We start from the raw sequence: 72089 nt of genomic DNA, 5'->3' as shown, positions 1-72089 counted from the left end.
ACTGAAACGAAGTGAAGCTTTTCTGACAATCGATGAAACGTTCACGGACCACCACGCCTGTCTGCATACCCCTTAAACACCTTCGACTAGTTCGCGCTTTTTACTTTTTCCTCGCTTTCTCCTCTCCCCCCTTCTATCCTGCCAGCCGTTGCCTGTTTCTTCCTGCCCCGATGTGAGGAAGACCTCCCTCCTTGCAGAATCTCGAGTGTGGTCGTCGGCCTTTAAGGGCGGTCCAAACCAAGCCGCCTGACGAGCGCGCAAAAAAAAAAAAGGAAGCCGAAACAAGTTTTTCTTTAAACTTACGTATGCAGTTGTAGCCCAGAAGCGTGCGGAAGTGTATAGAATATAATCTGAAGGAATAGCGCCCAAGGACGCGGTAGACGGAAAAGTTGAGAGGGAATGGGAAAAACCTTCATCACCGGCGGGAGTGGAAGAAAAGGCTGCCTACGCGGCATTTTCGGGTTCTTTTGAGGAGAGTTTACAAAAAGAGCAACTGTTTCTTAAGCCTCACTTTGTTCTTTAGTTGGCTTCCGGAAAAAGTGAATAACGAATCCTCTCCCCCTCCCCCCCCCCCTCTTTCCACCCTACCTCAGCCCCACAGGGCTCCCGGCGCAGTCCGGCTTTCTTCAGTGCCGGAATATTTTCAATATATATTGAACTATGGAGCCGCAAAACGGGAATCGCAAAATGTCACGTTCAGGTGACTGTTGACGGCACTTCTCTCCCCAGGATTCCCCCCCCCCCCCCCCCAACCCGTAGTAGCACAAATGCACACAAAAGATGTGGCTTTATTCGGCTGCGACTGGTGCTCAATCAGGGAGAAGACGAGTAGTACGTCAGCTTTGGTATGGCAGGCGTCTTGTCGACTTCCTTCGCTGGTTAGTGGTCGGAAACGGTTAGGTGCCAGCCATACAACACAATTTGCTTAAAAAAAAATGTTACAAAGAAGCTGCATGACGCGTCGCACAGAAAATTTGTTCGTGTTGATTATGCAAGGGGGGAAGCAGGATCTAACGGATAATCAACCGCCATCTTTAGTTTTAAGTTCTTTTCGATGTCCGGCACTCAATTTGGGCTCGTGCTAACTAGCGCTCTTGTTCTCTATAATGCATTACCAACTAGCCCAGCAGTTAATTCTGATCTTGTGCTAACAATGCTAGGTCCCATGAGATAAAATATAACGTCACCTGCCAGTGAACAGGGGGAATCTCGGTCGGCGGTTAGTCAGCGCAACTCGTGGTCACAAAAAGCGATTTTCGGCAGGACAGGCTACTGAATGATTGGGCGCAGGCGCGGTAACACAGTTTGCCTTGGTACCCGGGCGTTGGGGTTCGAGATCGGGCTCAATAATTATGGCGCAGCCAGTCTCAGTGTTGCGAAAATATTGCTTTAGATGACGCTACCCCTGCAGCAAACTTAATTTCGCCGAGCGTACTGTCGATTTTGAATGCGCGTATTTTTAGGCTACTTTCACGGCTTTTTATTTAGGCCGCCAGGTGTTGCGAATGTTTGTTTCGCTCGAGACGGCTGACGAGCGAACCTGCCGCCACAGCTTTCTCTTCTAGCCGTTAGGTGCCATCGATTTGGTTGTAGTCGCCACTAGATCGTGGGATACCTGTTGAAAGGCGCGATGTGAGTATTTGTTCGAAAAGAAACACGAAATCCGTGACATCGCATATTTTTGAACATATTCCCATTCATTTTCGCTCAGGAAGTGTCATTCCTGTTTGTGGACAACTATCGTGACTTCGACAAGGAGGTGGCAAAAACGATTTCTGGTGAGTTTTACATCAACCCTCTATTCTGAATCCACGCTGACACGAATCTCTCTTTAATTCCTTAGAGTATAAATTGTTTTGAAATTCATGTCTGCGCAACGACAAGCTAGTTTGTTTCTCAGATATACAATTTCAAGGCGTAAAAATTATTTTTTAAACGTGTCACCCGAATGTTGCCACCCCTTAAATATAGACAATATTTTCGACATTTGTTTGCCGGAAATGGTGTGAGACCGGTTTCGCACCTTCAATTTTTATAACATTTTCAGTTCAATTCCTGAGATGTATGTTTCAGCCTCTAATTATCCGATTTTGCTCCTTTCATTTAGGCACAAACCATAATCTTACCATTTTCATCATTTGGGCTCAAACTTCAATATAATAAATTTGTCTGAATTTAAAGCAACTTATTCCATGGTAGCTAGATAAGCAACTGAATGTGTTGAAAGACGTAATTACCGTAGCTAACTGTAGCGGCTATGTCTCCCCAACAATAGAAACGTGAATCACAAACTCGATACTCTCCTCGAGAAAGCATGAGCTATACGGACCACAAGCCCACCAAAACGTGTAATTTTGCGCCATAGGTTTGTTTGTTTGTTTGTTTACTTTTGACACAATTGTCAGGGAGGTTGGGACAAAAGGCGAAAACGAATCACCTGACTAGGTCCCAACCCCCGTTACAGCACTCAGCAGCAGGGCACAGGAAATGAATCAAAAACAGCATAAATAAAAAATAAAACAATATCTGAGAAGATAAAAATATGGTGTTTGGGTATTCACATATGCGAAGAACGTGACATAGGTTCGCACCCACAACTGTTGATTGCTCTTCGGTGGTGGTGTCGGTGCAGAGCCAACGACATTTATACTTGCCCTCAGCTCAAGAGTTAAAGGAGCTGTGCAACGATATTCCATTGTAATGTTTTTCTCTCTACACGAGCTTACTGGCACACCTGGGACTCAAGGATACTCACACGCAACGCCATTGGCCAAGAAACTCCTTTGTTGCGGTGTAATTTCAAGGACAAAAGCGATAATTTTCATTCAATCTCTCCTTTGCAAAATTTGATGACGTAACTCGGGGATCGCAGTACACCCAAGTGACGATATTTGAATGCGGTTCATAAATTGGACCCGAGCATTGCGTGGGTACTCGTCTTGGGCTCGTGACAATTGCTAGCTCGAGAAGCATTCGGGTTGTGACCCGTGTCCAATCGCTGCAACAACGACAACAGCCGAGCCATAACAATGTCTGGAACTCAGCGCGTGTCCTGGGCTTTGCCAACCACAGCGCGTGGCTATGATCAACACTGGCGGCATATAATCGGCTACAGATCACGTGGCCGCTTGTTCTGGCTGCGAGTTGAGGGGGTGAACGCTGCTCGTTTTTCTTAAATTTGTTTCTGGGACTTCTATTGCGTTGGGTCAAAAACGAACGCGTGTTTCATAGGTCATTAACGTTAGGGATCCGTTTTAAGCGGTATTTGCGCAAAGTACAAAAATCGTTGCATTGCTCCTTTAAAGTAAAACAAGTCCGTCTCGTGGCGGAGCATTTAAGCTTATCACCAATGAAACGGCATGACACTCTTGTATCTTGAGACATCGGAGACATCTTTATGTTCAAGAACCCAAGCATACGTGTCACGCGATGCCCGTGACATAAAACTATATACATGGTAGCCAGCATGGGAACCACTCAGATTATTATATACCAACCGAAACTAGGTTACAACAACTCCCTCCCACATGGCACTAGAATCACTCATGTCCAAAGTGATCGGGCAGACGCCTAGTTCTGGTACTACGCCTGAGTGCTACACCAGCATGAGCAGGCGACCCTGAATAAGCTGAATGTGGTGATGTATTACTGGCCGCATCTGAACTGTGAGTGTCCGCATGACCCACTTGAATCATGTGGGGCTCACAAGAAATACAAGCATCACGTACATCAGCATTATGAGACAATGACACACGCGCTTCCAATGGCATTTCAGAGCGGCATTCTTGAAACGACCCTTTGAGATGGTCAACATGCGCATAACGCACTTGTCCGTTCACTAACGGACAAGTTATTGGAGACTTGACACTCTTGATTGATCCTGGCCACCATTTCACAGTTTTTCCACGCACCGTTCTCACAAACACGCGGTCACCCACAGAGGACACTTTCGGTGTACACGTTCGCTTTTAAGCGGCACACCTGGTTTTCTCAACCTTTTTTCTGCATCGCCATTTTCATGTCTGGTTTTACAAGAGACTACCTCGTCCTTAGTTTCCTCCCCAGGAACAACTCAGCGGGAGTTTTCTTTGTGAAGGTATGCTGAGAAGTTCTACACGCAAAGAGGAAGTTGTCAATGCGATGTTGCATAAACCCTTTCGGATTTTGCTGCTGGTCCTCCAGAAGTTGTTTCAACAGTGATTTCTTTACTGTTTGAACAGTCCGCTCTGCTGCGCCGTTTCATTCCGAATGATGGGGTGGGGTGAGGGTGTGCTTCACATCATTGCTACGCAGAAAATTGGTGAACTCTTTCGAGCGATATTGCGGCCCATTGTCAGTGATCATTTCTACTAGTAGTCCGTGGGCTGCAAACCATCCCCTGACTGTCTCCATCGTTTGCTGCGCGGTGGCTGATTTCATTTTCTTAACTTATGACCACTTCGAGTAAGAGTCCACCGCGAGCAACCAAGGCTTGCCTTCCTTCTCTGCAAAGTCCAAACACACACTTTCCCACTTGTTAGTACACCATCTCCATGGCTGCAGAAGGGCAGGCTGCCCAATCGATACAGCGCTCTGGCACACACCGCACCGCTTCGCTACATCTTCGAGAGCTTTATCCATGCCTGGCCACCAGACCATGGCTGTTGCGACTGCTTTCATTGTTGTGATGGCCATGTGTTGCTCATGCAACAAGCCAAGCATGCCATCTTGGAGAGACTTTGAGACAATTACTCTATTGTTTCACACAAGACAAGCCGTTTTGACAAAGCTCAAAACCTCGAACGAAAAATGGCTGATATTCATCATATACTTTTTGAGGCAAACCTCGACATGTCGTCTCTCGCACAGCAATCGAGACTTTTGCCTTTTGCCGTTTCCCGTTTGACATCCGTCAAGGTTACTGGGAGTTCACTCGCAGGTAACAAAATAAAATATTGTCACGAATGACAACGGATGAGGCGATATTAACTGACTTAACTAAACGTTTAATGGGGCGAACTTATGCCCAAAAATAAAAAGGAAACAGAAGATAACAGAAAGGCGTCGCGGGCGTCGAAGTCGGCGTAACAGCAGAGTCGAACGCTGGGGTGAGACTGACTTTGGCTCGCCACGCGAAGCCACTTTTGTACACGCGTGGGCTTCTAGGATAATCGGCGTAGAAAGTTCGACGCGTAGAACATTCTGACCTGGAACAAGCAACAGGATTCTCGAATTCTTCAGAACACTAAATTGCAGGAATGAACAAAAGACTTTCGCTCCCAGGAATCGAACCCTGGCTTTTTTTGCGTGGGAGGCAGGCGCCATAACCGTTAGGCCACGCGCGCGCTGCCTACTTGGCCAGCAGCGCGCCCGGCAATTTCTCATCTGAGTTGTCAGTCGTACTGGGCAGGAGTAACCTTGACAGGCCATCAGCGTTATTGATGGGTTTCCCCGACTTGTGAACAATGCGGTAATTGTAGTCTCCCGTGATTGTCAGCCAGCGATGCATGCGGGCCACAGCCACTGCACTAGCGGGTCGCTCAGTGTCAAAAAATACCGTCAAGGGCTGGTGGTCCGTTGCAACCTTGAAGGTGCGTCTATACAAGTACTTCTGAATTTTTTTTAACTCCAAACACAATCGCAAGCGCATATTTCTCGATGTGGGAATAGTTACGCTCTGCAAGCGACATCGATCAAGATGCAAATGCAGTTGGTTTTTAGACACCATCTACTATGTGGGAAAACTCAGCGCCAAGACCATACGCCGATGCGTCACATGTGAGCTTAATTTCTTTGTGCAGATCATACTGCTCCAATATCTGACTCTCACAAGGGAGCTTTTTATACGCGTTAAAATTGTTAGCACACTGGCTTGATTATTCCAACTCATTGCTTTTTCGCAGAAGGGCGTGCATAGGCTCAAGCAGAGTAGCCAATTTTGGCAAAAATCTTGCGTAATAGTTCACAATGCCTAAAACTGCCTTAAGCTGCGTCAGGTTCGTTGGTTCGGGGGCTTTGCGAATCCCCTCCATTTTTTCTTCTGTTGGATATGTAATTCCCTGCTATTCACCATATGTCCTAAGTACTGAACTTGGCTCTGCAAGAACTTGCATTTTCCAACATTCACTCGGATGCCGTGAGTGCTCAGATTCTGCAGCACTTGCTGCACGCGGGTGTTGCATTCTTTGTGACCTTTGCCAGCAACGAGCACATCATCCATATAACAGGCAGTACCAGGTACACCTTGTAGGATCTGATCCATGACTGGCTGAAACATGGCGGGTATACTTGCTACCCTGTACGGCAATCTATAAAACCTGAAGAGGCCCATGTGAGTGTCCACAGTTAGCAGCTCTTCTGCTTTCTCGTCGAGTTCGAGTTGCAAGTGGGTGATTTCAGATAAGATCGACCAAAGGGTGGCTGGTCGACATTTTTCAATCAACTGATGTTTTATATGCCTGGTATAAAGGTATGAGGTATAAGCAAATTTCTACTTAGTTTTGACCAGAAAAAATATTTGGGGACAGAAAAAATCGTAAGGCATGAAGAGGTGGACAGTTGCATTAACGTGCACCGATGGAGGGGGCACGTATGAGGGTCAATAACTAAAACGATAACATTAGGATAATTTTATTACTTTTTAGCCGCGAACTGTGGGTACAGTTTGCTTGTAATATAAAGTAAAAATATTAATTTTAATTTTATTTATTTTTTGAAAAAATGACAAACATGCCTACTCGAACGACAAACGGCAAACTGTGGAGGCCGGTATCTCATGAAATAATTAATCATTATTACATAATTTGCAGATAGTATTCTACTTATATATAGCTATTACTTAAAAATAAATAAGCTATGTGAGTTATACGATAGTCAAGATATGCTTAGGCAAACATCGGAAGAACATCAAACAACGGAAAATTCCGGCGGGAATAAAAACAAAACACCACCTTCAATTTTTTTTTTTAATTTGGGTACCTTGTTATACCCTATTTTGGCATTCATTTTTATTAAAAACATGTTGCATTACTTTAGTGAGAAGGAAGAAACAACTACCCAAAGTAAGGCCCTTTTTCAAAACCTACACTTAGCAGTGCCTTATACGAGAAGTGACGCTGAGTTCCAGTTTCAGGAAACTAACTCAAATATTTCATATATTTTTATTCAGGTGAAGTCACTGACAACTAGAGCAATCGGTCACACACTGAAAGTGAGGAGAAAAAATATACAGCATTTTACATACAGTTTAAAGGGCTATCATATTAGAGACTAGTGATTCGAGAATAGATGATGCTGTGTGAAGTTTTACGTTCCGGTATAATTTATATTTAAAATAAAAGAAACAACTTTACTTCCACGCAAAAAAAATAAAGATATAATGCTAAAATTGTTTAGGTTAGTTCTGTATTTCCGGGGGACACACCATTTCAGATGAGCGGTGCCACCGCGCCGGACTGTAGGAGCTTCGAGACTCTCAGTGTACGAATGGATCATGGCAAGCGGAGATATTTTATCCCGCTCGAGGATAACGTTTCTTGATTCTCGTATGGTAATTAGATAAAGATTATATGCTATCACCTAGTAAAACAGTAGGTTAAATACCCCGCGAAGAAAACTGTGATAAATAAGATAACCCTGTCTTCAAAATGAACAGTCCTTAGGACATCAATTTCGGCACTTTACACTAAGGCTTTTTTCGACGTACCCATCTAATAAAGTTTCTTCTAACCAGATTCAACTGTCTGTTTTACATATATGTCACAGGTTCTTTCTGTTGATGACTTGCACAGCCGCCACGCGTGCCAAGACTGAATGCCAGGAAAGGCGCGCACCGTGAGCCACTCTTTTTTTTTTTTTTCTTTTTGATGGCGATACCGAACAAGCTTATTTTCGTCCAGATACGCAAGATGCATCCAGTTTCTCCGATAGACCGCTGACCATTGTCCTGGCCGTCTGAATTGCCTTTATTGAACGTTCGCTCAGGTTGTTCAGTGTGGCCTGGTGCTTACGAGTCCACCAACTCCGTCGCATTCATTTTCTCATGTCCAGATGCAGAAAATAACCACTGGGCTTGTGGGCAATCATTCTGTGCAAACTGGTGAAGCTGGTAGCAATTCTTAAGATGACTGGTGGCCCCGTCACTTACGTACGTTACGTGCAAGTATACCGCAATGTTGCCTTCAACCAACTCTTTCACTTTTTCTAGAGCAAAGCGCGTGACGAGAGCGACGTCGCCACACAGGTTCTCACTGATCATAGCAACGATGTTTGTAGATATTCTTGTCACTACACATGTGAATATCATAACCTCTTTTCTTCAGTGGTATTCTTTTCCTTTGTCAGAAAGCACGATGGTCCAGTTTTCAGCAAAGTCAAAATGAAGGACAATGCTCCCGCGTTGCATGCAGCTGCTTTTCATCGTAGATCGCTTTATCTCGCGTTGGTCGGATATAGATGTGAAATATCTAACTTTCAACCGTTACTTGAACGACTTTTAATAAAGTCTCAAAATCCAATGTTTTTTTTTTTTGTTTCGTTTTACAAGGTTGCCGGACTTTTATGTTGCAAACACAATCCCTTTATCCCCTGGAATATGAAGTTCCACGAGTGTAAGAGACTGACCTTTTGCGCAGTGATCACAGTCTCCTTAAAGACACAGACTTGTTCGTGGGTCGGACAGAAATGCTGAGTTCATTTTACCAGTGTTGAATGTTGAGCCTGTAACGTTCTCTACAGCGGCAATACAAAGGTTATAATTGGAGTAGCGCACACAAACGCACACTTCCTGGTGTGGAATAGATTTGACCCATCTATTGGCGCAAGGAATAAAGTTTTGTTAGCTCACCGCCGGCACCAGGATACTTGTCGTTATATACACGGAAGGCCTCTCGGATTGATGGCTGTTGCCACTTTGGAAACGCGCTCCCACGCGACGTCACTGTCGGTCACCCATGGCAAGCACACGGCAGCGAATGTCCGCTTCGAAGCCCGGCAATCAAGCGGTCTCGTAACGCCTCCTACAGGAAAGTGTCGAAGGCGCAAGTGGCTGCTAATGTCTTCAGTGCGACGAAAAAGTCCGAGATGCTTTCTTCGGGACCCTGGACACGTCAATGAAATCGGTGACGTTTCGTGACGACCGATCGTTTTGAAGCGTAGTGCTTTCGTAACACCGCAACCGCCTCTTCACATCCGTCGGCATTTTCGGTAGAAATAGGCTGCGCAGTGTCACGTAGTATTTCTCGCCCAGCACGGTAAGAAGAACGATCAACGTCTTGCCTTTGACAACATCGTTCGCCGCTGCATACGGCTCGAACCGCTCAAGGTACACATTGATGTCACCTAAGTCAGGGTAGACCTCCAAAAGCTTCCCCACAGAAGTTGAAGCAGTCGACGTCATCGTAGTCATTCCTATGATCTCATCTCCTCGCGGCCAAATGTTGTACCCTCTGATGAAATCGGAGGCCGGGTACTCAACGAGACACCCGAGACATCTTTTTGTTCCAGAACCCAAGCATAAGTGCAACGCGATGCGCCTGGCATAAAACTATATACATACAGTCACACATGATAATTAGCATGGGAGCCACTCAGATTAATATATACAAACCGAAACTAGGTTACAACTTGAGAGGGGTCCGCCCCCACAACTGTTGATTGCTCTTCGGTGGTGGTGTCGGTGGAGAGCCAACGACATTTATACTTGCCCTCAGCTCAAGAGCTGAAGTAAAATCAGTCCGTCTCTTGGCGGAGCGTTTTCGCTTTTCACTCATGAAACGGCATGCCACGTAGACTGCACCCCGTCTAAGTTGGATGGTGGTAGGTTGTACATTTTCGTGCCGAAACCATATCACAAGGTTGCTGTTGGTTTTCATTTTGTACAGGAAAACAACTGCAAGATTACGTCACTAAATCAAGTAAATGCCGTTAACTTCTGTTTATGAGCTTTAAGCTTAAAAATGGTGCATGTCAACTTTAGACTACATCTCCCGTGGAAATATCTGCGCATGTAATGTCTCGTGTCATTTGACTCCTATTTTACGAGTGCATAATTCTACGCTCACTCAGAAACATAAGCATACATAGATTATTGCGCATATTGCTTGCAGGTGTAACATTTCATGATCCAAGCCTCGGACTGATTTTGTTTTATTTGTGTTACACCAAGACATGTGTATGCAAAAAAAAAAAATAATTCTAATTTATTGACAGCTACTTTTATTAATTAAAAACAAATATTTGGAATGGCATATATTGTGTATGTGCCAATGGCCATCCAGCTTAATGTGGAAATTTAGTATTGATTTCTGAGGCGTCCTTCCATCATTCGCAGAGATTTGTTGAATCAGTTGTCGTGGCAATGAAGATAAGATTAGGTGCTAATTGGGGGATAATCCTGCCTGTCCTTGAAATAATGCTTTATATTAGTTCCTTTGCTAACTCAAAGGTTTATTGCCTACCATCATTTGATTTACCAATGGTGATTTCTGTGCAGTTCTTAAGAGTGTGAACCCCGAAAAGCGGCGACGTGCCGCCGCTCGGTGCACTAAGGGAGACTTCGAAACATATCATCCAAAACGAAGGTGATAATTATCAAAATGCTGTATTTTTTGAACGATGAAAAAGACAAAAATTACTAAACCGGCGCCGTTTTTTTTTTTTTTTATCATGATGTAAAGACAGCGCAAGCAAACACGGACGAAGGAGAAGAAGCACGCAGACGGGACAAGCGCTGCCGTTAATGCCGTTTTACTTCTTTTGCAATTGCCGACATTAATGCCGGCAATTTGCCGACATTAATTCCGTTTTACTTCTTTTGCAATTATTTAAAGTCTGTCAAGACCATCTAAAGATATAACCAGTAAATACGCCAAACAAATAGGGGAAAAAAAAAGACGAGTGGCACAGAGGACAGGGCGTATACGTCCTGAACTGTGTGCCAGTAATATTTTTGTACTTGTTTTTTCTTTGTATAGCCCTATTATGAATCAGTACCAACTAGCCCAACTCGCAGTCACAAGTCACACTGTGACGACTTCACAGCAGAGATTATTCTATACTCATTCTCGTTACCGACTTCACCGTCTGTGCTTTCCGTTCCATCTCATCGTGGTTGCCTGCCTTTTACCTCTTGCACGAAATATGTTTAGGCAAGCAAGCACCAGCGTGTAACAATCACTCTTCCATCTTTCGTCGCAGGGGCCTTGAGTTCGGTACTCTATACGAATATAACTGCCTTACTTGCCAACTTTACGGTGCCGTCCGTTAGTGCCTTCTAATTTGAAAGGCCGGCGTTACCCGAGTGTCTTCTTGATAGTAGATTTTTGCGGTTATAAGCTCTTCTTTGCCTGGTCGCTCTCAGATATCGCTGTTTGTACTTTTGGATCTTCTTCCTCTTAGTTACGAGAGGGTTTCTTTTTGATAAATATTTCACGAAACCGAAATTGCTCAGAAGGCTATAAGAGTAGAGCACGGCAGCAGCACGATGTCTTTTCTGAGGACAGTGGCCATATCGCTGTGTCTTAGGAGTTTACGTCAATAGAAGAAGTAGTGAGCGCAGGCTCTCATTGCCATGTTTATAAACACGTCGTGATTAGCCATTTTTTACTTTTCTACCAGCGTTCGGGCCCTTCTTCGATGGAGTTTTCAGAGCTTTGTTATCTCGTTTGAAATTCCGCTTCCTCTCGTTAACGGAGCTAACACTGACGTCTATCGCGTCGGCAGTTAGGTCAATACATTCCTTGTTTTCCTCTTGAACCTACGAAGCGTCACCGACTGATGCAGTTGCGACGTTAAAAACGTGGTTTCTGAATTTCCGCTTGATGACGTCTTAGAAGTGTCATGCCGCGGGCGGCTGCGATCCTGGCGGCGACAAAGCAGTGGTGGTGTATGTGGCAGATAACGGCCTAGTTTCACCGTTCATGGAAGCTTCAGAAGTCAGGAGGTGGGGCGCCGAGACGACCGAGAAAATCATGTTCTCTCATGTTTTGCTACAACATTTTGCGACCAGCGGCCAAGATCTTGGCATCCGACATCATGACACCCCAGCTTTTTTTATGCTATGTGTTGCTGCTTCGAGACCACTTTAAGTGCATTGGCTCAATACAATGCTAACAGACTATTCGGAAACACCACATAGGCACCGCATTTGTAGAGCCTACGCATCCAAGATTCTATTTATAGTATATTCCCTCGTCTGGCTCGACATGACATTTCCACTCGCATGGCGATTGCTTGAGGTATAACCAAAGGGAAAAGTCTTTGGGCGAGAGCCAGAAACGACTGCGCCGATGGAGCAGTGGTGGTTTTGGTGACCTGGCATTCAAACGGTTGCTGTGGCTACGAAATTATTCTTGAATTTTGCGGTACAAAAATATATTCTTACCGGACTCCAATAGTTCTTGTTAAAAATTGCGGGGCGTCAATTTCTGTGTTTTCTTTAAACAGCATCGACGTATAACCTACCAAACGGGGTTAGTTTTCATCTGCACGTAATGCCAGTCTAAAATGAAAAAAAGAAACTCGGGAAGAACAAGTAAGTTAACCTCCTCAACCACTAGGCAGTACAAACGGCCACGCGAAATAGTGCAAATAATATGCCGCCAATTTTCAACAGAGCCACGCGGTGGGGTTGGCAACGCGCGTAGCATGCACTGACTTCCAGACGTTGTTAGAGTTCGACTCTTCTGGGCATTGCGGGGATTGGACTCGAGCACTCTTGTACAGGTCACTAAAAATATAATTGATTATAACTACCAATACTCTCGCTTAAAATATAAATTTAGACTACTTCATTACCTGGATGGAAAAGTAATAGGCCATTACTTGGAAGAGTAACCTTTACTTTTCGTATTATTTCAATTACGGCTACAGGTCAAGGTCCACTTTCATTTGACCGTGACCTGTGGGAGGCTGGGTAATCTGGGAGTAATCATAATCCTGGCGATATTCCGCACTGCCAGACGAGTGTTACAAAATACTCAAGAGAATCAAATTGACTGCGAAGCTTGAGGGGAGGAATTATACTATACTTCTTGGTATTGAGGTTTTTAGGTTAGGTGGCGCAAGCTGCCGCCCGTTATGAAACAGTACATCAATTAGCATCCTCCCATGCATCCATTCGTTTAGGGAAATCATTCTAGGTCACAGTAGCTACATGGAGCAAGCGGAATCTTGCTTCGTCTCTTGAAGTAAGTTTAGCACTCGATTGTGCTACCTCTACGCAAATTTATACAGAAAAGCGCTAAAATATAATTTTCGTTTTTCTGCCGTTTTTTTTTTCTTTTTTTTTTTTGTGACGGCAATTGTTGTATATTCTCTCGAGAACCCTATATTGTTCCCAGAAATAAGCGGAGTGCGAAGAGGCTCTATAAACGCTATGCATCGAGAACGCCTCGGTCCTAAGCGCAGTTTCATGCGGCTTAATTGCTTTCTTTCAGAATTTACTCTCGAACTTTCTGAAGAATTTATCACAGATGTTGGAAGTTTCCCGATCAAGAACCTAAGGAATATCGAGGAACGTACGTCGCCTTTCTAACTTCGGGATGGGGCTGCAAGCTTAGCCCGATCGGAGCTCGGGGGTCATGCTCCATTTCACAGTCCATCCCAATAATCTCGTTCAGCCAACACCACCTGCAACAATCAAAATCTGTGCACTAGAGCTTTTGACGTGATCACTGTGAGATCGGGCGACCTCGCAGATTCAATACGAGTGCCGCGTCAGTGCTCGGCTCCGCTTCGGGTCCAATCAACACGTCGAAGGGCGATCGGCATCGTGCTCGGGTCCAATTGCTGAGTTGGCGCCACCCGACTGTGACGACGTCCCAGCAAGGACGATACTTTTATTATTTCGGAGACCTTTATTATTTCAGGTGATGTTGGTTCTGCGCGCTGCCATCTTTGACTGCTGAGCAATAGAACTTTTTCTGGGCATGCGCAATAGCTCTCTTGAGCAGAACATCAGACGTATGCATCCACAGCACAGTGACTCGCTCTATTTACCCGGGAGGTTACGGCTTAAATCTACAGAAATCGACACTGCTTTCTTGTTTGTTCCAATGTACGGCTTGAACAGACTTAACAATATTATATATAATAATAATAGTTTCAAAATATCAGTTTTATTAAATAATGTGTTAAACAGATGTGTTTTTTTTTAAGATGAGAGAACAATTCAGAATGAGCGTCACAAAATCAGTCAATAAATTATTCAATAAATCAGATATGCAATCAAGAAGTGAAATGAACAAAAAACGATATTAATAAATTGGTCAAACAATCAAGTTTAATTTTCGCCGCAGGAGTGCATTTCTAAGAAGGGGCTGGAAGAAAAATAAAAACAGATTGTTTTAAACTTGTCCTTAGATGGTCAGGTGGGCATGTTGCTACGATTGAACCTTCCCATGACCGCGAAATATCGTGGGCAGGCTACCGCCCGCCATGTTTAGGCGCCCCCGAGTGCGAAAATGCGCATTCATAAGAAACCTGCGAAGCCTAAATCGCACCGCATATTGACGACGTGCGCGACCGAAAGCGTCGCTGTGGTCGCCCTTCCACGATTGACCGAACGCTGACTATGACGTCAGAAAAGGATTTATCATCGACAGAAATGAGAGGAATGAAATAACTTTAATTTTGACGGTGTTGGCAGTGTTCCTTTGAGAGCGCAACGATTTCAAGCTTCCACCATGCTATTTAGAAACACCATTGAACTTGTTGTTTGCAAGGTAATGACGTCACAAGGGGGAACCGTAGGAGGGCGCAGCTAAAACATCTCAACGCTAATACAGACTACAAAAGACAGTCTGCATACAAACTCAAACACGAGTCACCGCGAGACCTGTGCGTCGAATACCGCATGGCGGCGCGTTCAAGAAGAAACTTGGCGCGCGATCAATCGAACCACGGATAACGCGCTGACTCATGTTTGCAACGTGTCCTTTGCATAACGTATGAGCAGTGTGGCACCGGCTTAAGTGTTTTCTCACTTTTTTTGAAGGAACAAAGCGATGCTTGAAGCCATCATGTAAAGTAACATCACAGTGTCACGTTCCGTAACGCCACAATGTTCCCAATAAATTTCGATACAAGGAGGTGCATGGTAAAAAGCTCAGCAAGTGTTATCGCTCCTGCATGGCGACTAACGCAATCTCTGAGCAAGGCGATTTTTTCGTTTTTTTTTTTTTTTCATCCCCAAAAAGGTCTCGGGAAAGTGTCGCAAGAAACCCAATCGCTCCAAAAATCAATGCAGAAATTAAACGACAATTTTAGAGTTTACCAAGAAAAGGTGGAAGACAGCGTGTACCTACTGACCCCGGGCGATAAATGCGTGATATTTGAAACACTTCACAAGGAGGGCAAGAACTACTGCCTATCTCAATCATCATGGACCGACGCTATGCAGAATGATATAGTTGGATCCACTGTCACAGTAAGTTGAGTGCGGCTTGCGTGAGTCCGCTGAACCCCAGAATGGTTAAAGTCGGGTTTTTGAGCTACCCATACTAAACAAATTTTTAAAATGCAAGGTTCGGTCCTTCTCGAAGAGCAATGTATTACCTCTAGATTTAAAATAGTCATGAAACCGGATGATTAATTTTCTTTTTTTCTTGAGAGTTATGACGCCAGATAGTGTATCTCTTGCAAGTCCTGAGGGCAGTTCAGAACGCAGTACTCTGTACACGCTTTTGTTTGGTTTGCTGGCGTAAGTTAAACCAGCTTTCATTATTTTACAGCATTTTTTGGAGAATGTATAAAAAAGTATTCTATAAAAATTGTGATCACGGTAAAAAGTAGTTATTAGGAAGTTTTGGTAGACCGTTTCCGCAGCCCGCTAAGCATCCGGATAGCGCTTAGCGGCGTTTTTTTTTTCTTTCTTTTTTTACAGATACCGTAGAGGAGGAAAAACACGATCTACTAGAACTTCCTAATTTTGTATTTACTTGCTTATGCCAAAAATTGAAAAATCAGAACCCGTCTACATTATCGGCAACAATGCCCGTCTAATAGAATTAGCCCCGCAATAATGAGTTTGCGCGAGCAGTTTTGTTCAATGTATATTACATGATGTAAATTGACACCAATATCTGAGCAGGTTCCAGACATAAAGGATCGAGGAGATCGAATCGTCCAGTTTCTGGAGCGTCCTGGACTTCCACAGCATATTAATAAGGTACTTGCTTGTTACTTTCATTTTGCATTTTCAAAAGTTGAAGCTCATTCTTCATTTACAATAAAGTTAAATGATGGATGTAGTTGGTAGTTGCTGCACAAGGTGATGAAAAAAAAAGCAGCCCGAAGAAAAAGGACAAAAGAAGGGAAAGGAGAAAAGGCGAACATACACGACATGACAGCGCTTGTTCTGTTATGTTTGGACCTTTCTGCATTTATCTTTTGCAATGTTCCTTTACAAACGTGTATTTCATGCACAAGCTTCCTGGAATTGCTTAGTGACAAGTTTTACGCCGATTCCGACTTTAATGCAGTGTTCATTTTAAATGAAATAAAACTGAAGCACTTTTGCGCACAAAAAAAATCTGAAAGAGATATGAATCTTCACAGAATTTTTTTTTTTTTTTTGTCCCGAACAAAGGTTTGTTTTGGACAAAAGTAAACGTGAACGAAATTTATGTTGAAAAATACATGCAGCGTTTGTCCCGGGGCTTGCGGAGGTGCTCTCTGCCGCCTGTTCCAGAGCGTCGTGACGTCATTGACGGCATCACCAAGCCAGCTTAGTGTAGTATTCGTAGCTTGCGTTTCAGTCATAGAATGGATGGCAGTTGGATGGCAGTCTTGGACTGCCATCCAAGATGCGTGCTCAACTTCCTGCTTTTTGTTTACTCCGTGTGAAAGGATTACACAACATCTCCCCTTTTCTTTTGTATCGAACCTTTGTATCGAACCAGTCTTTGTACTGGGTTTAGTTTTACCACTCGCCTACATTTGGTGGTTGCAAGTTCGGAAGGTGATGGCCTTCCGACATGACGATTCTCGGCTCCCTAGATTTCCTTCAGCTGCTTGAGTGTTCTCCGAATGAAATGTCACCGGGATTACGTAAAACCTTGGCAGTACGGAAGATGATGTTATAGGAAGCGACGATTCATGTCTTCCGAGGTTTTCTTTAGCTGCCTTAGTATTTTCTGGAAGGACGTCATCGAGATGAAGTTAAATCTGACGCGCCTCACCTCGCCTCTAGGTATCTTCACTATGTAAGGTCGAAGTGCTTCTGAAGCTGCCTTAAAAACTCCACTACTCTATTGGTTATGGATCCGCCTTTTTTCTTTCCCCTCAGTGGTTTTAATGGATCTGCTTCGTGTCTTGAGTCAAAGTTAGTTTTCTTTCGGCGCTCGCTCTGTTTCTCCCACTTCCAAAGCTTGGGATGATCAGATACGACGTTCCATGAAATGTTCCGCGGGGTTAATGACTTTTTCCAGCGGCGTTGCTCTCTACGCCTGTAGCGCCCTATAGTCATCGTCAGTATTTTTTGAGCTTGCGTCTATTATCTTTACGTAAGCTTTAATGAATCTTTTGCTTTTTGGAAATTTGGGGCTAGAAGAGAGTTGCTGAAAGTTTCAGTCTTTCGCCAACTGTGTTGATTTGGAGTTCAGAAGTTTCTGATTTCGGGGTTCATTGTCACTGTGAACAACTTCTGGCGTTCTCTGTCTGGTGAAAATAGATTTTAAGTGATTAACTATTACACTCGCTGACAGACTGGTCGAAGGAGCCACTTCTGAATATCTTAGTAGTAGTCTGTAACAACTAAATACCACTTTTCTTTGGAAGGGATCTATTCCGACACGTTGCCAAGGCCTTTCGGGAAGCGCTCCCGGGATTAGTGGTTCAGGTCGATTGCTTTTCTTGACTGCAGCGTGTGCATCCTTGTGCGTACACTTCTATTTGTGTGTACTCCAGGCCGTCAGACGGACTACACGCACGGGCGCGACATCTGGTGATACCTTGGTGTCCTTCCTCCATACCCTACGGTATCTCTCGTCATAATTAGGCAGGAATGATAATACGGGACCCACTCATAAGAAATCCTTCTTCAACAAAAATCTCGCTACTTTCCTGCCAGAAGTCTTCGCGTTTTATATCCACTGCATTCTTTGAGGGCCAGCAATGCACGATTGAGTGCTTTAGTAGCTAGTAGGTGTCGTCACTGTGTTGCTTCTCTTAAATTTCGTTTAGTCTTTTCTCAGATGCTGGATCTCCCGAAGTGATTCCCTGTACATAGGTTGTTATTTCGTGTCCCATTTTGTTATCTGGATGATTTCTGGGGGACATTGTGTCAATGTATCTGCACACACCAGGGAAACCCCGGGATGTGTTTGATTTCGTATGATAATCTTATAATTCCGATTTTGATTCGCTGAAGTCATGGTGTAGTGTCCTTCAGGCACTGCGATGTTGCTATCGGAAGTAGAGTCTTGTGGTCTGCCTCAATTGTTATTTGCACGCCTGTAACGAAGATACAAAATATCTCCAACCCCATTACACGGCTGGCACCTTTTCATTTCACCGCAGCTTTGCTCTCTTTCGCTCATTGTTTGTGATGAAAAATCAACTGTCCTGTACTTTCCATACTGTTGTTTCTAAAAAGAGTACTGCCCCAACTCCAAAAGAGGAGGCATCAGTAGACAGTACAGTATGCTTTGCGGGATAAAAAAGGGCTAACGCTGGAGTACATGGGAGTTTCAGTTTCGTCTTTTTACAGTTTCGCTGCTGGTCCTTTCCATAGATCCAGTGATTCTTTGAGCTGAGAAGTACAATCAGAGAGTATGACTCTTGTGAGAGGTCTGGTATGAGATTTCCAGGCTAGTTTACATACCCAAAAAGTCTATTTAGCGCAATGACATTCTAGCGCGCCCCCATTTGTTTTATCACCTCATTTTTGCTACGGCAGGGTGGATTTCTTGGTAAACACCGTGCCCTAAAGAATCGGGGTCCGTGACTCTAAATGGGCACTTATTTAAGTTGAGGATGATTCCACTTTTTTGAATATGCGATAGGGCAGCCTGAAGTCTGTTGTAGTGTTTTTGTCGGGTGAATCCATAGAAAAGTATGTCCTCCACATTACAAAAGTGTCCTTCGATGTGGCTCAGGACTTGACGCATCTTGCGTTGGTAAAACTCCGGAGCGGATGTTACACCACGTAAGAGATTGAGCGAGTTGGTTTCTAATTTACGATTACGAAAGTAGGACATTGAAAATAAACAGACAACGCAGCCTGTGTTGTCTCTTTGTCTTCAATGTGTCTCTTTCGTGACCGCAAATTTTATACCAACTCGCAAACGGTTAATACTGTATATTTCAAAATGTGTAAGGAAAGTAGTCAGGATTAACTGGGATGCACAGATTCAACATACACGCATGAAAATGAACAAGGTAATTGGTGTACTGTGTCGCCATAGATACTCGCTTCCGACAAGTGTTAAAATCCTCATTTATAATGCCTTTTTACTACCTATTATTACTTACTGTAATATCATCTGGGGAACAACCACAAAACAAAACAAACTCAAATTACTTCTTGCGCAAAAAAGGGCAGTAAGGCTGATTGCGAATGTCTCATGGTGCACGCATACCGAACAATATTTTTTCAAGTTCAGTATTATTAAATCAACCTCTCTTTATGCTTTATATTTTGTGTATGTATAAGACATCATTGCTAGTCGCGACTAGCAATGATGTCCTGTTAAGTATGTTTAAACTTAATCGCCACACACCCGCATATAACACGTCGCAACATTGCTTGGTTACTGCCATTTTGCCGCACATCTTATCGCGTCCAATCATTATGTTAACTTACCGCTTTATCTCAACATTCTTTTGCATAATAATATTTCTATAGAAACAACCCCCAAGAAAAAATTGATCGATGTCCTTCATCTGTTAGATCTACATTTTGTGTAAGAATTGTGTAACTGTTCCTTTCACTAAATATGCATAGTGCCCCATTACGTTGAATGTGTCAGTGTACTTTTTTTTTTGGAAATGTTCTTCTGTTCCTGCCCACTGCTGCCGTGTGTAGGGGCGCAGGGGGCCCTCAAGCTGCACCACGCAGCTTTTTCCCTTGCGTCCCATCTCACAATGTAATGTTGAGAGATAGATAAATTCAAATTCAATTCAATTCAATTCAATCTGTGATTTTTCGGCAGGTTCGAACCGCCCGAAGCCTGAGTTTGTGTTCATTTTAGAAAAGTGCTTCGCTCCCTTCAGCTGCATAATCTGTGACTGGGAGAGCTCTCTCTCTCTCTCTCTCTCTCTCTTTCTCTTTTTGCGTACTGTGGAGTTCGGTGAAGTTCATATAGGTTTTGAACATTCTATCTGGCTTTGGTACTATCACCATAGCGGACCACCGGTCAGTTGGTTCTTCAACGGCTTCGACCATCTCTAGCCTGACCATGTTGTGGATTTCTTTATGGACCATCTATCAGAGGAAAAGGAATCCTTCTGGAAGACGCCGGAGAAAGAAGAACTGCTTCGGCAAGGAGTTTTATCTTGTAAGGCGTTCTCGCGCGACCAAGGCCATGAAACAGTTCTGGCAACTCTGTGTTTGGTTCGACTGTCGTGGGCTGAGTCGCAATGACCTCATTCACTTTTTTGACAACGCCCAGATTTTCCCTGTTGCCTTTGGATAGCAGTGCCTTATTGAAAACACCAGCTTAAGCTGGTCCCAGCTTCAAGCTGGGTTATTGCCCCAGCATGCCCAGCTTGCCATGCTGGTCATGCTGGATAATCTGGTCCCAGCTTCAAGCTGGGTTATTGCTCCAGCATGCCCAGTTTGGCATGTTGGTTGATCTGGTCCCAGCTTCAAGCTGGGTTATTGCCCCAGCATGCCCAGTTTGGCATGCTGGTCATGCTAGTTATACTGGTCATACTGGTGGACTTCCCAACCAGTTTAACCTTTTTAAATTAATACACAGGATAAACAAGCCAAGCTCTTCAGAAAAGCCAACTCGGCATCCAATTTATTATTTTCGTACTTGTGGCCGCCTCACATGAACTGAGATGCTACATATCCTCGGCGCTGACACAGTATACTAACCGGCGCACAGGCAGTGCCTCTCAGTGCAAAGCCAGCAATGTTAATAAAACCATATTGTTTATCTTTCAACAGGAAAAATACTAGACAAACGCCAAAAACAGGCAATAGCTAAAGAAAAAACTACTCGGATGAAAGAAGCGAACCTGGGTCCCGCCAGTGATGGGGGCGAAGCGGCAACTTGCGTGGTCGGCAGAGGCGGGGAAATCCGTGTGGCTTGGATAGCATTGGCGATACTCCTCGGCACCACCGTCATTCACGAGCACAAACACGTTCAAAGACACGAAGTGACGCCTCAGTCGGGGCGTCCGACATCTTCCCGCACTGAACCGAGTGCCGCTCGCTGTCTCCTCAAAACCCGCTTCGCTTGCATCGTCGTTCAACTAGTCTCCAAACAACGCGCACACAGCCGTCCCTTCGGAAGTCTGCCTAAGATAGCCAAACGCGTCCTAAAATTCTCCGTTCCTACCACTCTCTCTCTCTCTTTTTTCACACATAAAGGTAGCTTGCAGTGCGCCTGACGCGCCCTGTCGTCTACCAAAAACGAGAGGACAAAGAACAGGACGTGGCCTCGCTCCATCCTAAGCCGACCTTGGCGCGCGCGCTCCCAGCAATGCCAGTTCGGCTATCTCTAGCCGACCTTGGCGTCCGCGCTCCCAGCATGACCAGCTTGACCACCACGATTATTACTTCGACCAGATTCACCAGCTTGTCTCCCAACATGACCACCTTGTCTCCCAGCTTGACCACCTTGGCTCCATGGAAAACCAGTTTGACCAGTTAAGACCAGACTGGCTCTCAGCTACACCAGATTGAATCTAAAACCAGATTCTATTTAGATCATGCTGGTTTTTACTTAAACCAGACTGACCAGCTTAAATTCTTCCTTTGCCCAGCTTAAACCAGCTTGATTTCCAGTTAAACCAGTTTGATTACCACATTGGCCAGATTGACCAGCTTGATTTTCATGCTGGTTTTTCCAATAGGGTGGGGTCTGTATATCAGCTACCATGTCGATGTCTGTAGTCGTCCTTTTATTGCGGAACCTGAGTTGTCTTTCAGCATTTTCATGACTACTATAGTTTTTCTTGGCTGGGCCCGCTCAGCCAAGAAAACATTCAGGAAGAGGCCGACAGGCGCCTGGAACACGAGGATGGTTGAGGTGGCGACAGAAATAACTCCAGCTCCAGATATAGAGCAACTCCAGATATAGAGCTAGGACATCTACGCTCAAAAAACAAAACTCGAGCCAGTGGAGTCGGCTCTGAACTCAACCTGAGAGAAGCTGTAAGCTTTTTAGGGCTTGATAAAAGGTGTGTTGGCTCCCATTCTGTCATCCGATACATTAGTACCAAGCTTGTTTGACTCCGTGGCGAATGGTTTCAAGACGTATCTGGTCCCCGAGCGGCTCATGGAATATATTGTGAGGCCACATTTCACAGAGAGTACGCGCACACTGGTGAATAGGCGGCCCGTGGGTGAGACAAGTGGCTGGTGTAAGGAAAAAAACGGGTGTTGTTAGAGCCCGAACTGTCGCCCCTTACCAAAAAAAATGTGAGCCGGTCTGTAGACATCTTAACGATTTTTTAACATACCTGTCCACTTCCTATCTTATCGCCATTTTTCTACAAGGTTTCTACAGATTTCCTGTCAACAGGAGCCTACAGAGCACAGTCGACAGAAATCCTACCAACTGTCTGTCGCCAACGGTCGTTAGACTTTGAGTCGCCATATTCCTATAGATTTTCTACAGACCTGACTTGATAGACCATACACACTGAAAACATGACAAAATCGTTGATATGAGTCATAAGCAGGTTTCGTGTGTAGTAAGAAACGCTTTTACAACAGGCTTGAAGTGAACTACATAGTCACAGGATTTTATCGTCACAAGATCCGGCCCTGATAAACATTTAAAAAGAATCACATAGAGTATATATACATCAATAACACAGGTTTCCAAACAAACATGCTGTATGTTGCAGCCTCGACCACTGCGTGCCCTATTTTTAATATTTAATGTTTCTGTGCTTATTTGTCATTGTCGACTCAGGTGTCAACAAACAAAGCCGCCGCTTACGCCGCCAACCGAAGTGACTTCTACTCTCAGTTTTACGAGAGTCTATCGCGCTATAAAGTCGTCTATTGGACTCGAATGATGTCTCGAGAGGGCTGCTTTGACTGCCAGTGCACATGTCATCAGTGTAGGCAGAGCAACGACGTAGCAATCACGACGCGAGAGCATACTGCGCCACCATGGGGCCGGCCGCGCTCGCTCTGCGGAAATGTGAGCGTGGGACTCTCGAGCCCCGTTAGCTCACTGAAGTTGGAAGACGCTACTTTGTCGGTCGCGAATCCCTTGCCCTTCGAACGGTCGCGAAGCAGTTGCGCCCGGCGTATATCTTTCCGAAATTTTTAGCGCAGCATCGCAACCTTCTTTCTGTCGGCGAGCTTCGGCGATTCATCGTGTGCTGAAAGTCGGACGATGTGCTGTCCGTGGCGTCTTTTATCTGTAACTCTTTCGTAAAAAAAAAAAAAAATTGATGTTTAAAAACGCGAACTTAACAGTGTACAAATAATTTTAAATTTATTGATAATATATATTTAGTTATTGATTTATTTGTGGACATCGTGCGCAAAAAATAGTCGCGCTTAGTACTTCATTCTAAATTATAATGTGAGTTATACGACGTAAAGCATAGTGTCTTCAAACTTGCCCCGTTTAGAATCACTAGAAAGCTTCTTTAGAAATTCAAAAGCTGGCCTTCAAAGAGCTGTCCTGTTCAATCGGTATTGACAGCAGGGTAGACGCTATGCGTGTTTTAGGCCAATCGTGTCTCCGGTTAGGGTCACGTGACTACAGTCTCGAAGCTGGTGATAAGGCAGAGCACGGAACCTGACTAAAAGCCCAAGGCCACGCATAACTTCCACTGCATTATCAACCTTGGGTACAAGTGGCAAATCCTCCCGTTGTGTTCATTGTTGAGATGGCCCTGAAGATTAGCCTTTGTAAGCGCACCCCCCGTTCTCTGCTGCTTCCTTTCTACTTCTTTCTTTTTTTCTCTCTCTCTCTAAGCTGAAGGCGTAGTAGACGGTGCGTATTCGCCGGACCAATGAACCGTATACTTTTTATCGCTTGAATCCTCCCTCTGTGCGCGGGTAACGACAGAAGCGTGATCACGTGGTTTGACGGATGACGCATTAGCCGTTGACAAACCCGGAACGCCTGCGAAGACCGGACCTAGCTTCGCGGGTGATGCGGCCTGCGGGCCTGCTGTGGATTTCGTTTCTGTGGTAAATGTGGTAAATCTAGTTCTAGAGTTCCGATCACCAGCAGCGCATTTCGTCTTAGTGCCAAGTGCGATCTTCAACATGCGGATTGCCAAGACCATGGATATTCTTTAGGCAGCGCCTACACACCGGTGATTTTCCTTTGTTGTGGGCATACATTTGCCCACTAGCTTCGACGGTTCGACGGACCGAAGACACGACGGACCGCCTTCGCTTTCATGTGAGTGACAAGGAGAGGCCCTCTTGACCATTTGGGATAGGTATTCTTGCTACGCAATGTACGTTTTGTCACTATCCGATGAGTTTGAACCGTGTCGAACTCTGTGCCAAGAATCTCCGATGAGTTCAACGTGTAATCCACAGCGATCGGCCCGAAAGGCACTGTACTGCGCTATTCGAAAGTGCTTTTTGCGCCCTCAAGTCAAAAATTAAAAATTTAATTAAAACATTTTAGTTAATTTGCTGATTACCTAATTTCACGTATTTTCTAGAGGCCGCCATGGCCATTAACACTTCCCCAGGGCTCAAATTACTCTATCTCCAGTTCCCTTTTTTGAAAATTTGGTGTAACTAAAAAAAATAAATACCCTGTACACGTCCCTAGTGTAAAATAGGCTTGCTAATGGAGCAGCAATTTGAAGACACTTAACTTTTTCATTACCATGCAAAGTCTAGGCTTCTATGAAAGCTGCAGGCAGAAGCTGGTAGCTTGGCGTTGATTGGAGAGTTTGGCCGGGCCAGCTGTGTTGGTGGCGCAAGCTTACAAAGGTTACAGCCTCTATCGTCCATCCATCCATAATCTCCCACTCTTTTTGCTTCCAACGTATCATGCCAGTTTTTCCTAATTATCGAGCAAGTGAGCCTGTGAATGGGGCATGTGCTCCCCAGTTGAGTAGTGGGGAGCTGCACAACTTTTAATAGATGCATTTAATAATTTAATAATAATTTTAATAGAGATTTTAATAGATGCTAACTTGTCATCTCTCTCTCTCTCTCTATTTTTCCAGGCCACATCTGTGCACTTCTCAAGGTCGATGCAGCAAAGATCAAGCACAGCCTATCAAGCATGCTGAGCAAGCTGGAGAAGTACAACAAAACACTGCTCAACAACTGAGAATAAAAAAAAAACACGAAAAATAAGAACATTTTGTCTGGTCTTTGAGTGTATAATGAAGCAAGTGCTCTGCATGCAGCATATGCATCGGTACACTTCAGAAATGATAACTAGCATTACACAAATATAGAAACTGGCCTATTTTCTGTGGATAATGGATAGAGTTGAGGGGATTTCTCTGTAGCAAGTGGGCAGAAAATGGGTAGAGACTGCTATATCCTCCACAGTGAGATGATAGAAACTATATGGCCACTTGTCTACAGCAATTCGTTAGAAACTCTCTAATTGGCGCTAGAAATGGGACAGGAGTGTTGCTAGAATGTCTGTATGTTTGCTGTACAGAGTCGACACATTATCTGTACACTGAGGTCTACAGAAAACCTGTAGGAAGCGGCGGCCAATAATCTGTAGACAATGGTTAAAAAAGAGGATACATTCTCTCTAGGAAATCTATGCTCTCTAGCCACAATTATGTCTAGAAATTCTGTAGAAATTGGTTAAATTTTTTTGTAAGGGGCGCGCTGAGGTCAGCGGGCTCTTTTGTGAAACCACCACTTCTCTCCAGGAGGATCACAACAACCCAAGGCTGGGTGCGATAACTGACAATTATAGGATGAATTGCATTAAAATGCAAGAGATTAGGGTACTTTTCCCGCGAATACCCTCATAAGACGACGCCAGACGAAGGAGTTTTGTTTCGCAACATGAGTGTAGGAGCAGAGAAGGGCAAGGTTGAGAAAGACTGCGACCGTGAGCCCGATAATGTGACGCCTGATGTGAGCAAGGCCGACGGTAACAACCAGAAGGAAAATGGTCAGGAAAGGCCCAAACCATCGGTCCCCGGGGTGCCTCAGAGTCTGTTACAGACCGGCGACAAGAAGCGGTCGCCAAAGAGCCATCGCAGCAGCATGTCTGTGCTGTCAGGCGTCAACAACGAGAATGAACTGAACGTGTCGTGTGCGTGGAGGACGTTGCTGCGATCCGAGCATTACCGAGGCGAGCAAGTGAACGTCGACGACGAATAAGGGCAGAACAGCTTGCCTGGGCGGCGGGCGTTTCGCCGAGGTGAGGGCGACCATGATGAAACTTTGAAAACGTCAAGGAAGGTCCCGACATCTTACCTTGGTGGCACGTGTTCGACAAGCCACTGATGACCACCTTGAGAACGGAAACGTCGCTAACAAGGAAGAACCAAGGCTATCGCGTGGTTGGTGAACGTCAAGCCGAGGACGACCACGGCGAGAACGTGGACGTCAACGGCGAGAAAAAAAACAACTAACATTTTGCCTGGGTGGCAGACGTTATGGCCAGCGGATGACAACCGCGGCCACGGAAGCGGACTTCGATCTCCCACAAAGAGCCGAAAGACGCACCGGCACGAGAATGGAAGATGAACGATCCCCATCATGAAGGAGAGAGTACAGGGGCCACCGGAGCGGCACGAAGGTCAAGGAGAACACGCGCTGGCCCAGCAGCAAGACTCGTAAGTCATAACAGAGTATCCAACGTTGAAGCTCTTGCGCCAGAGATGGTCCAGAATCGGCCAGCTACACACCATTCGATTGAAGTCCTGTCGATATCGGAATGACTCGAATATGCTATGGGACGAAGATACCAAGGGCGGGAGGCTAGATGTTGTGCTAGTCTGTGCACTTGATTTGTCACGATACCTTTAGACCCTTGGCGAGCACTGTAAGAATCACTTCACTTGTACATTTTGTATTGGTGATGTCAATACTTTTGTGTTTTGTACTTTTTGTTTTTCACGTATTCAAGTCACGGACTATTGTCGAGCGTGACCGGTACGCATATCTGTTTCACATTTAGATATTTTATATAGTTTCAGTGTGAAAAATATGTTAGGTGGAGAGGTGTGAGAATCGGTCCTGCTTTCGCTCTGAGGAAATGCAAAAGCGAGACCGACTTTTTTTTTTCCCGTGTTTATTTAGTGTCGTGTGCCCCAGTGTACTAATGAACTGACGGCGCTCGTGCGGGCTAGTGCGACATATAAGAAAAAAAAAATGACGAGGCTTCTGCGCGTTTTTTCTCGCGTGTTTATTTAGTGTCGTGAACTGACGGCGCTCGTGCGGGCTAGTGCGACACATAAGAAAAAAACAAATAACGAGGCTCCTGCGCGTTCTAGAAAAGGAAAGGTTTGGCTGAGGGAGTTCCAAACACAAGTGGGTTGTAGATAGTAGTTTTTCTATCTTTTCTTCAATGAGTACTGTCCACCTTATTCCGATTTGCGCCCATCGGCAACAATCTGCTGCCTCCGTCTGCACGTCCCGGTGCAGTCACACGCTGAAGATTGACCATCTTCACTAGCGCTTGACAGGGTTTTCAGCTCTTCCGAGTGCGGGTTCGAACAGAGTTCAAGAAGCTGGATTGTTTTCTTGTCAACTAAAAAGAGCCGGCTTTTAGCGCTGTAATAGAACATGCAGAACCGAGAAGTCATCTGACAAGCCATGTGATCGGACCATTTCGAGATTGTAGTTGATGAATTGTGCGCACAATAGATCATGTCCTACGTTAAAGTTCTTTATTCTCGGGATTTAATTCAAAACAGAATTATTAAAAGTCACTCATATAGACAAAAAACAGGTACCAAATTATCTACTGAATGCACTAGAAGGTCGAACAGACTCTCAACATCCGGGACAAGCATCCAACGTCCGTTGACTTCACTTACGCCAACCTCAGAGAGAGGCTATCCCATACAAAAATGGTCTATGGACGTCTATGGAAAATCCTATGGTGAGCTATCACCTTCTATGGCCCTCTATGGTCAGCCATTAGAAACCATAAAACACGCTATAGCCACCTATAGAAAAATGTATGTCTTCAAAGCTTTAGAATCTCGACCTTTCCGATTTCTATACCTGGCTATAGAATAATTTATGACTACGCAGCTATAGACTCGCGACTATTCAATATTCTTTAGCGAGCTAGAGAAATATGTATGTCCTTGAGGCTATAGATTCGCGACTATTGAATGTGCTTTAGCCGGCTATAGAGTGGCGTATGTCCCTAAATCTATAGAATCGCGACCATTGAATTTTCTTTAGCCTGCTCTATAGCGTTTTATGTCACCAAAGCTATAGGCCTTTGACCTTTCAATATTCTTTAGCCGTCTATAGAGCGGTGTATGTCCCTAAATTTATAGACTCGCGACCATCGAACTTTCTTTAGCCGTCTCTATAGTGTTTTATGTCACCAAAGCTATAGGCCTCCGACCATTCAATGTGCTTTAGCCGACTATAGGGTGGTGTATGTCCCTAAATCTATAGAATCGCGACCATTTAATTTTCTTTAGCCGACTCAATAGTGTTCTATGTCACCAAAGCTATAGCCTCCAACTTTACAATGTGCTTTAGCCGGCTATAGAGGGATGTATGTCTCCCGAGCTATAGACTCGCGACCATCCAATTTTTTTAGACGGCTCACTGGTTTGTTTAGGCTATAGGCCCGCGACCCTCTTTTTTTTTTTTTTTTTTTTTTTTTTTTTACTGCAGATGTACGAAAGTGGAAGAGAGTCATTCATGCGCTCGATCGGGGCGAGAATTTTCTTCAGCCAGGTTAACGTCGCCGAGGCTATACGCCCGCGATCACAAAAACGTCCTTAGCTGCCTATAGGACTATTGCAGTTTTGCCGGCTGCTTTCCCTGCGCATTGCCTTATTTCGGCGTTGACGTCATCTCAATCTTCCGTTTTTTAGCTCTAATTGTCTGTCGTTTCCAGTGTATTTTGTAAGCATATGTATTTCGTAGCGCGCCTTCTACTTTGTCCCTGTCCCTGTCATGTTTGTATTTCTTTCTGCCTGCTGTGTTAAATATATTTAATTTTTTTTTTTTTTTGGTGTATATTTCGTCGCTCTCGACGCGGCGTCAAGAACGCTGCTTACGCCACTACAGAGGTGAGCTTTACTCTTGTCACGACGGTTTATCGCGCTATAAAGCCGTCTATTGGACTCGTATAAAGTCTCGAGAGGGCGGTTTCGAATGCCGGTGCACATGTCATCGGTGTAGGTAGAACAACGACGTAGCAATCGCGACGCGAGTGCTGACTGCGCCTCGTTCTGGCCGCCCGCGCTCGCTCTGTGGAAATGTAAGCTTGGGACTCTCGAGCCCCGTTAGCTTACTGAAGATGCAAGACACTACTTGGTCGTCGCGAATCCTCTGCCCTTCGAATGGCTTCGAAGCCGTTCCAGCGCCCGGCGTATACCCTACGCAGCGTCCTCCAACAACCGTTCGCACAGCATCGGAACCCTCCGTCTGCGAGCGCGCGTTCGCCGTCGCGGGGATTATGTTCGCGGGAGTTCATGTTCGCGGTGTTTCATGTTCACCGCAGGAGTTCATAAAATGCTCCCATTCAAGTCGCGACGATAAATCGTCGGCGCTCGCAGACTGCCAGTAGGCTCCAGAAAGGTTGCGATGCTGCGCGGGCGTTCGCTGACAGGCGCTGCTGCCTAGGGTACGCCGAGCACTGGAACGTTTTCGCCGGCGTTCGCAGGACAAAGATTCTCAACGACAAAGCAGCGCCCTGCATCATCAGCAAGTTAACGCTGCTCGAGAGTCCCACGCTCACATTTTATCAGAGTGAGGCGCAATCGTCTCTCATTTCGCGATTGCTGCGTCGTTGCTCTGACTAAACAATTGACAGTTCTCTCGAGACTTCATGAGCGTTAAATCGACGCGTCTATAGCGCGATAGAGTGTCGTGACAACAAAAAAGCTTACCCCGGCAGGGGCGTAAGCAGCGGTGCAATGTCCGTCAACGCCCATGTCGAGAACGGCGAAATATACAAAAACAACAGCCGAAAACAAAATTAATATTATACCCCCCTTTAAAAGCGCATCGTCCCGATGCAGCACAAACCGAAAACAAAGCGAACAGAAATAACGGTAAACTAAAGAGTCATTTGGAACACAAAAGGTCCACAGTCCTATCGAGCGTAGTACGGCTTCATGCGCACGACGTGGACGACTTCTGGTCTTGGAGGGCGGCGTGATGAAGTCCGTGTTCCATCGGGCATCACCTCGTAGTTCAGATCCCCGAGTCGACGAAGCACTTTGTAGGGTCCAAAGTAGCGCTTCAGGAGTTTCTCGCTGAGACCACGGCGGCGGATCGGTGTCCAGACCCACACCCTGTCTCCCGGCTGGAAGTGGACGTCCCGGCGACGAAGGTTGTAGCGGCCAGTGTCGATACGTTGTTGGGCTTGAATCCGGAGTCTGGCGAGCTGACGGACTTCTTCTGCCCGTTGGGCAACCACCTGGGCGTCGTCGCTTCCGTCGACAGCCGGTTCGTGGGGTAACAGTGCGTCCAGCATTGTCGTCACTTTGCGACCATGAACCAGTTGAAAGGGTGTAACCCCGGTGGTTTCTTGCACGGCCGTATTGTAAGCAAAGGTGACATACGGCAACACCTCGTCCCATGTCTTGTGCTCCACGTCGACGTACATGGAAATCATGTCGGCGATGGTCTTATTGAGTCTTTCCGTCAGCCCGTTGGTCTGAGGGTGGTACGCCGTAGTGCGACGATGGCTGGTGTGGCTGAGACGAAGGACTTCTTGTGTCAGCTGGGCCATGAACGATGATCCACGGTCTGAGATCAGGACTTCAGGAGCGCCGTGCCGGAGGACGATGGATTCAATGAAAAACTTGGCAACTTCCACAGCAGTTCCGGAAGGGAGGGCTTTCGTTTCGCCGTACCGCGTAAGATAATCTGTGGCGATGATGATCCAGCGATTTCCCGACGTCGACGGCGGAAAAGGGCCAAGTAGATCCATTCCGATCTGTTGGAAGGGTGCCGTTGGCGGAGGAATGAACTGCAAGAATCCGGCCGGCTTCGTCGGAGGCTTCTTTCGTCGCTGGCATTCATGGCATGATCGTGTGTATAGGTTGACGGTTTTGGGGAGCTTGGGGCAGTAATACTTTTCACGAATACGGGCCAGTGTCCGGCTGTAACCAAGGTGTCCGGACGTCGGGTCGTCGTGGCAGGCTTGGAAGATCTCCTCCCGAAGGTCGACCGGGATTACCAGCAGCCATGTCGAGTTGTTGTTCCCCAAGTTCTCTTTGTAGAGTACACCTTGTCTAATGGCGAAGGTCGGCAGGGCTCGTGAAAAAACACGTGGTATGGCACTCCCACGCCCTTCCAGGTGCTCTATTAGTGCGCGCAGCTCAGGATCGTCTCGCTGACGTCGGGCCATGTCGTCGCTGTTCACTGCGCCCAGGAAACACTCGTCGTCATCGTCGTCACTGCTGTCGGAAGGTGTTTCGACGGGAGCTCTGGACAGGCAGTCGGCGTCGCTGTGCTTGCGGCCTGACTTGTAGACTACGGTCATGTTGAACTCTTGTAGTCGGAGACTCCATCGCGCAAGGCGTCCTGAGGGGTCCTTGATGTTCGCAAGCCAGCAGAGCGAATGGTGGTCCGTGACTATGCGGAACGGGCTTCCGTATAAGTACGGACGAAACTTCGTGATCGCCCAGACGACCGCAAGGCATTCTTTTCAGTCGTGGAGTAATTTCGCTCCGCCTTGGACAATGTCCGACTTGCGTAGGCGATGACTCGCTCGGTGCCTTCTTGTACTTGAACCAGTACCGCGCCAAGTCCTGCGTTACTTGCGTCCGTGTGAATCTCGGTTTCCGCATCCTGGTCGAAATGTCCAAGAACGGGAGGCGCCTGCAGTCGTCGCTTCAGCTCGTCGAATGCCTGCTGCTGCTCCTCGGCCCATTCGAACTTCTCGGCGTCCTTCGTGAGGCTTGTGAGCGGTGCGGAAATCCTCGCGAAATCTCGAACGAAGCGCCGATAGTAGGCACATAGCCCAAGGAACCTTCGCACGGCCTTCTTGTCTGCCGGCGCTGGAAATGCTGCGACGGCGCGAGTCTTCTCTGGGTCGGGGCGAACGCCATTGTTACTGACACGTGACCTAGGAACTTCAGCTCGTCATAGGCGAACCGACACTTTGACGGCTTCAGGGTGAGTCCGGCAGTCCGTATGGCTTGGAGAACAGCTCGCAGTCGTCGCAGGTGCTCGTCTAAGTCGCTGGAAAACACAACGACGTCGTCGAGGTAGACGAGACAGCTCTGCCACTTCAGTCCTGCCAGTACGGTGTCCATGACACGCTGGAAAGTTGCTGGCGCCGTGCACAGTCCGAAGGGCATCACCTTGAACTCGTACAGCCCATCCGGTGTGACGAAAGCTGTCTTCTCTCGGTCCCGCTCGTCGACTTCGATCTGCCAGTAGCCGCTCTTCAGGTCCATTGATGAAAAGTATCGGGAGTGGCGCAGCCGGTCTACCGTGTCGTCGATGCGGGGGAGTGGATAGACGTCTTTCTTCGTTACCGCGTTCAGCTGCCGGTAGTCCACGCAGAACCTAAGCGTTCCGTCCTTCTTCTTAACCAGTACGACTGGGGAGGCCCATGGACTGCTTGAAGGTTGGATTATGTCGTCATTCAGCATCTCTTGAACTTGACCCAGCACCTCCACCAAAATGTCACGGGTGGTGACCAAAAGAAAACAGAAAATGAACAAGAAGAAATAAACGTTTAATGTGGCGAACTTTTGCCAAAAATAAAAGGGTACAAAAGAAAACAGCAGAGCGTCGCGGGCGTCGATGTCGGCGAAACCGCAGGATCGAGCGCAGAGGCGAGACTGACTCGACAAGGTCGTGGGCGGCCTCTTATCTAGAATGAGTCACTATCTAGAAGATTCGGCGGGGAACGTTCGAGCGTAGCGCGCTTGGGGCGAGAATGAACACGCACTTTCTAGAACAACAAAAACGATAGAAGTTATGTTCGCAGCAAGAACAAACGAGAACCCTCTGCAAGTCTGCGCGCGGCAATATCATTAGGCACGCGCTACCCTAGGTGCGTCCTATTATCTCTCTGTTCTGCGAATTCAACAAATCAGCAAGCGCTGTGGCTAATTTTTCTTCTTTTTCTTTAAATTATGAGACATTAAATCATGGGAGCTTCTTGGAGCACACATCCCCACCATGAGTCATTATGGTGCTCAGAGATTGTAATTGATGGCAGTGATATAGACTGAACTCACGGATGAAAAACGTATTGCGGCACAAATTCCTTAAACCACGCAATCATAGATGCCACTACGATGCAAAGATTCCCAAAATTGACGTTTAAAAATGCGAACCTAACAGTGTACACATAATTCAAAAGTGCTTGGTAAAATATATATATATATAAATATATATATATATATACAAATAAATAGATAAATAAATATATATATATATATATATATATATATATATATATATATATATATATTTATTTATTTATTTATTTATTTATTTATTTATTTATTTGTGGACATCCTGCACAAAGAAAAAGTATTCGCCATTCATTCTTCATTTTAAATTATAATGTTTCTACACAGCGTAAAATATCATATCTTCAAACCTGCCTCGTTTTGGGTCACTTCTGGGAAGTGCAGCTTTAGAGCTGGGGGGCCTTCATGGAGCTGTCCTGTTCACTCCGTAGTGACAGCAGAGTAGACGCTATGCGTGTTTGAGGCCAATCATGTCTCCGGTTAGGGTCCCGTGACAACTGTCTCGAAGCTGGTGATAACGCTGGACACGGCACCTGCCTTAACCCCAAGGCCACACATAGCATCCACTGCACTATCAACCTTGGCTCGAACTGTCAACAGGATATAAGTGACACATTCTCTCGCTGTGTCCATTGTTGGTATGCCCCTGAAGATTAGTCTTTGTGATCGCACCCCCGCTCTGGCCTTGAAGGAGCTCTGCTTTTCAATTTTTCTGTTTTTTCTCTCTCCCTAAGCTAAAAGCATTGCAGAAGGTGCGGACTCGGCGGACCAATCAACCGTAGACTTTCTATCGCTTCACTCCGCTCTCTGTGCGCATGTAACGGAAGGAGCGTGATCACGTGGTTTGACGGATGACGTAATAGCCGCTGCCAATCCCGGAATGAGGCTGCTTGCGGATCTAGTGTCGCGTGTGGTGCGGCCCGCGGGGCTGCTGTGGATTTCGCTTCTATGTTAAAAGGTATCCCGATCGAAAAGTCCTACCCCTATGTCGGCAACAAGCGATTTCTTCAAAGAAGCCCAAGACATTCTTGTGATGCGTTCAGTGTTCGGTTCGGCAAATGACAGCTTGTGCTACATCGTGGTCAGACTTGTACACGTTACTGAAAAATAGTAAGGAATTACATTTACAATTACTCAAGGCTAAATTGTAATTTATTAAAATTACAATTACTCTCTCGTAAAAGTAACTAACCGTTACTCCAAAAAGTAATCCGTTACTTTCGTGGCGTTACTTTTGACATTATTGTCCTCAAGTAAGAAACAAAGGGAAGAGGGTTATTCAAGTTCTTATTGTTGCAACGTGCTCCATTTAATGACTTTGAGTATTTTGAGCAATTGCTGGCTCTCGTAAGTCTCGTCAGACATTTTGCGTTATTTCTTACTCAATATGCCGACTGCTACGCTGAACACCATTTGAGTTGAGGCACTGAATGGGAGTTCCATCTTGTTCCTCACGAATGCTTCATGTTCTGCATTCAGCTTTTTCAGCGAAGCAAGGGAAGTACTATTTACCTCGAATGTAGAGAAAAGCTTCGTCGTTGCAGCCGTTGCTTGCTATTCGAGAGATTGAGTAGATTTCTCCGATACCCGCGATAACGGTACCCGATAACGATATGATGCATACGCAAAGACGGCGGCGAAGTATCGGATATCGTTATCGGAGTCATCGGACCGATCTACTAAAATTCTCCATTGTCTAAATCGCGAAGCTGTGGAAGTCATCAATAGCAAAACATAGTTGTAACAGTAAGGTGATAATTAAATAATAAATAAGTTTTGGTTCGATATTCCTCTTCCTTTGGTTCTGAACAGTTCGAGCCTCACTTGAGACGTTGGTGAATAAGAAGAAGTTTCCAGTATACAAATATAAGTAACAAAAAAAAAAAAAAAAAAAAACGAAGGACACTCATAATAACAATTAATTAGAACGTCGGTTAAAACAAATAAATGTAAATGTGCGTTTGCCGTGTGTACCTTTCTTGGTGCCGTTCAAAAACGCACGGAGCACGAACCCACTGCAGTTTACTCCGGTGTTCTCCAGATAGACGTCCACTGATGCCACGGGCAGCAAAGGGTAGAGTACTAAGTAAGCGGCGCCTCACGAATTTCACTCTCTCCTCAAGCCCGGAATATCAAGTCTACATCAGCCACCAATATGTTATTTGTAAAAAATATCTGCTTGAGATAAGACGCGTCCTGCTGGGGCAAAGCAGGACGAAGAAGAAAGGAAGACTATTTCTATTTTCTAAGTGCTCGCAAAAAGCTGAACTCACAAAAAGGGTAGGGTAGACGGAGCGTTGTCTCGTGTTGTGGCATTATGAAAATGGTCGTATAGTCACTATAACCGAGAAGGACATTGTTAATTCTTTTCAGTGCACTTAGCGCCTCGAGCTTCTCGAAGAGGCGCACAATCACTTGGTGTCCTCCCCCCCCCCCCCCCCCCCCCCTCTTCGACCGCAAAGAAAAAAACAAAGGGACTAAAAAAAACGGGAAATAACTTGCCCCCCCCCCCCCTTTTTTTTGTACAAATGTTCATTTGGATTTTTTACATTGTTGTTAGGGTCTAAAAAAATAGTTTCAGGGGCTTGGTGTTGCAAGAAAAGGTTTTGCGGAACTGAAGAGTGTCAAGCCTCACTTTGCGCTGGTCAATTCGTGCGACAGTGTCACTGCGCTCGACTTTACAAAAATGAAAAAAAAAAACTATTTAGAATTGGGGGGGGGGGGGGGGGGGGAGGGGGGGCGTGTCCTGAAAAAAAAAATGTAACGGATTACAAGGAATCCGTTACGTCAAAAATGTAAGGGAATTACTTTAAAATTACTCTTGAAAATATGTAATTATTCCGTTACTAAATTACTGATAAATGTAAGGGATTACAAGTAATTTCGTTACTTGTAACGGATTACGTACAAGTCTGATCGTGGTGAATCTTCACGGATCCCTTCCTTCTCGGTTTCGTGTTTGAGTGGTTGGTCTGCAGTGCCCGTGTCGAAGTATATTTCGGATTACATCTTTCAAGTCCGGTATTTTGAACGTAAGTGCGCTGCAACCTACTCGGCGACAATTGACCGTTCTGTAGTGTCTATCTCCTGGCAGTGCCTATCTTCTGACAGCTGGGAGAATACTTTCCCCGTGATTCTACCGCAGTCGCCTGCCATTAGCTTTCTGAAATCATGTGAAAATTGTAGTTAGAATACTGACATTCTTTGTCTCTCTGCGTTTTGTGAAAAGACGTTTCATGGACACCTTTTCGTGGATAGACGCTTCATGGATACACGTTTAGTCGGCACTCGTTACGCGAATCGCACGCTGCAGGGACATTTCGTCGCGCCTGTATTCCTGAGGCGCGTGCTCACCGACTCACTCCCCCCCCTCCCGTTGACGCCACTTCTTGGCAAATCATTACAAAAAAACAAACAAAAAAAACATATTTTGAGTTGTTTATAAATGTCAGGTGTTGATGAAATGATTTCGATGAAACCTCTTTTGATAAACTGATTGCAGCGCCAATGAGTGGCGACTGGCACTCATTGGTAGTAGAGATTGCTTAGTGTGTGCTTGTCTACAGAATGGGCTTTGTGTAATAAACTTCTAGGAGATTTAAAAAACAATACCTTGTGTCTGTTTACCTGTGCTTTTGCAAACACCTGAGTGAGTGCATTTGTTTTTTGTTGTTGTTTTGTTGAAATGTTAGCTCTTTGTTTTAAATGGGGCTATGAAGTTCGGCACGTCTCACAAGGTTTTTTTTAAAGATGTCCAGTGACAACAAATAATTTGTTTCACGTTTCATACGATTGCAGTAAAAAGAAAAACTACAGGCAGCTATGGCACGATGGTAAGGAGACTCATAAGACGAGCTATAGAATGAGCTATAGCGGACCATGCAAAGAGCCATAGGCGGCTAAAAAAACCATAGGAAAAGCCATAAGCAGCTATAGCACGGTGTCTAAAAAAATCCATAAAGTAAGCCATAGAGATCTCTATAGCAGACCATACAGAAAGCTATAGGCGGCTAAAGGAATTATAGGAAATGCCATAGGCGGCCGTAGCACGATGGGTAGAGAGAACCATAGGACGAACTATAGAATGAGCTATAGCGAACCATACAAAGAGCAATAGGCGGCTAAAGAAACCACAGGAAAAGCCATAGGCAGCTATAGCACGGTGTCTAAAGAGATCCATAAAGCAAGCCATAGAGATCTCTATAGAAGACCTTACAAAAAGCTATAGAAGGCCAAAGGAACCAAAAGAAAAGCCATAGGCGGCTATAGCATCCTTTCTAAAGAGATTCCTAGATTAAACCATACAAAATTCGATAGCCAAATTTCCATTGAAAAAGCTATAGACAACCATAGGGTAGACCATAGGAAAAGCTATAGACAGCCATAGAAGCGGCTGTAGCTAATTGGGCCAATTTTCTATAACCGGCCATACAAAGGATTTTCTATAGCCGACCATAGACCATTTTTGTATGGGATGGGCCATCCGGCCCGCTATAGCAGATATTAATGGATTACATGAATTGCGGAAATCGGCAGATGTTCCGCGCACTATAAAAAGAAGCGAGGGATCTGAGAGCTAGCTTTTTTTGTGCATCACGAAGTCAATCACGAGGAGCAAAAATACAGCCGCAGCGAACGACGACGCTCGGAATACGAGTAGGTCTGAAAAAAATGCGATGTTCGCACGGTGAATGCGGAAGTGAAACATCATGCGCATTACCCATTATTTTTATCCTTGTCATCCATTGAGGTTCTTTTGTTGTCTGCATGTGATTGTATTTATGTTTTTGCCAAAATATAAACTCGGGGACGTTATTTTTTTTATTTTTTCGGTGCTTACGACGCTTGACAGTTTGCGACAATCATTTGTGTCACAATTGCCATTTGTTAACATGCGCAATGAGCGAGATGAGTGCTGCATGACGCTTCGATATATTTTTTTTTTTTTTACCATGGCTTTTTTGCAGATTTTAAAAGAGCGCCCGTTGCTCGAGAGTTTCATGGAGAATGCAGCTAAGAGGGTTAAGGGTGAGTAATCATTTATTTGGCAGAATGTTTGAAACTGTCCTAGAAATCTGTCTGTCCTCACAAGGACTTTCAACACAAAAGGAGTCGAAGTGATTGGTGGTTGTTTGACTGGACCGCATAAATCAGTTTGTGAGCAGATTGAGCTACATGCTTTTATAAAGGTGGTCGAAGAACGCGCGTGAAGCGCGTACAAATTTCACTCAACAACCTTTTCTGAGTTAAAGAATAGAAGCGATAAACCTGAAAAGCCTTACTATGGCGGCCGCCTGGTAAAGAAAGGCGTCTGATTGGCTAAACAACCGCACAGTGGCGCACTCTAAGAAAAAAAGGAGGAGAAAGGTAGCAAAAGTGACTGTTCCTCCTTGCGTTAGACACGCCCCCCTCAGAAGGGAGGAACGGAAGCTAAGACGGAAGGAACAACGCACGTTCCTCCCTGTCCAGTTGGTGCAGGGGTAGAACATCGCGCTACTGATCGAGTGGTCGAGGGTTCGATCCCTGAAAATTGTGACGCTTTTTATTATTATTTTTTTTATTATTATTTTTCTTGCTTTGCTAGGTTTTCTTTTTTTGTTTTTCCCTTTTTTTTTATTTACCACGACAAAATTAAACAAAACCCAGACCGATGGAAGGAAAATTAAAGTCCTTATTATCCACCGATACTGCCGATACTAGCTTCATCAGCACGCTGTTTGATAAACAGGATTTGGTTGGATCTAAGCCGTTGACGCAGGGGCTAAGACGACGAGGTTGGTCCTTCAGTCGTTCGACATTCATAAAGAAAAAAGCGTAAACACATCCGTCATAATCAGCTAAGCTTTGTAACGATGCCGACACCTTCTACGTACACTGGGCTTGGATTGCGCCTGCGATCAGCTGCGGTAGCGACGGGCTTCGGACTGTTCGGACCTCGACCAATCGTGCCTCGGCTGCCTCGGCCGCCTCGACTGCCGGGCCCTGCTCTGGCTGTGACCGCTGCAACCAACGGTGCAAAGCAAGGAGGTTAGAAGTACTAGGAGTGGGCACGTTGCAATATTGGTGAAGCCTAGTCATAAAAAGTTTAAACGATTTTGTGCCCAGCGTGACCGCAGATCTCTCTGGTGATTGGTGCGCGTGACATGTCACGTGTGAGATGGATGGTTGCTTGTAGAAGGACTCCTTGCAGGCTTGCGCGCGCTCCGTCCGGTAGGTTTTATCAGACTGAAGGCTAGACTGTGGTGTATTCTAGTACCCCACAGCAAGACGAAGGCTAGCTACGGTCACGTGATGTGGTCACGTTGGCAACGTTGGCATGGTAAGTGAGGAGAGTAAGGAGGAAAATGAGAAAGAGGCGAGGCGTCAAGGGAGCATGGCTTGTGGAGGCTACGCGGCCGACGTCATGCCCTCTCCTACCCTTCCATCCTCCTTGGTGCAAAGACTGCAAGCGAGTTGTGGCTCTTTGAGGTCCCTTGTTCTCGCGACCGCTGTGCAGCGACTGTGATGTGTGGTTTATCTGTGCGTCTTCTGTGCGGCGTTCGGTGTTGTCACCCCTTTCCGTTTACCACCCGACCATCACCTCAAATCTGTGTTTCCGGAGCTGCAGATGGCCGTGCTGCTGTTGTGTACGAAGACGCGAACGGTCGCCGACGTCCCACGTGTGCAGGGCGCCCGGAGGTGTGGGAGGAAGTTGCAGTATTCTACTTGTGGTAAAGACGCAACAAAACAAAAGGGTTTTCTTTTCTCCTCCGGCCCCTCTCCTCCCTCCAGGGATATTTCTGCGGGCGCTCACGCCTGTGTGTCCTGTTATTTGGCCAACTTGTTGAAGCCAGTTGGTCAAAGTCCAATTCCTCGTTAGACAACTTGTAAAGTAGGCGACTTCGTCGCAAGCCAATTTGCAGATCCCAACTCGTCGAAGACCAGTTTTGTTTTGTAGGCTTCAGAGGAGTTAAGAGAAACCCCTTATTATTGTCCTTTGTTGCTTTACATGTTTTGCCCTCAATGTTATTTTGTTCCCTTTGTATGTCCAAGTACAAGGCGCTATTAGGAGAATGATGAAATGCGAACGGCGGAATGTATGTGGTTTTCGATACACACTGCGTCACCTGGCAGCTCTCTGGGAACTCGTCAAAATGTGCGATGGGAGTGAGGGTACGACTCCTACCAGCCCTATTATCTACTGAGAAGTGCTAAACCAGGGGTGCACAACTAAAAAATTATATGGGCCAAAATTATGTTTATTAAAAACTGCAGGCCGCACCTAGTGCAATGTGTTGTACATTTTGGCTGCGGTTATGCTTCCGATATCAGGTGTCATCGCACTCGTTTCTGTCTTTAGCACATCTCGCAATGTCATAACCGTCACGACAGATCGAAGGCGGTTCTTGTTCAGAGTGGTCAGTCGTTAGCGTGCCTGCTGTAGCATGCGAGTGGTTCGGGCAGTTGTAGGCCTGATGATACGAGTACATCCAAGATTCGAGAGCCGCTGCCTGCCCATGACTAATGAGACTGCAAAATCTGCATGGCTGCAACTCTCATGTTGATTATTTGTCTGTGCGCCTTATGTACTATATTCTTCCCGAGTGCGTCAACTGGTGATCACCTTGTTTTGTTTTTCTGCGCATAACCAACATGCCCAGGCACTGCTGTCTGTTGTGAAAGTGGTCATGAATGACTATGCGAATGGTCGCCAATGTTGCCATTTGTCAAAGGGTCAACCGACGATCATCTGAGGATAATCTTGGTTCGTGTCTCTGTGCATCACCAGTATCGCTAAAACAGTGCTGTCTATCCTGGAATTGGTTGTAAACGAAGACGCGGCTGGTCACTCAGGTCTTCCTGTGTTTCACAGCAAGATGACATGTGCTCCCTAGTTGCTATTCTATTTCAGATTTTAATGTTTTAGGGAACCGTTCGTGCGACTGTGGTACAATCGATCGACCTGCGGATAGTCACGTTGTGACGCTGATCTAGACCGTAACTTCGATCATACTATGGCCAATATCGCTGTCGTCTGCATGCAATGCCGTGCTAGCCACACTTTGGGTGCTTCCAAAAAAGAAGGCTGAACAGCATTAAAATATTGCGGAAAGGAGACGTGTGCTTGTTATCAAACAGTGGCGTGTTAGTGGTCGGGGGTTGAGACTCTTACAGCATGTTGCATGTTGCGCCAGCCTTGTCAGGGCTCCCAAGGTAGCGGGAGGCTATCGACTGCGTGTTGACTTAACCAAGCTGAACCATGTCATCCTCTGAGAACAGAACATGATGCCGACCGTCGATCAGGCGTTTGGGTTGCCCGGAAGCATTACCGTCGTCTCGAAAAGGGGTGCAATGTCTGGGTTTCACCAGGTACGCCTTTCCGAAAGCTGCCAGGTGTACATGATGTTAAATACACCCTTCGAGCGATTCTCTTATCGCTGCCTGCCCTTCGGAATTATGTCCGCCCCAGGGGTGCTCCAGAGCTTGATGTCACTGATTCTCAAAGGAATTAAAGGATGCATCAACATGGTAGACGACATTCTGGTGTTTGGCAGAGACTGATCTAAACCCGACAGCAGACTCCAAGTTGCCCTCCAGAGGCTGCAGCAAGCGGGCGTTATGCTGAATGCCTCCAAGTGCCGCCTCGGGGTGTCGTCCCTTAAGTTCCTTGGTGTGGTGTTGAGCACCAACGGCATAGCACCGGACCTCGATAAGGTCCCCCGCCATCACGGGTATGCGATTTCCGACAGACATGCAAGTCGTGCAGCGTCTCCTGGAAATGCTGAACCACATCGGACATTTCTTGCTGAGCCTCTCCGCCGCCACTGCGCCAATCAGGCTCGTTCTGAACGAGGACACGGTCTGGACCTGGGAGGACTAGTCAAGCTTCAGCCTTCGACTTGCTGAAGAAGACGGTGGCATTCAGCTCCTGCGTGGCTCGATAGAACACACAGTATCCCACAACCATTTCTGCAGGCATCAACTCGTACGGCCTGAGTGCGGTCCTCCTGCAGGAGCAACGATCTGGCGAGCGAGGAGCACATGGGCGTACCAACTGGGGGGCAAGGGGGAATGCTTGCCGCCCCCCCCCAGTTCTCAGAGTAGGGGGAGGGTGGGCGAGGCATGTGTTTTGCCCCCCTCCGAAACAGCCGCCACTGGGCAGTGCACACTGGCCGGCGGCGCCCAAGGGATACCAAGGGCACCGCTCCCCCCCCCGGGGGGGGGTCTGGTTTGCCCCCCACTTAAAAACAAGTTGGTATGCCACTGGAGGAGCAGTTCCTTTTGCGTCGCGGACAATGGCTAGTGCCGAACAGCGCTACAGCCAAACTCTGAAGAAAGCACTGGGTGTCTCGTGGGCTGTCCAGAGGTTCGAGGAGTTCCTGCACGATTCGAGCTTTGTTGTTGAAACCAACCTGGGCTCTGCCGATCTAGACCTCATGCCTCATCGCGTCCAGTGGCTCTGCATCTAGCTGTTGCACCACCAGTTTATGGTGCAGCACGTTCCTGGCAAGTACTTCACCACTGCCAACATGTTGTTTAGAGACACCGAGGGCCTCGTTCCAGCTATGTCTACTGCGGACAGTGTCGAGCTCTTCATGTCACAGGTTGTGACTGCAAGCCACTGTAAGAAAAAAAGGGAGGAAAAAGATAGCAACAGCGTCTTTCCTCCATTTCACTGACGTGTCTCCATATATATCCGAGAAGCAGGGAGAAACGAGATGTCTTCCTTCTGAGGCTGAGTGGAGGAAATTGATTGCATCTAATTTTCATGAGCTGCTCTAGGCTTTGTGACTTCTTTATTAGTTTCTTTCAGACACGCTGCACGTGCACTTTGATAAGCAGTATTTGTGCACCCATGCATGTCCACGCAGTACGATAAGTTAACTGAAATTGTGAACGCATAGTATCGTTGAGAGTTAGCTATGTATACCAACCACAGGCCGTCCATAGTATGTTCTCCGAAGAACGCAGAGCAGGATGCTGGTTTCTACCTTTCAGTTTGTCGAATAAGTAAACAAAGCCGTCATAAACTGCTAAGTTCCAAAATGGTGCTACGTACACCGGGCATGGTGGATGCGCAAGAGTCGCCCGAGTCTGCTGAGCCTATTTGAGCATCACGACGGTGAGCCCCTGATAATGGCGACCGTGACATTCACCGTTGCAGCGACTCTCCTGCCTTTTACTAGTTTGTGGGTCTACCGTACTATGTTTTTACCAAGTGTGTCGACCGACGATCGCCTTGTGTTCCTTTTTTATGCGCATAACTGACAATGCTATGGCAGTACTGCCTGTTGTGAAAGTGGTCATGACCCCAGACGCAAACCGTCGCCAATGACACCATGCGTTCCAGTGTTAACTGATATCTAATTATCGTCTTGGTGGTTCGGCTCCGCACATCACCAATATCGCTATGGCAGTGCTCTCTACTGTGAAAGTGGTTGTGAACAAACTCGCCAACAGTTGCTGAGCTCACCTTCTGTGCCCAAGTGACCTAGATAATACAGTTACTGGCTTCCCCTGCCCAAGAAGTCTTTCCCTTTCCATTGCAAGGAAGTCGATATTTCCGTCATCCCTGCTGGTGTTCTCGCAGCTGCCACAATGTGGTGAATATTTGCAGCGCTTTGGAGGGGGTAGGTGCTTAACATAAGATCAGAATTACCAAGTTTTGGAAATGTTAATTGTGGGCACTTGTCTGACAGTATTAATAAAATTAGAGTAAAAACGCAAGCGAGCTGATGCACGTCTGTATTGAGAAACCTCGAGACTAGGAATAGAGAGGACAAGGACAACACAGTCTCAAAACCAGCACAGAAATTTAATTTCAGGACAATCTTTTTTGTTTTCTTTGCACAGCATGAAACACATGAAACGAATCTCCACGTAACCTGCACCTTTCAGACTGTTTTTAAGCCCATGTTTGAGTGCTCGAGACTTTCACGATATAGAGTGTGCAGCTGACGTGGAGATTTGTTTCATGTGTTTCGTGCTATGCAAAGGAAATAAGGAATATTGTGCTGAAGTTAAATCATCTCTGTGCTGGTTTTGAGATGGTGTTGTCCTTGTCCTCTCTGTTCCTATTCTCAAGGTTTTTCAATATATATTTATTGATATTCTTAAAACTGGCACAGTCAGATTTGTCTCCTTCATACCTTCTTCACACACATTTTTACAAGATTTAATTTCCATATCATATTTCAAAATAAGGCAAATCTCAGGATATTTTTGGGGAACCCCCTTTCAGAGCAGGATGTCCTTTCTTTATTCCGTTTGATTTTTCGTTGGCATTGCCAGGCAGGGAGGCAGAAACAAATGGCATTGCTGCCTGGCAGAGTTCCTACTCCCCTACAGTTCAAAGTAGAACACGAACATGCACCAAGATTGTAAAAGCATTTTTACCACTTTACGAAAATTGCAGGAGTAGGTTTTCTCTAGCAAGTTTGAAAAAGATGACAAAGGCAAGAATTGGTGCACCAACAAAATTAAAAACTGACTCAAGCATGCTAGGACAAATTCAAATACAAAAAAGTCTTAAACATGAAGAATGGACAAAAAAAGCACAAGAAATATAATAAAAGCAAAATGACCACACACACAAAAAATGTTCAAGATGACACGGTTAACCGTGATGCAACGATAGCACTAATAAAAAAAACTTTCCAAATTCACTAAAAAACAGATGCATTCGAAAAAAGAAATGTAAATCATAATTCAGCTTCAGTTTGCTCTAGTTTGTTTGTATGTTCAGTTTTCTTGTGTTGGGCCGGAATGTATCCCCTTGTGTTGTGGTGTTAATTAAGCTTGCAAAATTGCGAAGTGAGGCACAATTTCGTAGAGTGTGCCAGAGTTGTACAAGTCAAGTGAGCACAAGTCAAACTCGTTGCCTGGTGTCACTGCCACAATGTCGTTGCATTTTTCCACAATGTACGAGCACCTGTGATTGCAGTAGCACACAGTTTTCAGACGTCGGCAAAGGAGGATCAATAATCCGCAAACCACCAGCAGCTTTTCGACTTGGAGGAAGATTGGTTTGTCGTTCTGCACATCGAAGATGATCACATCTCCCAGTCGGTACATACGACTGTTTGCACTGGCAGTCTTCACAGAGCAAAGGGTAGCTTCTGGCGTGATGACGCAGACAGCGGCTTGCTCTTCTTGTGAAAGGCTGGTTAACTTCACCACAACAGAACCAGTTGTTTCAATGCAGCTTTCGAAAAGCTTTCCCGAGAGCTCGTAGGCTTGCAACAGCTGATGGCGTGTGCTTAGTGTTCGGCAGATGTTGCGAAAGTTTCGCACATTTGAAGCAATAGTCTTGAAGTAGGCATGTTTAGCCTCGAAGCGCATTCCCCAGTACCTACGTGGTGGGCCAAACCTCTGTATGAAGCCTGGGTAATGGAGCAAGTAGTGCAACTTTGCTGTCACTGGTGCAGATGGGTACAGCAATGTGAATGCTTCCAGAAACTCTTGGATCTTGATCTGGAGATAGGAAATGCAGTCTCTTGGAATCCTCTCTGCTAGGATAATGTCGATGCAATGTCTGTAGGCCACATAGACTAACCAATGTGGGTTATCGGGAGGCACAGAATCTCCAGAGATCTGCGGGAGGAGCCTGAATAAGCACCACTTTTGGTTTGCTGTGCCACGCAGGTTGGCTTTTCCTTGCAGAAACTTCTCTTTGGGTGCAACAGGGGCAGCCTTTTTGTCGTGAAATCCATAATTGAAGCTATTCACCTTGTCCATGTCGGACTTTTGAAGCGTGCCATCTTCTACTAGACCATGCAGGACACGCTGCATGACGACGCCCATTCCCCCTTCCAAGATATCATGCATTGCGTCCGGGGGGAGTTGGGATGTAATGTCAAACTCTGCGATGCTTTGGAGTGGAGGAATGGCAGAGATGCCATACAATGGGCCATTTTGGGCTGGATTCAAAGCGAATGCTTTCAGGTGGCTTTCATGTCCTGCGCGTGTTCTCATCGTGCAATCTGCCTCGGAGAAAAGCTTGTCCAAATACCCGTAGCGACCAAGGCAGAAACGACATATGCGGCCGCTACTAAAGCAGCACTGGAGGCCAGCCATCTTGTGCATAGAAAGGTTGTCCCCAGTGAATGCTACTGTCACCACATTGAAGTGCTTCCCTTGTGCATGCATGCCATGCTCATGGACATAATTCAAGTCCTGGATAAGGAGAGCAAGAACTCGATCCAAGCCATACTTTTTGACCATCGGGTACCTGACAAGCAGCAGGAGGTGCACGGCACTCAACTTTGACCGGTGCCTTGGATGGATGTTGATCAGCGAGAAGTAGACAACAAGGATCTTGTGAGACCCTGCTGCCGCACCCAGAGGATTGCTCAGCTCAAGCTCATCTGAATATAGGAGGAGGAAGATGGTCGGTGTCTCACTGTCCTCTTGGCGCAACAGCTGTTGGCTGAGGAAGTCTCCATCAGTAATATCTTGAAGGACTTTGGACTGATGTATGGGCTGCATGACACTTTCAAGGATCTCAGTGGATGACAGGAGATTTCCCAGTAGTGGCGATAGAGGTACATAGCACACCGACTCTTGCAGTGCTTGGTTGCCCGTCTGAAGTGGCATCACCAGAACGTCTGTGTAGGAGAGGTTCTCCATCACGTATTTCTTCCTGAGGTAGGTGGTCTGTATCCCTGAAAATATGTCCTCAACAACATGTTCAGCATGTTGGAGTGAGGCCAACTTCTCTCTCACTGACATAGCAACATTCTCCTTCTCAAGGATATCTTGAGTTTGTTCCGTGATACTTTCAAGGACTTCAGACACCACATTTCTTAAAACACTGAGGATTTCATCAGCAGTGCTGTGTGCTAGCTTCAGCTCCTCGGTAATCCTAAGGTGGAATAACAACAGCCGCCTTCGAAGAGCGCTTCTCCTGTCTTCCCTTGGTGCTCCAGAGGATGGCTCTTGTGATGATGTACTTGGCGAGTCTAAGCTCTCATGTTCAGTTTCTTTGTCAGGTTCATTGGCTGCCTTTTGGAGTCTGGCTTCAGTTGAAACCGTTGCCATTGCAGCATTGTGTTTGCGATAGACATGTGTTCTGTACGAATTATAAAGTCTAAAAGATGCGGCACAGCCGCCGATCCCACAAACCACTCGAAAATTGGTCTCGCAGCTGTGCTTAACCATGTGGTTCACAACGCGTTTGATGGACGTCGCCGTGTATACACATCTTGGGCAGCCTACAAGATCCCGAGGCATTGCGCTCGCCTCTTGTTTTCCCACTGGTGAAAATACTGATGATGCAACAGTCAAGGCATCATGCCGTTTCACGCACTTGTCACTGACCTTGCATCTTCTCCATTGGGCTGCTGAAGTCCGAGGCAAAATCTCTTCTTTCCAGACAGAACGTATTGCACGAGAAACTTTGTGGAGAATGTTCCTTTTTTTGTCACACTGCCCTTGGCGGAGACTCGGTTTCGGTTGTAGCAAAGGGGCGTATCGCGCGCGACGCGCGACCGTGCCGTGGACGGAAATGCAGCGCCGGGGGAGGGAGAAAGCGAAAAGCACTAGGGAGGCGGGGAAGAAAAAAAGGGTAAAGGCAGGGAGAAGTGGTCTCTCTTCTCCGCTCCAAGCTTCCTAGCGCTTGCCCTTTTTCCTTCGCCCGACGATGTCTTTGCGTCCTCTGCACGGTTTTAATCAGACAGGGTGTAGTTTCGCATTACCATCTCCACTCTAAAGTGAATACATATGGTTTTTCGAATACTCATTGCAGAAGAAAACACTATGTATGATCGGCATGCTCCACACCGTTCAGATTATGTACCACAGTTTGAGGCGCGCCGGCGAAGCCGCAAACAGAACAAGAACTGACTCCCAGCGCAGATAGGCACAGGTAGAAATCGGGCTTCGGGAGAATTCGCTGTTACGTCAAGTTGCTATATAAATGAAATGCATTTTAACTCAGATAACGTGTTAATTGGAAATAAATGTTTTTATGCTAATGATCGGCGCAATTAAATTTTTTAATGGCTCTGTCATTTCAGTTTTTCGAGACAGGGAAGCCTGTGACTCTAATATTATATCACGAAACAGTAATAACTTAAAAAATAGGAACGAAATTGAAATGTATGTATATATATGTGTGTGTGCGTGTGCTTGTATTACCGTATTACGCTTGTTCGCACACACGATTTTTGCGACCGCGCGCCATTTTCGTCGTGCGCTTGGAGACGTGAGACGCAAGTTCCGCGCGCAGTTAAACCGCTCAACTTTTTCTTAGATCCCCCTGCGGCTTAATATTGAGTCACAATTATTTTCATAAAACGTAAGATTGGTCCCTCGCTTTTAGGAAACAGAATGTTACGGTGTGTAGGCTGCTACGAAAAGTTTTGTCGCCCTTTAAGATTGCCTCCAAACGCAAGCGAAACTGATGTGAGACATGCTTTCCTCATCAAGTTCCCGGAGATCATTTCGGGCCTGGAGAATGTTCTGATTCAGGTGCGTATAACAGTAATGTATGATAATATTTTTGCGTACGCATAACATTGTTATCATGCTTTGCGCATTCTATGTGAACCACATAGTATCTAAAATGAGCCGAAAAAAAATCAGCGACGTCACGTATGAAATGCAACTTTCCTCAAATGTGTTTTTTACTGGCGCATCTTGCTAGCTTTAAAATTTCAAAACTCGACTCCTAGTGCGAAAAGAAAAAATAATCGGACTTTCCGTACCATGCGGTAACATTATGGGGGTTAGCCCCATAATGAGGGGTTAGCCCCATAATGACCGAAAAAAAAATCCGCCTGGTGTCCAACCCAGGACCTCTCCATGACAGGTGGAGCGCTCTACCAACTGAGCTAACCAGGGGTTAGACGTCAGTAGAGCAAACCGGTTTTATTAGCTGCCACCAGTTTATCACCAACGACGGCGAAGCTTGCGATTTAAGGTTATAATTATAATGCAATTAAATGCAAAGGTGCAAGCGAGCTGGACAAAAATGACTAAAATATTCCCTGGAAAAGGGGAACAAGAGGGACAAGGTGCACTCCACCAGTAATGGAGAGGTCCCGGGTTCAGGAGGGACAAAGAGCGCTCCGCCTGTAATGGAGAGGTCCCGGGTTCGACACCCGGATTAGGCGGATTTTTTTCGGTCGCTCACCAGTCACCTAGCTGTGTTTGGAGATTTGTATTTGTCCTTTGTCCCTCTTGTTCCCCTTCTCCAGGGATTATTTTCGTCTTTCACCATTTAGTTCTGCAAATTTTCGTCAACATTCTTTTTTTTTTTTTTTTTCAGTGTTGATCGCGAAAAAGAAATGTCGTAAATATCGCCAAATGTCTCGACAAAACAAAATATTTGAGAAAAAAAAAATGTAGGCTTACACCGCAGATCAAACCTGCGTCCACTTGCCACTATGCTATGCCACCGCTTAGCAAACTCGTAACCATTCTCTTTATACGAGTTTTGCGTAGTGCGTATAGTCCTTTCCGGCCGAGATGCACGACAGAGTGCGTATATATAGCTTTACACTTTTTTTTACGACCGTCTGTCTGTGGCCATGCAACTTCAAAAAAAAAAAAAAAAAACTGTTGTGCAATTACTTGCTGCACATCCACATTTTGGGTTGCACAATGACCTATTGAACAACCACCTGTGTTGGGTTGCATAATGACCTATTGAACAACCACCTGCCATAAAACCACCTTGCATAACCACTGCTTGGACAACCACCTAACCATGTGGTGCATCACCACCTGTTGGACAACCAGCTGTTGTGCAACCACATGTTGCCATCTGTTGCACCACTTGTTGTAACAGCGGTGCATATATACCGGTTACCCCTCACCCATGCATACGGCGCACTATGGCCTATGTTGCTGCTGCGCCAGAAAACTCCGAACTCATCACCCATTCATACAGTCTAATAGAATTAATATCAATTGCTGTCGCATTTGCACTACTTTGGGTTTAGGCAGAGAGTGCTGTCAGCTTTTTTTTTCTTTTTTGCTTTTTAAATGTGACCAGTAAAGGACATATTTTAGGATGGTGACTTACTTATATGTCAAGTCGCTGATTTTTGCGGCCCATTCTAGTGTGGAGTCTAATCTAGTTAAATCATATGTATATGGGAATCAAACTGTCTGCTGTGTAATGTAGCAGTAATGAGTGGCTGCACAACAGTGAGAGAGAATGGGAAGCATAAATCTTGCCATAATGTACTTGCAAGGGAATGACAAAAATGCTTCTGTGTTTCAAATAATAAGACATGGAGTGGAAGGTCCACTGCAGCACTTACGAGACACATCACATGTGGATGCTTATAGGTGTCCACAAGTAGTGCTTTAATTTAAGTAGTGTTCTTTTTTTTTTTTTTTAAGTGTCGCTTAGAGAAGATAGAAAGATACATGCAAACAAATTTTTTCTTACGAACATCAAAACTGTTTGTTGATCACATATACAATAATCATATATGATTGTCCTTTGCAATGTTTTCAGGTCTATGATGCCCAGCTTGATTCGTACCTTGACTGGGATGAAGAAACTGTTCTTTCTGTGGGATCAAAAATTAGAGCTATCCAGCTAGAAACCAACTCAAATGAAGCACACCCACCAGGTCTGCCATGCACTGACGCTAACAGAGGGGACGAGTAAGGCTGTTTCATTTACTGTGAGAGTTGCACAAGCTATGTGTCAATACATGATAGATTAAACAGGAATTATATTTGTTGCCTAACTTGAACCTTAAATCTGCAGCCCTAAGTTGTCACCCATGTTCTCTGCACAAGTGCAACTGGAGAAGCTCGATCCGGCGAAGTATGTGCTTCCACAAGTACCAGCGGATATTGCCATTGGACTGAGCTTACTCGACAAAAAATCGGGTGTGCCAACAAAGCTCAGGAATCGGATCATAGAATGGCTCTGCCATGACCTTTTTAGATACACACTGTAAGTATCTCCAGTGATGTGATTGCTGCACCATTTGCGCCAAACTGTGCCTAAGTGCTTACTCTGCTATATCTTGCTACATTTTACCAAAACGCGGGTAATTTGCACCAACGCTGTGCCAATAGCTCTTTTCGTTTCATCACAACCAAAACTAATAACTCAGTCGTTGCTACACTGCCAGATTGCTACGGTAAGCTCGCACACAGTTTCAACAATTTTGTGCATCGCTCTGAATAACGTGCGATTTGATATCCTCTCACCGATCATGACCAGTACTCTGAAGTCTCGGGTTATTTATCATTATTTGTCGTATGTTCGAGCGGTTTAAATAGTTCCGTTGAGTGCGCTTCTCACCGCGCACTGGTGCACTCAGAGAAGTTGTGCCCACGGAGTGATATTCATGATTTCATGTATGTGGCTTCGCCGCAGCGCAGTCTTATGTTGAGGGGTAAACACTCTTCCAGGGTAGAATGGTAGACGACCATGCGTCGTGCCTTAAAAAAATGAAATAAAAATGAGTGAATGCTGATTGACAGCATAAACGTGGCTGTAAAATTTGTACAATAAAATTGCGTTTAGTTTATGAGACTGCAACATTCTGACAAGTTGCATGCATCATTTGTCGCTATCATGTTTTATTATTTTTTTAATTGAGATTTCGGGAAGGGTATATTGAACTTGGGTATGGGGAAAACAATGGACAAATCATAGTGATTAGGTGTAGCTGGGCTGAATCACGGGTTTATTTTTCAAAATTTTTAGTCAACATTAATAAGTAGGCCCCCAAATATTTGTGGACACAGTCAATAAAGTTTAAATTTGAATTAAATTGACATTGTAGTGAATTGAAAGCTTGGGAATACCATTAATATGTTTTGCTGTACTTTTATGGCACATTTATTTTTCACATGCTGACTATTCATCATCATATATCTCCACATGTAGGATGCAGAACTAAATTACCTATGAAATTTAATCAGTGTGAATGACGTGGTTGATGGTGGAACTACAGTACTCCATCAGTGACCTGCACCATCAAAGGTGGTGTCAAAGTTGAAGTTCTGCTACTAATGCTCTAACATATCCTAGTCCTGAAAGAATTGGACGTCATCACCACATGATCTCTCAGAGCCCCTTTGAGGAAAGCAGACTCAGATTTGGTGGAAAATCATGTAATGGTCCTTTTAATCAGAGACAGATTTTGGTATAAGACCATTTATGCAAGGATGAGGAAAACAAACCTGAAGACCAGTTGTGACTCCCAAAGAGATTTGCTGAGGCATTTATTTTCTTTAACTTTCAGTCATCTAGTGCTCTCATTAGCATATAAGTCTTAAATACATGCAGCTAGAGGCGGTCAAATAAAATGTATTTGACCATTCCCCCCTACTGTAATATCCCGAGATGACCCATCCCCAAAAGGTAGCCCATTCCCATTTTCGGCATAATTTTCTATTTTCCTCACGGCTGAAGTTTATCTTAATTTTGCACATGAAAGGTTAGCCCACCCCTTGTTTTCCTCTGATATGTTCTTGTCCATAAGGGGGGGGGGGGCTATCTCTCTGGATATCATTAGGAATAATGCCAGAGAGGGCCCTTAGGGTGCATAAATAAATAAATGTAAATAAAGAAAGGTCTGCAAAATATACAAATGGTTTTTGTACACAGACTTTTTCAAAAACATTGGGGTGTATGTATGTCTATACAGCCTAGAGCCTGGTCTGCCTCAACAGGCAACGAGTCTCCCAGCTGTAGATGAGAAATTTAGCCGGTGCAATACAACCGCTAGCCTGGCGTCTTTAATGTGCATCACGCAGTAATACACGACTGCACACCGGTACGATGCTTATCCAAATCAGAACGGGCCAGGGTGGCGATTGAACCCAGGATCCTGCAGCACGAGCTTTCACACCACGTGCTTTGAGCTGGTGTGCGCTAGCCCACTGAGCCACCAATCCCCGCCAGAAACTTTTTGAAAACTTGTGGTGATAACATGCTTGTTTTTAAGGCTTATGTATGCTCTGTTCGCAGCTGTTCTCGCAGATGAAGAGTATAAAGCCAAATATCAGAATGATTTGAATCATGGGGCCCTTAACTCATCAGCTCAACGTTGCAGATTGTGTCTATGACTGTCATCACATTACACGAGTGAAGCAAAGCCAAACATCAATCATTTTCCTAGTTGGCTGTGTTCATAATGGCAAGATACTGTTTCAGTTTCTTGAAGGCCAGTCGGAGAACCTAAAGAGAGATCGGATCTTGCATATACGTCCCTTGACATGAATGCTGCAGTGTGGCCCCCGAGGCATCAATATTTTTCTCCCCTAATCTGTGAGATATTCAGATGAGAAAGCCATTTTTTCTGAAATGTCAGTATATTAGGACACTGTCTAAAGTACCTTCACTTCAATAACATTATCCTTACGGAGAAAATGTATCTACCCTGTTACTTGAAAGAGGAAACACGAAATGAAACACTAACAGGGGACACGGTTTCCGTAAGATGCTGCGCCGCCTGCATTATATAGTATGGTGTGCGAGTGTGGGGCTTCCGCTTTGATGTGTTAGACCCTTGATTGGTGCGTCTCAAGCATCAGCATTGTGCTTCTAAGTGATGCAGTATGTATCGAAAACCATACACCCAGCTATCCATGTTTTATTCCGTGTCAACCGTACATAGCTGAGCGTTACCTGTTATGAAATGTCCAAGAATGCACAGTCATAAGTGCAGGTATGTTAAGCAAAAACATACTATCGTTTGTTTTTGAAAAGCATGCAGTCAGAAGAACAGATGCCTGTAAAACATTGTGATTTTTTCAAGATACTACCACGCTATCTCACAGGCGACAGCTGCTACATTAACTTCTGGTACTAATGAATGACAATATTAATGGAGCAGCTGGCGAAGCAGCGTCGGCTTGCCCTAAAAAAAACTATGAGGCAACTATCCCATCCCCAAGAGTAGGTGTAAGCATGAAATGTGTGTTCACATAGAAAGACAAGTGTCTTTCTCTTTAGTGCTCTTGTGCTACAAATGGTGTGCAGGGGATAACTTAGCATATTCTCGGCCAGAAGCTTGTACTTTCCGCCGCTACACGCCGTACCGTTGCATGTGGCATCATGGCGTGCATGCCTCGGTCCTCACAAAGCAGAACACTTGCAGGCTGCGAGGGTCCAACAGCAGCAGAAAGAACACCGGTGGAGTGGAGAATGCAGCAGATGTGATCAACAGCACTAGTTCATCCGCATTAATTCAGAATTTTGATTGTTGATTACTTCTTGTAACGAGAGCTCAAGCTATGCGACACATGATCACATAAACATAACAGTATAGCATAAACTTATGGGATCGCATAATGCAATTGAGAGCGGGGTGCAACTAAGGGTGGACGAACACCAGCTCTATATAAGCCTGCACACTGCCGGCTAGCGTGTCCCTAGCGAGCGGCTCTAGCCTGTAAACCACGCGCCCACACGAGGCTTGCTGACATGGCCTTCAGTACCAAATCTAAACACGCTCAAGGAGGGTACTGTGGTGGTCAAGAGGGCTGAAGTGTCGGCCAGGCAATCTGCTTACTTAGCTCTGGCCTAGGTTCAAGTGCTACCAGTGCTAACCTCTTTTTTCTATGAATGAAAATGTAGTTCCTAATGTGGCCCTGATTTTGAAATCAACTTTAAAATTTGAGATAATATAGTAAGGGTGCAGGCGAGCTGGTGAATGTTAACCATGTTGAGTAACCTGAGACTGGAGCAGAAGTGAACAAATAAGTCGAAGGAACTGAAAAGGATGGGACGACGTCTCAAACTCAGCTACCAGTTTTATGTAGTCTGCCTCCTCATATAGCCCACAATTAGCCACCACCAACACAAAGGGGCAACCCCCAACCAGTTCAAATGCCAAACCCTCCAATCAGCCACTACCAACACAAAGGGACAACCTCTAAAAAAAGATGTAGGTTGTCCCTTTGTGCTGTTAGTGGCTGATTGGAGGGTTTGGCAATTTAACTGGTTGGAGGTGGCCCCTTTGTGTTGGTGGTGGCTGATTGTGGGCTATATAAGGAGGCGGACTAAATAAACCTGGTAGCTGAGTTTGAGACGTCGTCCTGTCCTTTTCTGTTCCTTCGACTTATTTGTTCACTTCAGCCCCAGTCTTCGACTTATTTGTTCACTTCAGCCCCAGACTCAGGTTATTCAACATGTTTAAAATTTACTTCGAAACCTGGGAGGTTTTGAGGTGATTTTTTTGTGTTGGTTGCGTCATTAGTTTGGCTAGAACACGAGCTAAAAGCATTTCATGCTTAAAACCTTCACTTAAAGAAATACGAGACTTTGTGATGTTATGTTTTTGTTTTGATTATGCATTCACATCTTTTATAGGTATCCTAACCGGTTGTACCTTGAAGTTTGTCGGCAGCTTGTGCTGCGATATGATGTTCTCCGTGATGCAGTGGGCACTGGCTCTGTAAGTTGAATCATGTTAGTGTTAAAAACTGTTTTACAACTTTATGCTCTAGTGCCGTATTTTGTAGGACTCGTGGCACCGTGCACTGAGGTTTAAGTGCAAGTATGAACGTGGAAAAATAGAAGAGACTGGTGTTATTCAAGAAAAGAGGAAGAAGTTTGGAAAGAAGCGCACGCAGCATGATAATCATGACAATGACAACATTTCGGCAAAACGGATCTGCCGTAGGGTGAATATTTCTTGTATCTCACTTTCTTATAGAGCAAAGTATTAGTAACAGAAATAGCTTCCTTTCCCCTTTTGCCTTTGGGAAACAGAAATTCTAGTAGCAATTATAGTCAAGTCTGCAGTGCAGTACTAATACAGTTGGCCACCGTACCTGCGACACATAAAATGCACCATGCATATGAATACAGACTGACTTCCAGCTTTGAAATGTTCACAACAGACTGCCTTTTACCCTCCTTTGGATTAAAGTGACGATAAAGAATATTTCAAACTTTTAAAGAAGGTGCTTATTTTCGGCTCGCTCAATTCGACTTGCTCAGTTTTAAAGCACCACATCAATTCAAGCTCTACTACTGAATTTGTATGTTAACAATATATGCTTCGAAATTTTCACTCTTCCAGCCGGGGAATGTTGCGGCTCTAGAAGATGAACTGAGCGTGAAGGCACACATAGCTGCAATGCGGAAAGAGTTTGCGAAACCGAGTCCCAACGTACTGATTATCAAAGACTCTATGGAAAGGACATTTGCTTCTAGGCAAAAATGGATTGCCGAAGAGTGCCCCTCAGTGGCAGACGTTTTTGAAGCCTACCCTGCACTGTCGGAGGTGAAGGAAGTAAGTAAGGAACACTGGACAGCTTGTACTTAAGTACTCTCATTGCTATACATTTGCATCTTAGGTTTTTCTGGAGTTTAACAGGAATCACAAGTGTGCACCCCCAGGAGCTGGAGGTGCTGGCAGAGAGGCACATGCCAACACTTTTACGTTTGGCTGGAAAAAAAGTTGAGGGTGTCAGCCTGAACCTGCTTGCGAAGGCAGCGACCGTTCCGGATGGAGGCTGTGAGTATCAAACCAACTAAACTTCCTTGTACCTAATTCATAGGTTAAGCAGTTGGTATTCAGACGACATGATGAAAAACGGCACACAGAACACATGACAAAAGTATTCGTCAGCCCTGTGATCTGCCCTGCACGTATATCTTTTTAAGTTTCCCATTATTTTTCGTAATTCGTTTGATTTTATTGTGCTTCCTTTTCTTTTAATAAATATCTGCGTTGTTTTCCTAATCCTCTCATAATTATCAGTTGTGAGTTTTAAGTGTTCCTTTTACCTTTTGTCCTCTCTTCAGTGCACTGTTTTTCATTTGTGTCGCATTCTCAGATATTAATTTCTGAGATTTGACATAGCCTTCAAGTTCTGGCTCTTTTTCCTCTTGCCTCCAAGGTATGACGACTTTGGCTTTCCTCATGACACTGCCAAGAATGGTGAAGGAACGGACAGCTTTCCTGAAGGACTCGGTAACTGATTTGCTGTTTTCTTTCTTTTTAGGATCTTGCTGCACATGGGATTTTGTATATCTTTTTGAAGTTGGGCATGGGGTATCCTTGAATTGAACTGAATGAATACACCAACAGATACATGAGCAACTACAATATAATGACCTACAGTACAGACCCTTTCAGGCAACATTTCATGGGCTTGACGTCTTGACATCACGTGACCCTGCCGCCATAGCCGACCTTCAGTTTCTCGCCGTTGCTCCGCGTTGTGTGCTGCACCGGCCACCACCGGAGCTTTGTTTTCATGTTTTTTTATGTTCCGCGTTCAAATCGAGTGTTTCTTTATGTCTTTTCGATATTTCTGGCTTTCATTCAATCATTTCATATCTCTATTTCAACGTAGCTTTTGTATTTTCTTATTCATGGAATGGAATCGGGCAGCGAATGGATTGACGGTACAAGATTATGGCCTATGCTTCAGAGACCATGTAAGTTAATCACATTCACATGGGCGTACTAACCGGGGGGGCAAGGGGGGCGCTTGGCCCCCCAGTTCTCAGAGTGAGGGGGCAAGGCATGGTTTTGACCCCCCCCCCCCCCCCCCCCTGAAACAGCCGCCACTGGGCAAGGCAAACACTGGCCGGCAGCGCCCAAGGAATACCAAGGGCACCGCCCCCCGGCCCTGGGGAGGGGAGGGGTCTAGTTTGCACCCCCCCCCCCCCTTAAGAACAAGTTGGTAGCCCACTGCGCATTCATACGTTTTTGTCATTAAGAAAGGGCAGTCAACACCATTGCGGCACATGAAAATTTCAACTGACGCAGTAAGGCTATCGCACTCGTGCTCCTTGCTGCATGTGCGCGCTTTAGACATTGTTTCCATAAAGCCGAACCGCATGTAAGTGATTTAGCATGGGACGAGACGAGTGACGGCGACAACGACGAGAGTCAGCGACGAAGACTTCTCACTGTCACCAGTCGCGTTGCTCAGTTTTTGGATTTATAGAAAACGTCGCTCACTGTCTCGGTCGCTTGCTCCCATCGCTTCCATGCGGTTTGCCTCGTCACGCGACTGATTGAGCGACAGCGAAGCGGTTCGCCGTCGCTTGCCTCGTTGCTCGCCAAATTGCTTGCATGCGGTTTGCCAATGGTTCAATGCTGTGTGCATCGAAATTGGCATGCAAGCGATTTTGCAAGCGACGAGACAAGCGACGGCGACCCACTTCGCTGTTGCCCGGTGAGTTGTGCGACGAAGCAAACCGCATGGAAGCGACGGGAGTAAGCGACCGAGACAGTGAGCGACGTTTTCTAGAAATAAAAAAACCGAGCAACGCGACGGGCGACACTGAGAAATCTCCGTCGCTCGTCGCTGACTCTCGTCATTGTCGCCATCGCTCGTCTCGTCGCTTGCTGAATCGCCTGCATGCGGTTCGGCTTTACAGAAACAAGCTAGGGCACACATGCAGCGAGAAGCACGACTTTGATATTGATAGCCTTACTGCATCAGTTGAAATTTGCACTTGTCACAGTGGTGTTGACTGCCCTTTTAGCGACAAAAACGTAAGAATGTGGTCTCTGAAGCCTAGGCCGCAATCTTGTATCGTCGATCCATTCACTGTTCGATTCCGTTCCATAAATAAGAAACTACAAGAGTTATGTTGAAATATAGCTATCAAATGATGAGAAGGTCCAAAACATCGAAAAGACCTAAAGAAAACACACGATTTCAACTCGGAACGTAAAAGAACACGAAAACAAAGCTCCAGCGGTGGCCGATGCAGCATACAATGCGGAGGAACGGCGACAAACTGAAGGTCGGCTATGGCGGCCCGGAATGTGCGTAAAGGATGCGGCGACTGGTGACAGCTCGAGTAACTGACTCACTAAAAGCGTCTAACGTTGCACTTCCTATGTGCCATTTCTGAGCTAACATGCACATCTATGCGGTAACGTTTTAGCGAATGTTGTTTAGCAAACAGGTTGTTTGAGCGAATTAGTGTTTCGGTGAATGCCCTTTTCTGTAGCTTTTTTTTTCCAGCAACACATTGGGGACGTGCTAACTTGGCACTTTGTGGCGACAGTCCTTCGACGGCTCATTACGGGAAAAGTACTGGGACACGTGCTCCCACCCGGCACCCCCCTACCGCTTCACGATGACGGTACTACGGTGGCGCATCACAAAAAGGTCCAGGCCAGGAAGCCGTCCTAGAAAAATTTGCTGATAAATGAGCCTTGCCTTGATCACTGCGGCACATACTAACCAAACCGGCGCCGTCTCTATGTGGCTCCATATTTACAGAAGAAGTGGGTGCTTAAACATAGGACCTGAAGGAGATAGAAACAGGATATCGGCTGCCGTGTTATTCAATAAAATGTAGTGGCGGGGTTTTAAAACATTAATTGCTTGTTCAAGTGAGCATGCACCTCCTGCTAGAATTTTCTCACCCTCTGTAGGTCCTTCTTTATACAGCCAGTTTGCAAATACATGACCCCACTGTAAGTAAACATTCATATTCCTCAGAACTTGAATTTATATTTCTAGGCCCTATGGTTCTCCACATACCCAGCCGTCGTCTGGACAAACGATTTGGAGGATCTTGGCCAGTGTGTCGTTCAAGTAGAAAACCAATTTTTGAATGCAGAGAACCCTGCGCAGGCAATCATTGCTGCCTTCTGCTTGCACTGGGTGCTTAACTTCATGTACCAGCCAGCGTCAAAAGGGTTTTACGCAACTCTGGAGTGCCTGCTAAAGGTCGCCTCCACCACACCAACAGGAATGGTGTTGAAGCTGGTTTCTAACATGGAAAAGGCAGCGTAAATTGGTAGAAAAAAACCGTCTTAGATTCCAACTGTAACGGAGTCTCACCACCTTACCATGGCAACAAGGATGGTTGCTGCAAGCATAAACTTTGTATAATGAAACTGTTGAAACATAATCTTTGGATAATAAAACCATTCATGAGTTCTTTTTCTTGACTTTTTTGTTTACTTAGTCACTTCTTGAAAGCCGTATGTAAAACTTTGTAGAGACAGCGAATTCGATTAAAAGTATACATGTGGACAAACGGCGACTACAGGGCCCCAAAGTTGGACTTTGGGCTGAACTGGTGGCGTCGAAGCGAGCGGAGCCTTTTTCTGATCCGCCTACAGAGGGACAGCTCGGCGCGAGTCGGCGAGCTCGGCGGCGACGTTACGGCAGTTTAAGAGAGACCAATTTAAGACAATTTCAGCCGCACGCGTACAGCAGAAATAGAAAAACGAATGCAACAATATAAAAAGTAGCTCCCAAAGGTTAGCCTGGTGGTTCATTACCCCGGCCCGGTGATAGTTGGAGGGGCTTTTCTTTCTGGACGGTCGTGAGAGGCAGAGAGAAGGAAATCGGGTAGTAAAACAGAGGAGAAAAGTTTTTTGTTTTTTTAGGCTAGATGGCGCAAGCTACCGCCCGTTATGAAGGGCATTACCAACTGTATCTATCCATTCATCGCCGTGCGGGGAAGCAAAAACATGACCTAAGACTGCAGTTAAGCGGCTTTCAAACAATTACAACATGAGCGTTTACATAAGAGATTCATCCCCTGAGCCGTTCAAAATACTCTCAGAGGTATGGCATCGCTGAAAACAAATTCAACATACTGAGAACATTTTTTATTGCGTAGGTGGTCACCGAAAAAATCCGTACATTCAAAATGACCAGTATAAAAGGCGGAAACGCTGAGATACTATGTAGTGATGGGGTGGTGTTGAACCTGTTGTACTGATGTTTGTATGTGTAGTGTGTATATATGCAGTCATTGTATTAGTGTTGATCCGGCATCAGTGCTATGTATCTGTATGTGTGTGCGGTGTATCTACATGTGTGTATAGGGTGTATTGTGAGAGGATTGAGAGTCTGAGAAGCGGAGTGTTCCAAATATTTTTTCTACCACATGTGTTGGGCCGGTACTTAGCGCCACCTAGCCAGCTACTTGCAAATACTCTGCTTGACCCTGCCATCTGGTGGCAAGCGATTTAACCTCCTTTTACGCTACGCGGCTACGCCAATATTTCTTCTTACCGTACTGAAATGAGCCAAGAAGCTGCTTCGGATTTGCTGTTTTTGAGAGCGGCTTTTGGTTTTGTGGGCGAATGGATTACCCAGGATTACCACTCCGTGATGTGCGGTTAACGAAGGAATTGTGGCTCGTGGAATAGCAAAGGTAAGACATAAAGTGCGCGAAGTAACTGGGTGCCGGTTGTCTCCGTTTAACATTGCAGTGCTGACGATGAGAAGACTGATTGACTGCATGCTTTCGAAACGTGTTTCTTTACCTGCCGGCTTTGGAAATAAATACAGTTCGCGGAAAGCTCGTGTTACGTTTTCATTTGCTGCTCCTCTCGCCCCGTACATTAGACTTCGTGTTCTCGTTAAGCCTTATCGAGCTCGATTTGCTCGATTCGTGGCCGCCATAATGAGATGCAGGCGACGGAGGAACTTTTGCTCCCCTGCTTTAGGGACGAAAGTTTCTCCATTTCTGAAGGAACATATGTGTCACGAGCGTTCCTCCCTTTAGGGAGGACTATACTGACCCTTTTTTCTAAGAGTGCGGCACATAAAATCGCAGGTGGTATGCTAGTGCGGTTCCAGGGTTTCAGGTAATACGGCACATGGACGTCCGGAGGGGGGTGCAGGTGGAGGGCCGTGTGCTAATATGTATAATGTGTACCGGCATGCACATATACCGACGTGTGTAAAGGGGTACCACTTAAATTGCCCACGTGGGCGCCGACGTAGGAGCGACAGTGGACACAGAAATGTCCTGCCTTTGTTTGGTTTTTAAGCTTTCCACTTTAACGCACATACGCGTATAACCAAGAAAAGACAAATGTCATGATTCAGCGCTGTGTCTGTGTCTTTGTCCTTGTATGTTTGCGCTGTTTACTATTATATAGGGTGGTCCAAGTCACCAGGCTCGATCTAAAAGGGACCGTAAAAATCGACACCTGCACGTAGCTATCTAAACTTTTCGTCAAAGGTGTAGATCACAGGTCGGTTTTTTCTTGTAAAATTAGAACGCGTAGTTCTCTTTCTGTAAAAATGACGCCAAGAAACCTGCCAGGGTCTACGGCGGGCAGTGACGCAGACGACAGGGTTCAGTAACGGGGTCTGCTTGGCGTTAGTAGGGATAGATAGCGTTACCTTCTTATCGCGACGGCTCGCGAACACCGTGGTTTATTAAAATGAACTTAATATTTTCGAAATGTATCTTCGGTTAAAAAATAAATGCGGACAATAAAAGCAAAAGTTAAAGTAAAAAGCGCGTCCGCATAACGACGGCACTTTTGCTGGCCACGGATTTCGCCAGCGTGTCGTCTGCTTTCTTTCGCTGGTCGACTGCACCTTCGAACGCTGCCTCCCCGACGCCATCTATATATACAAACGCCAAACACACCCGCTACTGAACCCCTGTTGTCTGCGTCGTTGCCCGCCATCAACCCTGGCAGGCTTCTTGGTCTTATTTTTTACAGAAAGAGAACTACGATTTGTAATTTTACAAGAAAAAAATCGACCTGTGAAAACTTTGACGAAAAGTTTAGCTTTTGAATATAATTCAATTAAATGCAAAGGTTTAGCTTGCTACGTGCAGGCATTGATTCTTACGGTCCATTTTAGATCGAGCCAAGTGACTTGGACCACCCTATATATGCCCATTTACCGACACACCGAACCAGAAACGTTGCTACAAAGGTTCCATTTCGGCATCCTACATGGCCTGCCCTCGTAAAACCCACAGGGGGCCAGCTACCCGAGCAGTAGACATGCTTTCTCTCTGGTGACCTGAGTACGCCTGGGATGATATCACTCGTGACCTGACAGAGGGTCACGAGTGACGTCATGAGGGTTCCACGCGTTGCATTATGAGAAATGTCCCATAGAATAATGGATATTCGAGCGAGTTGGTGGGAATTCATAATAGGAAACAGCGCGAAAAACATACGGGGACGACAAAAAACCCCATAGAACGAGCGCTGACTTTCAACTAAAATATTTTAAAAGAAAAACACATGAAAATGACCATTCATCTTTGGCAGCACGCCCCTCGTCTGCGCATCACGAGACAGTCGTGACGTCACGAGTGACGTCACGAGGGTCTCCCGCGTAGCATTATGGGAAACGTCCATGATGCAACGGTGACGCCCCACAGGGGGAGGAGGAGTAGATGCGGATGAGGAGAGGGGCAACGTTCCCCTCCGTAACTTCCCCTCCTCCTCCTCAAGAGCTGCACTCTAATTCGGCATTACAAGGTGTTGTAAACCTCTTTCTTTTTTTTTCATTTTACTCGTACAAGAGTGAGCACAACACTATGCACGATCCCATATAATTCCCGTTATCCAGGCGTGAAAACGCATCTGGTAGCCAGCCCTGCGCCTGTTGCACGATTGGTCAATTTAGGGTAACGCCGGGCTTGCCACATGCTGAAAGTGGTTCTGAAACTTAGTAATTTAGCTGTTCTAGATCAGGGTCAGTAAGCGCCAAATTCAGCTGATGTGGTTATTTGATTAAGTAAAATATTAATTGACAAAATTTAGTTATTCACTTAAGTTATCCTGGCACCTATACAATCTCCTCCCTGACCTATAACTCACCTGCACATTATTCAAGCTTTGACACTTTGTTTTGTTCAAAAATCAAGGCAGCCTACAAAATCAGCCTTATATATCTTTGTTGAGAAATAAAGAAGACGAAGCAGGGGGATTCCGGCACGAGAACGCGTGCACCTCACATGGGCAGTGTATCGATAAATGGCCATCCGAACGGACACGACTCGGGTTCCTCCTTCCATTTCATTTTGTTGACGAAACCTATCGAGAGAACATGAACCGCTTGCGAACGACCCATGACGTTGTCTGCACTATCCAGGCATGGACACTTGCCAAGATTGACTATCTTCTTGTGCAGTCGAATTTGACAGAAGTTGACTTGCGCATACAGCAGAGCTACATGATCGCAAAGCGAACCGGGCTGGTCGACCTTGACTGAGACATTCTGGCCTCGACCACAGATGAAAACCGAGACGACGAGTTCAACAAGGCCGAAGACTACCACTTAGGAACCAACCGAGGCATCACACGCGTTCAACACGCCCTGAACTCCATAGTCCAACTTCTGACCATCAACTCGCGCGCGATGACCACGCCACCCGACACCCTGCACTCCAGCGGCCTCCCCGCAACGGCAGGGACTTCTAGCAACAACCCTCTAATACCTGCCCCAAGGAGATAGCCGACCGTCACACTTCAAAATTTTAGGTACCAACGTTTTGGGCAACCTCAAATATGTTCAAGGGGTTTGGGAACATTTTGATGTCACTATTCATAATGCTGATCTTCGAGCCAAATAAAAATCCAAGTACTTAATTACATACCTCACTGACAGCGCAAGGTGAGCGGTCAAAGTCATTCACCTCTCTGAATAAGCTTAAGCACTGCAAGTGAAAACACTCCATAACCACTTTGGAAGACTAAACATCATAATTCACGAACAGATCGACCAAACTCTCAGTCTTCCGAGAATCAGCAGCTCAAAGAACGTTACGCAATTTCACCAACTTTGTTATGCCATTCGCTTCCGCACAACTTCTCTAGAAGGTTTTACAGTCCCACCTGACAACTATGCGATGGTGCTGCACTGCGTCCTGACGCAGTACCCGCTGCGCTCGCGCTAACTAATAAATTTTTTCAGCTCCAAGCCTTCACCAGTATGCTCTGCGGCTCCACTGAGCACGATGTCCAGAGTTGCCAACTCCAAGTATCAACAGAAGAAAAACTATCACTGCTGACACGAGTACGTTGCTGCTTTAAATGTGGCAAACGGAACCACATCACACGTGCTTCCTGTCCAGAAAGATACCTTATCTTCACCAGCTGCGGAGGACGCCACCTAACAACACTCTGTGTCGTGCCTCGTCCCCCTTCATCTATAGAAGGCGATTTTCAATCTCCGGTGAAGCCTTATAACAGGTCCGCTACAGTTACGACTGCTCCTGCAAACTTGACTGAGAAAGGGAAGTTTGTTCTTTAAACTGCTCAAGTATTGGCTTGTACGCTATCTCTTCGTTCAGACCCTATTGGACAGCGGAAGCCAGAGAGAAGTCGTACGTCGCGACCTCTCCGAGAAAATAAACTGTCCTGTTCTTCGACGTGATGAGCTGACTGTTTTCACAATTGGACACCCTCGACGACCATTACGATACCACTGTTGGCGAGTTAGCCTCGATTTACGTATTCAGTTCAATGACACTATAATCACACAGGAAGCACCGGAGGTGCAAGATATATGCACTCTCTCTAATAATTCATTCGACGATGGGGTTTAAGCCAAACAGCTCTCACAAAAGTGTCCTTATCTGTCCCAACGCGTATTGGAGAATTGCCACAGGAGCAAACAAACGTCTCAGCGAGGCACTGACAGCCGTTGAGACTGCCGTCGGCTAAAAGGTGCAGGGCACCTATGCACATCATAGTGGTAGTCCCCGAAGCGCAGTCACCACTTTATTTATTCCATACGCATTCACCAGAAATTGACGCTTGCTCTCTCATCCCTCTGAAATGTGGTACCTTGACGCCATTGGAATCGCCAATTCTTCCGCTAGTCAATGCCTTGACAATACAGTGCTTTAACAATTTGAGAGGGAGCTAGAAATGCAGGAGCAACAGTATGAAGTGCCTCTCATGATAAGCACTTTAGATCTAGAACCACACCGCAGCTAACGGAGCATCGCAGAAACAGAGCTTTTGCTAAAACTTCGGCGACTCAAAGGAGAATCATATCACGTTGATTCTCATCCCATACAGCAGAGTCACCCAAGACAAATATCGTGTACAATGTCCACCGAATTGCTCAACGACGACGAACCCTAGCCTCCTCAGGAGCTGCCAGGAGGTCGGGACCGAAGCTCCGGTGCCTTACCTCCATCCGTAGCAGAAGGCAGTGATAATATAACCCAGGAGGAACTTGGGCGCTACATAAAGCTTCTGAAGTGCTCCTGCTTAGTCGACTTTCCGCCACGCCTCCCTCTGGAATGCTACAACCAGTTCAGACGATTGTCACAGCACGCCAGAAGCCAAGCATTGTAATGGAGACAATAATTTAACTCTTCGGGAAGGGTCGAGCTACCTTTTCGTTCGACGCCGGAGCCTCTAAATGTGGAGGCATATGTTCGAATGACTCCCATACCAGCCTGGTTCAAAACAATGCGCCGTGAACTGCGCACACCTCCACGAAGACGAGCATCATTGTCTGCGTGCCACCACCTACCGCGGCGACGTCCCTATACAGGTTGAAGAGAAAATCTGTAGACTTTGGTCACTGGGAGGGTGAGGACAATATGCAGTAGGAGCCACAGGAGTCGCCTAACGCTGTTAGTGCGGTAGCTAAGAGACGTCACTCGGAGCCATAAAGGGAGAGCCCGGAAGCGACGGCAAAAAGATGAGGCACTCGGACCAGGGAACATTCACAGCGGGGCCAAGGAAGCCATCGACGAAAATGGCGAGCCAACTTTAACGCTGGGGCGGCAGTCGCGGCTAATGATTGTTGATGAAGAGCCTCTCTTCTCTTCGACAGCAGGTCCGAGTTTACTGTGCGATGTCCTGACAAGGGATTAGCTGAGGGCTTAGCTGTTGCCAGTTAACCTACCTTTTTAAAACCGTAGTGGCGGAAGGCGAGTAAAGAGGCCGAAGCTCAGGATTCTCGCGGACCAGAAGGAACTCTTTCAATTTCTTCAGTATACATCAAAAAGCCTCCGAAGACCTCGGTAACAACCGAAACTCCTGCTAATGTTGGTGCGAGCTAAAATGTCAGAACACAATTTGGGAGCCTTACAAGAAACCTAGCCAGCATCTACTCTGATAATGCGCGGACGTTACAATGCTGTGCACGAACGGTGAACACTATGTCGACAACTGAGCTTAGAGCTCAGTTGTCGACATAGTGTTCACCCTAATCCTGTTTTGAAAGCTTGGCCAAATTTCACCTCTTTTTTAGCTGCCGAGACCAAATTCCGCGAGCAGCCAGGGTGGCTGTCCGGCGTGCTCGATATCAACCGGCTGATTAAAGGGCTCTTTTTGCTCGAAGCAGCAACGACACCAGCGCTGGCCCGGCTGGGTGTTGAGAAATAAAGAGGAAAAAACTGGGAGATTCCGGGACACGAGAAAATGTGCACACTACAGGGGCAGTGTTTCGATACACGGTCATCCGAACGGACACGACTCGGGTCTCTCCTTCCGTTACGCCCTTAAACGAAAGCACCATTATATAGGACAACTTCAATACACCCTTACATGCGCGGTTTTGTGTTTTTTAATTATAATAATGAATGGTTTTTAAACATTTCTTAGTGCCTTTAAGTTTATCAAACATTAGTTTTTTTTATACATAAGTTTTCTGTTGTGTGTTTGCCCTTTCTTTGCACGAGGTCTTTGAGCTAGCAGTTTATCCTCAACATCTACGTACTGACCAGTTTTGCCTCCTTAGTCGTGTATCACTACTGCCTGATGCACGTAAAAGACCCCATATGTTTGCAGTAGTACTCAACTAGCTGAATGTCTCAACATATGTGACACGAGATGTCCATTAAAGCTGACCAACTTGCGGCTTCCTATACTCACACAATGCACAATTCATTCCTTTCTGACCTAATGCACACCATTTTCTTAGGAATTAAAAAGAAAGTCAAGGACGTGGGACGCGACCTGAAAGCGCTGAGTGACACGTTCAACGCGTACATGGACCCCGAGTCGCTGACCCTCAAGCACGTCGTGTCGAACCTGGCGACCGGCTTCACCCGCATGGACCCCCAGCCACTCTTGTGCCTCTCGGTCTTCGGGATCCTCGCACTGAACCTCCTGGGCATCGTCATGGGGTTAATCCTGAGCGAGCTGGGCTCCAACCGCGGCTTCCTTTCCCACTACTGGGGCAGCCGGAGTTTGCTGTTTAACGCGTGCCTGCTGGCCTTCCTGTTCGGAGTGGTGATGCTTTCGTCGGCCACGTCGCTGCTGCTCGGCTTTGCTTGGGAGAGCAAGACTTGCGCCCTCATCGGAGATCTTTCAGTGCCAGCCGCCAGGGGCCTGGTTAGGTGAGCATATAGAGCGGACTTGTACATAAAACGTTACAAGTAGCGCGTTGCTGGCACTTCGTTACTTTTTTCGGTAAAAATAAATGACATATATACATTTTAAGAGAAGGAAGTAGTAACGTGATTACATTATTTTGTACATAGTAACAAATAACGACATGTAGTTTCCACAACAGGAAACGTATACAACACAAGTTTACCTAACATAGTTCTCAACCCACCCAGCGCCTATAATTTCAATAACAAAAAAAAAAGAAACGCTAGAGATAAAGACAATAAATAATGCATAAAGTAGATCAGTATTGTCACAGTTATCCCTGAGTAAACGCGTGAAGAAGCAAGGAATTATTAGCGACGACAAGTATTACAAACATCTACTACTTCACAAGACCGTAACAATGAGAGTGATAAGAACATAACGCCTTACTTTCAAGCAGAGGTAACACGTTTTTAATTGAGTTTTATTTGGGGTAGCGTAATTAGTTACTTTTGTGATTGAGTAACGAGTAATGGTATTTAGTTACTTCATTAACGCAAACATATTTGAAATCGTGATAATAAATAGGCCGCAATCGGAGTGTTTAGTGGTGCTTAAAAAGGAGGTCTCGTGGTCTTTGAGGTATTTAATCAAAACACAATCTCGGTATGCTCAAGCCCTACTCTTTTTTTAATTATATTCTCTACAAAATCAAAATAGCTATTGATAAAAAGGCTAATGAACCAATATTCAATCTTTCCCCCCGGTCTGCAGAGGGGGGGGGGGGGGGTTCATACGCCATATGTTGCATAACTTGAAGGATGAGCGGATGGTCTCCAGTATTAGCAGAAACTTTATTTTTTTTTATCGTACGATTTTTGTGGAGTTATGTAACAAACAGCCCGCTGTAACGGAAGGACGACGCTGAAGAGCGTTAAGCATATCGAAAACCATATAAGAAGACTTCAGTCCCCCGACAGGGCCTGAACATTGTTACGTTTTACATGAAAACTCGAAGAGTCTGTGTTAACTATCAATGACATTCTTGGCCCATAGAAAACTGTCAAAGTCTGTCGGAGAGGAACAAATTCGTTGTTAATTTTTCCTGAAGACACAGGCCTGCTTCTTAAGATTTGACACACTGAACCAAGACACCATATCCTGCACAACATTGACGGCATGTTGACTGGCGTGTGCTTGTGTGTGTGTGTGTAAATGTGAGTTTACTTATTGATAGGGTATAAACATTCTGGGAGGATGAGTCTCAACACCACGGCCAGAGGGCGCTGCCGAATGCCCAAACTGGACAAAGGCCGAGGCGCGCAATAGCGCACGTAAGACAAGCGCAGAAGCCCATAAAAGAGGGCACATGCCCACAGAAAGGGGGAGACGAACCGGCGGCACGGAGACGCGTAGGTCGAATGCCGGGCATTATTATACTTTAGTACTAACAACCCTTCGATGTCACTTTAATAAATGTAGTTTCCCGTTATGGAAACCCCGGCTTCGTGTTGTTCCTCCCAGATGGGCATGCAGCAAGGCCACCCTACCACATGGGGCCCCATGTGGGGCCCCATGTGGGTCCCGATGTGGATGGGCATGCAGAAAGGCCACGCTACCACATGGGACCCCACATTAGGCGCCATGTGCTGCACGCCCATCCAGGAGGAACAACACGAAGCCGGGGTTTCCAAAACTAGAAACTACATTTAATAAAGTGACATCAAAGGGTTGTTAGTAATAAAGTATAATAATACCGGGCATTCGACCTACGCGCCTCCGTGCCGCCGGTCCGTCTCCCCCCTTTCTGTGGGGGTGTGCCCTCTTTTATAGGCTCCTGCGCCTGTCCTACGTGCGCTATTGCGCGCGTCGGCCGTTGTCCAGTTTGGGAATTCGGCAGCAGCGTCTGGCCGTGGTGGGAGACTCTTGCTCCCACAACATCTAATGATTTTTCTCTGTTGTATTTTTATTGACGTTTTTTTTCATGAAGTAGCCGACTAGCAAACTTTGTGGTGTCAGCATCTTTGTGTTTTTATTTTTTTCTTCATCAATAAAAATTGTCTGAGGTTACATCATCAGTGCCTTTTCATCATATGTCAGTGCGTAGTTGAGAATTCACAGAAACACCAACACACACTAAAAGCGCAAGTCGCCTAGTAGTTGCCGAACTTGATTGGCTCATCACTGATCATGAAGCACGTAGAGAAGAATGACGAACGCCATGAAATCTAGGTTTTGACGATGCTTGATAGATCCGATCGCTCTGTGGCGTTGCCTAAGGCAGGACAAATTGCGAAATGATGTTTGATGGTTGCCTTCTAGTGACTTATGGAGAAAGAAATTAAAGGTACGCACAAGCAGATTATTCGAGGATTTTACATAAAAGGCATAGGTCCTTAGTAGAATGCTGCGGATGAATTTAATACAAGAGCAGCGAATGCGTTCTTTTCTGTATCCGGTCCCATTCATTCCTTTTCACAAAACAGATGTCCGTTAAAGTTTGACGCGTGTTGTCACTCCCCTCTAAGTACGGTCCAGTTGAATCATAAAAACTTAAATATATTGACAGTTAACTACACTGTCGAGAGGACACTCTCGTTCTCCGTTTAACTGAAAAAAGTTACAATGTCCGATGAACACCACATGTTCATGTGGGACATTAGTTGTGCAAACTTTAAGCTGCCATTGGTGCCACCAGATGACGCTGAATATTTGAGAGATTATTCCTTAAGAAATATACGCTGGATCAATGTTTTCACGGACCTCGCTTTAACGAGTTTTTATGACAGTAAAAGTGTGTGATGAGAACCAGAGCACGTATTTTTTTTTAGCACCCGGCCACCAGCACGCGCATGCTGCCTCACATCGTGCTTTCTTTGCGCGCGCACAGATGAGGCTCATGAGACGTCGAAGTATTGTTGAAGCTCGCGCTGGAGGCGGGACAAGGAAAAATTCTCTCCCTGCCGTGCTTAAACAATCGGTGACTAAAAAGTCTGGTTTTCACATGTTTGTCTGCTTGCGGCCGGAGAGGCATAAAAGCCTGTTATGTCGCATTCGGTCATGGGCAAATGCAAGTGTGTGAGGGGGCCTTAAGTATGACTACTCAGAGGGTAAAGAGAGGTGAAAGATCGTGACACTCATGGCTTCACTACAGGGACGTAGCCAGGGGGGGGGGGGGGGGGGGGCATGAAGCCCGGCCCCCCCCCCCCCCGAAATCTTTCAGTTTGCTGGGACTCCTCTCCCCCTCCCCCTCATACAGCATTTTATCATGGGTGCACCCCCCCCCCCCCCCTCCCCGAAACAAATATGCTGGTTACGTGCCTGCTTCACAATTATAATATTCTTTCAGATATGTCGCTGATGAGGTCCGTGAGAAAGATAATCACACTGCTGGAACTGCGAGCAACTCCAGTGGGTCCGGGTCCTTCTTTGATCACGTGAACACTACGACGATGACGGATATTCTGCAAAACTTCACGCGCTGCGAGGAGACGTCCTGCATCTTTTACAAGTGGGTTTTAAGTTGAAACTGGTGTGCTAACCATAAAAAACAAACTGGAGTATGTTGCACATTGCGATAAAGGTAGAGGACTGCCCCCGATGCGACAGCACTTTCTCTGAATTGAAAAGCTCTTGATAATG

The 72089-nt window shown here is 45.8% G+C and overlaps 1 protein-coding gene across 1 annotated transcript; it reads right to left on the bottom strand.

Moving 5' to 3' along the window:
* Positions 1–45264: 45264 nt before the first annotated feature.
* Positions 45265–47202, bottom strand: LOC120850807. Its single transcript, XM_042294821.1, has one exon. It carries the CDS (start codon positions 47200–47202, stop codon positions 45265–45267), a length of 1938 nt encoding a protein of 645 aa, XP_042150755.1.
* Between the last annotated feature and the right edge of the window lie 24887 nt (positions 47203–72089).

Source organism: Ixodes scapularis, unplaced genomic scaffold (genome assembly GCF_016920785.2).
Source record: "Ixodes scapularis isolate PalLabHiFi unplaced genomic scaffold, ASM1692078v2 PGA_scaffold6__148_contigs__length_123643588, whole genome shotgun sequence".
NCBI lineage: Eukaryota > Metazoa > Arthropoda > Arachnida > Ixodida > Ixodidae > Ixodes > Ixodes scapularis.
The sequence above is the reverse complement of the archived record's forward strand: the minus strand, read 5'-3'. Positions and strand labels throughout refer to the sequence as shown.

Excerpts from the sequence above, each read along its gene's own strand:
- LOC120850807 (XM_042294821.1), bottom strand. The coding sequence starts at position 47,202 with ATGTCAGTGAGAGAGAAGTTGGCCTCACTCCAACATGCTGAACATGTT.